Consider the following 72,089-nt stretch of genomic DNA (forward strand, 5'->3'; position numbering starts at 1 on the left):
CTATTTATTTAGTGCTATACCAATCAGACTCCCAAGAAACTAATTTAATGACCTAGAAAAAAAAAAAACAACAATAGAATTCATATGGAACAACAAAAGGTCGAGAACTTCAAGGGAAGTAATGAAAAAAAATAAATAAATGAAGGTGGTCTAGCTGTACCTGATCTAGAACTTTATTATAAAGCAACAGTCACCAAAACTATTTGGTATTGGCTAAGAAATAGACTAGTTGATCAGTGGAATAGGTTAGGTTCACAGGGCAAGGTAGTGAATAAAAATAGCAATCTAGTGTTTGACAAAGCCAAAGATCCCAACTTTTGGGATAAGAATTCATTATTTGACAAAAACTGCTGGGAAAACTGGAAATTAGTATGGCAGAAACTAGGCATGGACCCACATTTAACACCACATATTAAGATAAGATCAAAATGGGTCCAAGATTTAGGCATAAAGAACAAAATCATAAATAAATTGGAGGAACATGGGATGGTTTACCTCTCAGACTTGTGGAGGATGAAGGAGTTTGTGTCCAAGGGAGAACTAGAGACCATTATTGATCACAAAATAGAACATTTTGATTACACCAAATTAAAAAGTTTCTGCACAAACAAAACTAATGCAAACAAGATTAGAAGGGAAGTAACAAATTGGGAAAACATTTTTACAGTTAAAGGTTCTGATAAAGGCCTCATCTCCAAAATATACAGAGAATTGACTTTAATTCATAAGAAATCAAGCCATTCTCCGATTGATAAATGGTCAAAGGATATGAACAGACAATTTTTAGATGATGAAATTGAAACTATTTCCACTCATATGAAAGAGTGTTCCAAATCACTATTGATCAGAGAAATGCAAATTAAGACAACTCTGAGATATCATTACACACCTGTCAGATTGGTTAAGATGACAGGAACAAATAACAATGAATGTTGGAGGGGCTGTGGGAAAATTGGGATACTGATGCATTGTTGGTGGAGTTGTGAAAGAATCCAACCATTCTGGAGACCAATCTGGAATTATGCCCAAAAAGTTATCAAAATGTGCATACCCTTTGACCCAGCAGCGCTACTACTGGGCTTATATCCCAAGGAAATACTAAAGAAGGGAAAGGTACCTGTATGTGCAAAATGTTTGTGGCAGCCCTTTTCATAGTGGCTAGAAACAGGAAAATGAATGGATGTCCATCAATTGGAGAATAGTTGGGTAAATTATGGTATATGAATGTTATTGAATTTATTGTTCTGTAAGAAATGACCAACAGGAGGAATACAGAGAGGCTTGGAGAGGCTTGCATCAACTGATGCTGAGTGAAATGAGCAGAACTAGGGGATCATTATACACTTCAAGAAAGATAGTGTATGAGGATATATTCTATGGAAGTGGATATCTTCAACATAGAGAAGAGCTAATCCATTTCCAATTGATCAATGATGGACAGAATCATCTACATCTAGAAAAGAAACACTGGGAAATGAGTGTAAACTGTGAGCATTGTTTTGTTTTGTTTTGTTTTGTTTTGTTTTGTTTGTTTGTTTTGTTTTGTTTAGTTTTTCTTCCCAGATTATTTTTACCTTCTGGATACAATCCTTCCTTTGCAACAACAACAACAACAACAACAACAACAAAATTTGGTTCTGCACATATATATTGTACCTAGGATATACTTATGTATGGGAATGCCTGACATCTAGGGGAGGGGGTGGAGGGAAGGAGGGGCAAAATTCTTAACAGAAGGGAGTACAAGGGATGTTGTAAAACAAATTACCTATGCATTGTACTGTCAAAGGAAATGTTATAATTATAAAAAAATTAATAATAAAAAAGGAAACTATAAATAAGATAAAAAACACTCCAAAAGAAACAAAGAATATTATATTAAATGTATCATGGTACTTTAGAAAATGACATTCAGTAAAGCTAGCATTAATTTTTCAACAATAGGTTATTAAGATATAGGTACATTAAGGAAATGGCATAGACACATTTCTGCAAGATATTTTACAAAGTCTTTCACAACAATTTGGTTATTATGTGAATCAGATCTTAGTATGGTTAGATAGATATAGGACTAGCTGATGATCATGAATGAAGAATTATTGATCAACCTAAAGGAAATTCTCCCATAGCAACAGAAAATTGTTCTTGACTTTATTTTTTTTAACATTGGTGTCAGTGATTTTTATAAATACATAAATGGTTTGCTTATCAAATGTTCAGCTGACCTGAAATTGGTAATGAAAGATAATATGCTAAATAAATGACTCAGAATTTTAGAAGATCACAATAAATTAGAACAATGAAAAGAATTTAATGTTTATTGTGGATGAATTAGAATTAAAAAAAAAAACAAAACTAATTACCTAGTTGCAAAATGGGAGATATTATTTTACTGTATCTGTGAAAAAGGCTTAGCAGTCATTCTACAAAACAATTTGGAATTATACAAGAAAATTCAGTGAACTATTCATACTTTTGACTCACAAAACCCACTTCTGGGCACAGACTCAAAGAAGGTTAAAAGCGGAATATCACAGCACTTTTGGTGGTAGCAAAAATTGCAAAAAAAGTAAATGACCATAGTGTGGAAAATGACTGACTAAACTGTGGCAAATGAGAGCAATGGAAAATTATTTTGCACTAAGAAGTCATGAATCTAAGTGGTTTAGAGAAATATATGAAAATGTGTATGATTTGATTCAAAATGAAAAAAAAAGCAGAACCAAGATAACAGCATACAAAATTATTGCAATAATATAAAATCAATATAGGAGTAAAGGGAAACTGAACTTTGTTATGACTAATTCAGATATCTATCCCATCTATTGCTGAGATTCAATGATGATACAATTTTTTTTAAAGAAAGAAAAATAAATAAGTACAAAGGAAAGGGAGCATTATGAGCTTGAGTACTATAAAAAGTTTTTTATGTATGTTTATATGTTTATATTTTTATTTTTATTTCCTTTTTGATACAAAAGAGAAGTATTGAACTTGGTCAGAATTTCAACAAGCATGGATGAAGTAAAGGAAAAACCTTAGAAGCTTAAAAGTAAAAACCATGCTTATAATAGTGACTAATTCTGTTGAATTGGAGGAAAATATGCATGTAAAGGAGTGATGTAAGATAAAGTTAAAGATAAACAATGGTAAAGAAACCTAAATTCTGATCTACTAGATTTAGAATTTTCCAGAATAAAATATACCATTAAAAGTTTTTGGGTAGAGGAATAAAACTGGAAATATTGCTGTGGTAACATTAATTTGAGAATTATATATAGATTGGACTGGAACATTTGAGGAAAGACTAGAGTTTATATGAAATACTTTGTTCTTCCCAGTGATTCAGCGATTGAAGGCAATTCACATAAACTTTGGATAGAAAATGTCACCTATATCCAGAAAGAGAACTATGAAGATTGAATGTAAATCACCACATGCTATGTTCACTTTTTTAAAATTTTTTTCTCTCCTGTGGTTTTCCCTTTTGTTTTTATTTTTCTCTCTCAATATGATTCATAAAGAAATGTGTATTTAAAAAGTTAACATACAGATGTAACCAGAAAAAAAATGTTTAATGACTAGAGTTTGGGTGGCTATTATGATTAATTATTACATATTATAATTATGTTCCCAATTATAACATTTGGTAAGCAAAACACAGGTAAAGAATTAGATAATAATAAAAAAAAGTTTGAGCTGGAAGGACTTTTAGACATTGCCTCGGCTTTTCTTTCCATTTTGTCAGTGAAGAAATTGAAGCATTCCAGTTATGGAGTCGTACTCAAAATCATACAACTGGTTAGTATTATAGATAGAAATTGAAGTTATGTGTCCTACTTCTCATTTTAGAGTTCTTTCCAGATTCAAGGAAAGATATAGTCAAAGTGAACACAATAATTTCCATAACAAAGTATCTGGAAACATTTTCAGTGTGACTTCACACTTCATTAAAATGACTAAATTGAGCCACATTTGTAGAGCTAAAATAGCAGAGAAAGCATTTAGCTGAATTACCTATACATTACCCTCCAAACAACTTTAAAACAATGCAAGTAGAATTCTTGAGTGGCAATGCCTACAAAAAGCTCAGAATGATACATTCTTCTAGCCCAAGACAACATAAAAGGTCAGAAAGAAAGCTCCAAGATGTATTGGTAGAAGGTGACCTAAAGTCTATATGAAAGAAACATCAGATAGGACAAGTTGGTAGGGGGAGAAGCAGTAACATCAGGAGTTCTCAAGCCAGAGACAGTAAAAAGAGCTGGCAACTGGTCAGAAAAGGTGATTAGAGGGATATTTGTGTGCATTGGATGCAGACTCAGATTCTGTTTGGCATCTCCATTGCATATACACATTTCTGGTTCATAGCTTAACAGTAAAAAGGAAGACTTTCAGTCAAAAGGGAGCAGAAAGCCTTAGAGACAGTATCACTTTGGAGCAAAAAATATCAGGGACCCTGAGGAACACTCTCAGTTTTAATTTTATTTATCAGGGGCCTTTCATGGTAAGAACTAGAGTTTGGAGCAGGATAACAGGGGCCATACTTCTCCCCAGTTCATACCACTTTAGAAATACTGAAAACTTCGAAACCCTAGAACAAACTCTGCAAACAGGAATGTGAGGAAGCCTGAAGCTTGAGGCAGTGTTTATCCCATAGTAAGGAACAAAGTACTACTTTAAAATAAAATTAAAAATTAAAAAATAGGATAAAAAATGAGGAAACAACAAACAAAAAGCAAAAATCAAGTTGACCATAGAAAACCATTATAGTGACAAGGAAGATCAAGACACAAACTCATAATGTATGAATGGTAATACAGCCACAAGTAAAGAAAGCCTCAAAGAAAAATGTAAATTAGACACAATTCTAACAAGAATTTCAAAAAGAACAAAAAAAGTTTTTCAAATTCAAATAAGAATAGTTGAAGAAAAATTAGGTAAAAAAATAAAAGGAAAGGAAAAGTGTCATGAAAGGCAAGTATAACTTGATAAAAAAAAAAAAAAAAGAAAAGAAAAAAAAAAGGAAGGAAGAAAGAAAAAAAAATGATGAAAATACCGAAAAGAGCACCACAGAATTGGTCAAATGTAAAAAGAAGTACAAATCACACTGAAAAAATATTTCCTTAAAAATTAAAATTGGGCAAGTGGAAGCTAATGACTCAATGAAATACTAAGAAATAATAAAAGAGTCAAAAGAATCCACAAATAGAAGAAAATGTGAAATCTCTCAGTGGAAAAACAATAGTCTTGGAAAATAGATTGAGGAGAAATGATTTTAGAATTTTTGGTCTATCTAAAAACTATGATTTAAAAAAAGAGCCTCAACATCATATTTTAAGAAACTATCAAGAAAAAATGTCCTAATATTTTAACAGCAAGAGATAACATAGAAAAAAGAAAGACTCCACCAATCACAAACTTAAAGAGATTAAAAAATGAAACCTTCCAGGCATAATATAGCCGGATTCCAGAGCTCCCAGGTTAAAGAGAAAATACTTCAAGACATAAAGAAGCTTTTCAAATACCTTGAAGGCACTGGCAAGGTCACATAATATTTAGCAGCTACTATTTTGAAGGAACAGAAGACTTTAAATATTATATTCCAAAAGAGAAAAGAATGGGATTACAACTAAGAGTGATTGATCCAGCAAAACTAAATGTAGTCCTTCAAGGGGGAAAAAAAATTTATATTTGACAAAATAGAAGTTTTTTCAAGCATTCCTGATGAAAAAAAAAAAAAGTGAAAAGCCTCAAGAGAACACAAGAATCAAGAGAAGTGTTAAAAGGCAAACACAAAAGAGAAATGATAAGGGGCTCAATAAGGCTAAATTGTTATAAGGAAAGGTGATACATGTAACTTCCAAGAAATTTATTAGGCATTAAATGCCTAAGAAAGGCATTTAGAAGCCTTCTATATAGGAAAAAAGTGAAAATGAGTCAATTATGTTTTAAAAAATGTAGAGGTGAGAGAGAGTCTATGGAAGAGGAAAAATGACATAAAAGAGGTTTGCAAGGAAGATCTTTACAGTAGAAGAGAAAATGGTAATGGGGGTTGGGTTGGAAAATATACTCAGTGGATAACAGAAAATTGAGTTATGTAACAAAGAAGTAGGAGGTTAAGGAGATAAGGAAAAAGAGAGGGAGGAGAGTAAAAAAGCAGAGAAGATAAAAGAAGGTTATGTCCAGAAGCAAAATAGGCCTAAGAGATGTGACAGAATAGAAAGCAAAAGAAAGATAAATGGAAGAAAACAGAATGGAGGGAAGTACATAATACTTAGAAATGTGAAATGATTGGAATGAATTTGCTTATAAAATGAAAGCAGAGAGCTGAATGGAATGGAAACCAAAGTCCAGTAACATGTTGTTTATAAGAAATCTCTTGAAGCTAAGAAAAACACAGAATTAAAATAAGGATTTAGAGCAGAATCTATTATGCTTCAGCTAGAATAAAAAAGGCAGAGATAGCAGAACAGACAAAACAAAAGTAAAAATAGCCTTAATTAAAAAGGATAAGGAGGGAAACTTCATTTTGCTAAAAGAAATCATAGATAATCAAGTAATATCAATACTAAATATATATATATATATATAACAAATAGTAGAGCATCCAAATTTTTAATTACAAAGTTAAATGACAGTTAAATTATGCTATTGATTCCCTCATCTTTCCCCTCTCAGAGCCTAATATATAGAATGCTGAAATAAATAAATAAGACATAAAGGAGATGAAGAAAATCTTAGGAAAGTTAATTTGCTAGACCTCAAAAGAAAATTGAATATATATATATATATATTTTTTTTTTTTCTCAGTTGCACATAGCATTATTTTTTTAAATTAGAGACGTGGGGATTTTATTTCTTTTTTGTTTTGTTAAAGCTTTTTATTTACAAAACATAAGTATAGGTAATTTTTCAACATTGACCCTTGCAAAACCTTCTGTTCCAAATTTTCTCCTCCTTCCCCCTACCACATTCTCTAGATGGCAGATAGTTCAAAACATGTTAAATATGTTAAAATATATGTTAAATACAATATATGTACATAGTATCTATATAAAGACTGAGTATGAATTAGGTCATAAAAACTTCATAACCAAATGCAGAAAAGTAGAAATATTAAATGCATCCCTCTCTAAGAAAAGTCTGAGAAGCATAGATTAAAAATTAATCAGAAATTAAATAATCTAATCCTAAAAAATTAATGTATCAAAGAAGAAAAGTAAGAAAACAATCATTTCATTTAAATGCAGAGCAACGGGGGCGGAGCCAAGATGGCGGAGAAGAAACACACGACTCTGTGAATGTCCTCACTCCCTCACAACCAATTAGATAAATCAGCCTCAGAAAAAGCCCTGGACTGATAGATACCACAAGGACTGGAAGCACGACTTACCAGCTGAAGAGAATCTGGAGTTTCAACAGAAAAGGTCAGTTCCCAGGGGAGGAAGAAGAGAGGCCAGCACAGACGGCTCGGTGCTAGCATACTGCACCGATCGAGCTGGGAAGGGCTCTGGGATCAGAGAAGGCACTGAGATAAAGGAATCTGGCACAGGCTGTTAGCTCTTCTCTGCTTATTATATAGCAGTTCAGAAGAGAAAGCTAAAATACTTTAAAAACTTAGATAGATTAGATTTTCCAGGACCCTGGGGGTGACTCAGCAGACCTCGGCATCAGGGGGTGTGGCCTCAGCTACCACCTGAGAATAGTTAAGAGATTGACAAGTGGGTGGATACGGCCTAAGGCAACCCACATTGCCTAGCTTAGCTGGAGGGAGTGGAACTCAGATCCGGAAGTACCAGAGAAGCGGAACCTTTGAACGAGGGACCACGGTTTCTGGCAGACACTTCCAGTTTGAGCGCAGGGGCTTCTCACGTCACCTGCTGCAGACATCCACGCCCCACCTGGACGCATGGGCTAGGCTTTGTGCCGTATTTACTGTTCAATCTCAACCTCAGGGAAGCCACTAAAACACAACGCCCTCAAGGCACAGCAGTGCTAGTCACCTCTGAGGCACTTCCAGGGAGGGGATGGGGAACTCTCTCCCAGAGCTCTATCTTAGCTCAGGCACAAGAGCCGCTGCATCCATCCAGTCTGGGAGGAAGCTGGTAAAGAAGTAAATAAATAATTTCCTACCCCAGGGACAGACCCCAAAAGATTTTTTAAATATGAACAAAAAAGCCAGAAAAACCATAGATTCCTTCTACACAGAGAAAGAGCGGGTATCCAACCCCAAGGAAGTTAACAGCAGAGAGACAGCAGATAACAACCTAAAGGGGAACGATTCCTGCCCCCCATCACATAACTCTCTCCTAGATGAGACCATTAAAAAGTTAAGAGAGCTTGAAGAAAAATGGGGAAAGGAAAGGGAAGCTATGATAGAGAACAACAACGTCCTGAAATTGGAGTTGGAAAAAATAAAGAATTCACAGGAGATGCAGGGAAACAAAATTTGTGAATTAGAAAAGGTTAAAAAATCACAGGAAAGTAGGATTTCTGAATTGGAAAAGATAAAAAAGTCTCAAGAAAATAGAATTTCTGAATTGGAAAAAGAAAATAATTCTCAAAAAAAAAAAATTAGGGAAATGGAAAAAAATTCAATAGAGCAAAATAATTCATTTAAAAATGAAATTGGGCATTTACAAAAAGAACTAAAAACTGTGAAAGAAGAAAATAACTCCTTAAAAGTCAGGATGGAACAAATAGAAATGAATGATTCACAGAGAACCCAAGAATCAGTCAAACAAAACAAAAAAAATGAGAAGCTGGAGAACAATGTCAAATACTTACTGGGAAAATCTATAGACCTGGAAAATAGATCTAGGAGAGATAATCTGCGAATCATTGGACTTCCAGAAAACTATGACAAACAAGAGCCTAGATTCTATTTTACAGGAAATTATCAAAGAGAACTGTCCAGAGATAATAGAAACAGAAGGGAAAGTAGATGTGGAAAGAATTCATAGAACTCCTTCTGAAATAGACCCTAAAAAAAGAACACCACGGAATATTGTGGCTAAGCTGCAGAATTACCACACAAAGGAGAGAATCCTACAAGCAGCTAGAAAAAAACAATTTAAATACCAAGGTGCCACAATAAGGGTCACTCAAGATCTGGCTGCCTCCACATTAAACGATAGAAGGGCCTGAAACCTGATATTCTGAAAGGCAAAAGATCAAGGACTGCAACCAAGAATGAACTACCCAGCTAAGTTTAGCATCTTTTTCCATGGAAGAAGATGGTCATTCAATGAAACAGAGGAATTCTATATGTTTCTAAGAAAAAAACCAGACTTAAACAAAAAATTTGATCTACATCCACAAGACTGAAGAGAAACAGAAAAAGGTACACAGAACCCTTGAGAACTGTAACTCTGTTGTGGGTATATAAAAAGTACTCAAGGATAATTTGATTTTACTGATATAAAAGAAAAAAAAGGGGGGGTAGTAAAGGGAAGGAGGTCGTTTCAGAAAAAGGGGAAGGAATGATAAAAAGAGGGAAACTACATCCCAGGAAGAGGCATAGAAAATACACCATATCTGAGGGAATTTAGTGAGGGGGAGAATTATTGTGTGAATCTTACTCTCATCAGGAGAGGCTCAAAGAGTAAATAATTAACATATTTGTTTTTCAGAGAATTTTCTCTCACCTCATTAAAAGGGGGGAGAGGAAAAGGGAAAAGGAAAAGGAGAATAAGTGAAGGGACTTGGAGGGAGGGGGGAGGGATCCTAAAAAAAAGAAAAGGGAGGATTGCACGTCACAAGGGGGGTCTGAAAATTAAATATCGGGGAGGGGGATCAGGGGGGTCAAGGGAAAAAGCATAATCTGGGGATAATAGGATGGCAGGAAATACAGAATTAATAATTTTAACTGTAAATGTGAATGGGATGAACGCTCCCATCAAACGGAGACGGATAGCAGATTGGATCAAAAATCAGAACCCTACAATATGTTGTTTACAGGAAACACACTTAAAGCAGGAAGATACATACAGAGTAAAGGTAAAAGGTTGGAACAGAGCCTATTATGCTTCAGGTAAAGCCAAAAAAGGAGGGGTAGCTATCCTTATCTCAGATCAAGCAAAAGCAGAAGTAGATCTAGTTAAAAAAGATAAGGAAGGAAACTATATCCTGCTGAAAGGTAGCATAAATAATGAAGCCATATCGATACTTAAACATATATGCACCAAGTGGTATAGCATCTAACTTTCTAAAGGAAAAGTTAAGAGAATTGCAAGAAGAAATAGACAGTAAAACTATAATAGTGGGAGATCTCAACCTTGCACTCTCAGATTTAGACAAATCAAACCGCAAAACAAACAAGAAAGAAATTAAAAAAGTAAATAGAACATTAGAAAAACTAGGTATGATAGACCTTTGGAGAAAACTGAATGGCAAGAGGAAGGAATATACTTTCTTCTCAGCAGTTCATGGATCCTATACAAAAATAGACCATATATTAGGACATAAAGATCTCAAAATTAAATGTAGGAAGGCAGAAATAATAAATGCCTTCTTCTCAGATCACAATGCAATAAAAGCTACATTCAGTAAAAAGTTAGGGGTAAATAGACCAAAAAGTAATTGGAAACTGAATAATCTCATCTTAAAGAATGACTGGGTGAAAGAGCAAATTATAGAAACAATTAATAATTTCACTCAAGATAATGACAATGATGAGACATCATACCAAAATCTTTGGGATGCAGCTAAAGCAGTAATAAGGGGAAATTTTATATCTTTAGAGGCTTATTTGAAGAAAATAGAGAAAGAGAAGATTAACGAATTGGGCTTACAACTTAAAAGGCTAGAAAAAGACCAAATTATAAACCCCCAACCAAAAATTAAACTTGAAATACAAAAATTAAAAGGAGAAATCAATAATATTGAAAGTAAAAAAACTATTGAATTAATAAATAAAACCAAGAGTTGGTTTTATGAAAAAGCCAATAAAATAGATAAACCTTTGGTAAATTTGATCAGAAAAAAGAAAGATGAAAATCAAATTGTTAGTCTTACAAATGAAAAGGGGGATCTTTCCACCAATGAAGAGGAAATTAGAGAAATAATAAGGAGTTACTTTGCCCAACTTTATGCCAGTAAATTTGATAACTTAAGTGAAATGGATGACTTCCTCCAAAAATATAGGCTCCCTAGATTAACAGAGGAGGAGATAAATTGCTTAAATAGTCCCATTTCAGAAAAAGAAATAGAACAAGCTATTAATCAACTCCCCAGGAAAAAATCCCCAGGGCCAGATGGATTTACATGTGAATTCTACTAAACATTTAAAGAACAATTAGCCCCAATGTTGTATAAATTATTTGAAAAAATAGGGGATGAAGGAGTCCTACCAAACTCCTTTTATGACACAGACATGGTACTGATACCTAAACCAGGTAGAGCGAAAACTGAGAAAGAAAATTATAGACCAATCTCCTTAATGAATATTGATGCTAAAATCTTAAATAAGATATTAGCAAAAAGACTTTAGAAAATCATCTCCAGGATAATACACTATGATCAAGTAGGATTTATTCCAGGAATGCAGGGCTGGTTTAATATTAGGAAAACTATTAATATAATTGACCATATTAATAATCAAATTAATAAGAACCATATGATCATCTCAATAGATGCAGAAAAAGCATTTGACAAAATCCAACATCCATTCCTACTAAAAACTCTTGAGAGTATAGGAATAAATGGACTATTCCTTAGAATAATCAAGAGCATATATTTAAGACCGTCAGTAAGCATAATATGCAATAGAAATAAACTACAACCTTTCCCAGTAAGATCAGGAGTGAAACAAGGTTGCCCACTATCACCATTACTATTCAATATAGTACTAGAAATGCTAGCCTCGGCAATAAGAGCCGAGAAAGAGATTCAAGGAATTAGAGTAGGAAATGAGGAAATCAAACTATCACTCTTTGCAGATGACATGATGGTATACTTAGAGAACCCCAAAGACTCTGCTAAAAAGCTACTAGAAATAATTCAAAATTTCAGCAAAGTGGCAGGATACAAAATAAATCCACATAAATCCTCGGCATTTTTATATATCACTAACAAAATGCAACAGCAAGAGATACAAAGAGAAATTCCATTCCAAACAAATGTTGAGAGTATAAAGTATTTGGGAATCCATCTACCAAAGTAAAGTCAGGAATTATATGAGAAAAATTACAAAACACTTGCCACAAAAATAAAATCAGATTTAAATAATTGGAAAGACATTCAGTGCTCTTGGATAGGCCGAGCGAATATAATAAAGATGACAATACTCCCCAAACTAATCTATTTATTTAGTGCTATACCAATCAGACTCCCAAGAAACTATTTCAATGACCTAGAAAAAATAACAACAAAATTCATATGGAAGAATAAAAGGTCGAGAATTGCAAGGGAACTGATGAAAAAAAAAACTCAGAGCAAGGTGGTCTAAGTGTACCTGATCTAAAGCTATATTATATAGCAGCAGTCACCAAAACAATTTGGTATTGGCTAAGAAATAGACCGGTAGATCAGTGGAACAGATTAGATACAAAGGACAAAAAAGGGTACATCTATAGCAATCTAATCTTTGACAAACCCAAAGATACAAACATTAGGGATAAAAATTCATTATTTGGAAAAAACTGTTGGGAAAAAGTGGAAATTAATATGGCAGAAATTAGATATGGATCCACACTTAACACCAGATACCAAGATAAGATCAAAATGGGTCCATGATTTAGGCATAAAGAGGGAGATAATAAATAGATTAGAGGAACAGAGGATAGTCTACCTCTCAGACTTGTGGAGGAGGAAGGAATTTATGACCAGAGGAGAACTAGAGATCATTATTGATCACAAAATAGTAGATTTTGATTACATCAAACTAAAAAGTTTCTGTACAAATAATACTAATGCAAACAAGATTAGAAGGGAAGTAACAAATTGGGAAAATATTTTTAAAAACAAAGGTTCTGACAAAGGTCTCATTTCCAAAATATATAGAGAATTGATCCTAATTTATAAGAAACCGAACCATTCTCCAATTGATAAATGGTCAAAGGATATGAACAGACAATTCTCAGATGAAGAAATTGAAACTATATCCACTCACATGAAAGAGTTTTCCAAATCACTACTGATCAGAGAAATGCAAATTAAGACAACTCTGAGATACCACTACACACCTGTCAGATTGGCTAAGATGACAGGAACAAATAATGATGATTGTTGGAGGGCATGTGGGGAAACTGGGACATTAATGCATTGTTGGTGGAGTTGCGAAAGAATCCAGCCATTCTGGAGAGCAATTTGGAACTATGCCCAAAAAACTATCAAACTTTGCATACCCTTTAACCCAGCAGTGCTACTACTGGGCTTATCTCCCAAAGAAATACTAAAGAGCGGAAAGAGACATATATGTGCCAAAATGTTTGTGGCAGCTCTTTTTGTTGTAGCTAGAAACTGGAAGTTGAATGGATGTCCATCAGTTGGAGAATGGTTGGGTAAATTATGGTATATGAAGGTTATGGAATATTATTGCTCTGTAAGAAATGACCAGCAGGAGGAATACAGAGAGGCTTGGAGAGACTTACATCAACTGATGCTGAGTGAAATGAGCAGAACCAGAAGATCACTGTACACTTCAACAACAATACTGTATGAGGATGTATTCTGATGGAAGTGGAAATCTTCAACATAAAGAAGAGCCAACTCACTTCCAGTTGATCAGTGATGGACAGAGGTAGCTACACACAGAGAAGAAACACTGGGAAGTGAAAGTAAATTGTTAGCACTAATATCTGTCTGCCCAGGTTACATGTACCTTCGGAATCTAATGCTTATTGTGCAACAAGAAAATGATATTCACACACGTATTGTATCTAGGTTATATTGTAACACATGTAAAATGTATGGGATTGCCTGTCATCGGGGGGAGGGAATAGAGGGAGGGGGGGATAATTTGGAAAAATGAATACAAGGGATAATATTATAAATATATATATATATGTATATATATGTATATATATATATATATATATATATATATGTATATATATATATATATATATATATATATATATAAAGCAATCACACATATGCAAAAACATGCATACACAAATACTAGGATAAAGTCAAATTTCATAAAGTTAAAGCAATTAAACTCATGCATGACATTCATTCATTCATCACCCAGTATTGATTGGACACCCATTATGGGAAAACATTTATTTTCATAGTTATGACATGTTTAAACATATTTTTACTTAAGGGGGCATGGTTTCATTATTTGATTACCTGCTTAAGTAGAACATTTGATAAGGCATTACTGTATAAATAAATTATTCTATTAATTCCTTAAAAAAAAATAAATGCAGAGCAACAATGAGCTAAGATTCCAAAATTTGTGACATATAGCAGAATTAATACTTAGGGGAAATTTTATATCTCTAAATGGGTACATTAATAAAAGAGAAATATGAGGTCAGTAAAAGAAATAAAAATCCTCATTTAAATACCAAAATGGAAATTCTGAAAATCTGTGAAGATATTAAACTGAAAGTAAAAAAAAAATAATAAAATTTAAAGTGAATTTTATGAAAAAATGATAAAATGCATAAACCATTAGTTAATTTGATTTTAAAAAATTAAACAATTAGTTTCAAAAATAGAGTGAATGTTTCATTAATAAAGGTGAAATTGTAGTAATTATTAGGACTTGTTTCACTCAATTACATGCTAGAAAAATTGACAAATAAGGATAAATGGATGATTCTTTGCCACAATTGCTATCTAATTGAAAGAGATAATTATAGAGGAGAAAATGAGGCAAGTGACCTTTCGCAGCCCTCCATCACTAAAATCCAACTCACTTGCATATCATGGCATCACCTCTTTGATGCCATGGTCATCTTCCAAAAACGAAGAACAAACACCAAGTAGACCCAGTTTGAAGTTGGTTAGATCTTGATTCAAGCCATATCTCTTAGTCATTCTCAGTCATATCCAACCCTTTATGCCCCCATCTGCTTTTGTTTTGTTTTTTTGGAAAAGATACTGAAGTGGTTTGCTATATCTTTCGCTAGCTCATTTTGTACATGAAGAAATTGAGGTAAATAGGGTAAAGTGACTTGTCCTGATGAATATCAGAGGCCTTCATGAGGTTTGTACCCATGAAAATGAGTTTTCATGTTTTCAAGCACAGCACTCCTTCTAGTACTACCTAGCTGCCCTCATGTCTCTTTAAACACACTGGTTGTTTAACTATGGACAAATTGCTTAACCTCTAAATGTCTCCAGGAAATTTTTAAGATTATAAATTATAGAGAATTTGACAATCTGCATTGGTGAAGAGAATATCTGCACCATGAGCTTCCTATAAAAGAAATTATTGAGTTGGACAAAAACAGTTATGAAACAAAAACTTATGATTGCCGACTATAATTCCAAAGTAATATATGATCATATTTATGAATTGTCAAAAACCTGCCAGAAAATAAAACTAATGAAAGGAGATCATATACTTTCCCCAAGGTTATTGAGGGAAGTCCAACATATCTACTTTTGGAGATATAAGCCTTCATCTAGCTATATTAATAGATGTCATAAGAAGCTAAAATAGGTTTATAGGGTCAGATTTCACAGAATAATCCACAATTTTCCAATCTTTAATTTACAGAATTTTACTTTTTATTAGTTCTCATACTGCTTTTCGTATTACCAAGCACCACTCTTTAGAAAATACTTTAAAGAATTTCTACCATGTTTGCTAGTCATGTATTCCATAGGTTTTTTTGACCATTAGACTGATTCACTATAGTTTAATAGGAAACACAGTCATTTTTATTCAAAATCTACCTGTACATTTACCATATGTAGACAAGATTTGGGGGTATTCAGTTTGTTCTTCTCCTGTCTACCAGTGTTGAAATAAGACTCAGAGATATCTTTTTTCAGCTTCAAAAAATAACAACGCAATATTAACTAGCATTTACATAGGGTCTTTGTAAGACACTTTGCATGTTAAGTCATCTGATTTTCACAAAAACCTATAAAATAAGTATTCTATTATTACCCCCATTTTACAAATGAAGAAACTGAATTTGAGAGGTTAAGTGACTTGACCAAGGTCATACAGCTCTGTCTGAAGCAGAAAACTCAGCTCTAGCTTGTTCCAACAAAGGAGTCAATCTGAGCACCAGGAATTTAATTTTGTTTCATCTCATTTGAAAAAATACAAATGGTGAAATTGTGGTTTTTTGTTTGTTTTTTTGGTAACTAGAATTTTCAAGTGAATATTTTTAAAGAATGAAACATACATACATCCACACAATCTCATTTGTAATACATAATACCATTTCAATGTAACTAGTCTTTCAAAGTGTTGTTCGTGGGGAAATACCCCCTGTACTCTGGGAAGTCATTAATATTCATCATTTTTGGGTGAAAATATCAGTTATACATATGAGATTATGGTTTTAATCAAAGAAATAAACGAGTAGAGTCATGTAAATGAACTGATTCTGGGCATCATTGTGACCTCTGCTATAATTTTGTCCTGCCCAGAATAAAATAAGTCTTCAGTTAGTAAAATATGTAGGTTCGCCATTCAGGGGAAAATAAACATCAAGAAAACACCATTCTTCTATACAGACTCTATTGTGTACTACATTTTAGCACAGATAATAATAAGGAATAAAATAAATATTTTCAAAGTGTCTTTTATCTTGGTGAGAAGTCTCTTTAGGGAGAATACAGTATAATTTGGTCAAATGGAGTTGATAAAGAATTTGATAGATTTGTGCTAATCATTTCTGACCTAAAGTAATCATTCAGTATTGTAAAATACAAATGATTCTATCACTATGACTTTTCTATCCACCCGTGAAACTCATATTTTATTTATGCCATCTTATACTTTATAATTCTTGCTCATGCTTCCCATAAATCATTCTATGCAAATAGATCTGTTGCTTAAAAGGTTTCTTTTAGGCCTCTTAATGAATCCAATTCATTTTCTTATTGTACAGTTCCTGATTGATACAACACTGGTAATATGCTATAATCTATTTATGTCCTCTATGTTTGCACTATTCTTTGACTCAATTAACATTTCATTCTTTTAGGGTATTTTTCATATTTTTTCTATTTTTCATTTGTACATATATAACTTTCCCAATATATTTAAACCAACAGAGAAATAGAGCGATAGAGGCAGAGATTGAGATATAGAAAGAGAGAGAGAGAGATGAAACAGAGAGAGATGAAAAGATAAATCAGTTCAGCAAAAATTAATTAACATATTTAATTGTGTCTGACTGCATATTCTGATCTGATACTTAAGAGCATGTAGACTTTTATGTTTTGGGGTTAAACGAATTACTGGGATACTAGTATAATAAAATATTTTTGTTATAAATTGTTTGCCTATTCATAAATCTGGTAAGTAATATATTTGATATTTAAAAAAAATTTCTAGTAAAATCTCTCTCTGTATCTAATTCAGGAATATATTTTGATCTTATCTTGATAAACATTGTGAGATATTGCTCCATATTCAGTTTCTTCCATATTGCTTTCCAGTTTTCCCAACAATTTTTTTTTACCAAATAATGCCTTTTCCCCCCAAAATCTTGTCTTTGCAGTTATCAAATATGAGGTTATTATTATTATTATTTATTTGCTGTTGTAAATTTTATGCCTACTCTATTCCATTGATCTACTATTTAAATTCATAGTCAATACCAGATAGTTTTAATTATTACCACCTTACAAGACAGTTGAATATGTAGTACTGCTAAACTTCCTTCTTTTATACTTCCCCCCCATTATTTCTTTTACCCCCAAAATTTATAAAAGAAAAAAACAGAAAAGCAATACAAAACAAAATGAACTAAAAGAAAAGAGAACTTATCATATGCCCAACAGACTATTAGGAAGAATTCAAAATATATAACAACAAATATCAATTTAAGAAAGTATTAGTAGAAGAAATGATATTCATGAGTGTCCCTCTTTTCTTTACTTCCTTATAAATTATTGTGTTTTTTTTTTTGTTTGTTTGTTTCTGCTGCACACCTTTTAAATTTTATTCTTTTTTCAGATATACATTGACCACCACAATACCCAAGCAAGCTACAGGTAAGAAAAAAATATTTATAGATAGATAGATAGATAGTGTGTGTGTGTTAAGTTCTTACTAAGTGCTAAGTCCGTACTTAACAATTCTCTAGCTCAGGGTTCACAACTTTAATTCACACCTTTAAAAGGAGTTTATACCTTTAGACTTCTGAAAAGGAGTTTACACCTTTAAAGGAGTTTACACCTTTAAAAGAAGCAAGTTCATTGGTTGTAAGTAGTTCCCACAAGCCCCTGGAGTACCCACAAGCCCATTCTCTGGGAGGATAAAAGGAGAAGACAGTCTGGAAGGAAGCAGTCTGGTGAAGGTCAAGGAGAAGACTTCCCACACTCTTGGAGGCAGAGTCTGATTCCCACACTCTAGGAGATTCAGAGTCAAGATTTCATTCTCACATCCACCTTCGCTCTCACTAGAGGCTCCAGAAGCCTCCCAAGAAACCTGCTCACAGAGAAAAGGATTTACAGAAAAGAAACCTCCTCCCAGAGAAGGATTACACTTCCATCAGAATACATCCTCATACACTATTGCTGTTGAAGTGTATAATGATCTCCTGGTTCTGCTCATTTCATTCAGCACCAGTTCATGTAAGTCTCTCCAACCCTCTCAGTATTTATCCTGTTTAGACCTGCAGTTTTTTTTTATTGTAGCTGCTACTAAGTCTTGTACAATTCTAATCATAGCTCCAGCATATTTGAATTATTTTTTTTCTTGTTTCTTGCAAAATTTTCTCTTTGATTTGGGGTTTTGAAATTTGGCAAGAATATTTCTATGTGTTTTCCACAAAGGGTCACTTTGAGGTGGTGATCAGAGGAGTTTTTCTATTTCTACTTTCTCCTTATATTCTGTCAGGACAATTTTCTAGAATTAGTTCATGCATTATTGTGTCAAGGTTCTCTTTTTGGTCACAATTTCCTGGCCATCCAATTATTCTTAGATTTTCTTTTCTTGACCTGTTCTCAAGATTTATTGTTTTTCTTATGAGATGTTTCACATTCTATTCTATTTTATCATTCTTTACAATCTGTTTTCTTGATCTCTCATAGCTTCACTGGCTTACCCTTGCCTGATTCTAATTTTCAAAGAGTTATTTTCATCTTTGTGACTCTGCACCTCTTTTCCTAATTGGTAATTTTTTTTCATAATATTTTTTTCTTTGATGGTTTTAATTTTTTTCGTAATTTTTCCTCAATGTTTCTCATTTGATTTTTGAATTCTTTATTGAGTTCTTTAAATTCTTTCTGGGCAAGAAGCCATTTCATGTTACTCTTTGGGGTAGATGCTTTTTTCACTACAATGTCCTTTATGAAGATGAATCCTAGACTTCCCTGTTTCCATAATATGTTTTAGTGGTGAGATTCTTCTTTGTTCATTTTTTTCCTAAATAAGAGGTATTATTGTAAGCACTTTTAATTGTGGGATGGGTAAATGGTGCCTGTTCTGCCCCAAATCTTCTTGGTTTTTCACCAGTCTATTTGTCCTGACCACAAATTTATTCAGTTTGTGGGGAGAAATGGAGAGACTTGAAATTTACCAACCTAATCCCCTGTCTTCCCAGAATCCTCCCCAGCCCCATCATTTCCTTTAATATTCTTCATTTTTTTTTGTTTTTCCAAATGAATTTTATTTTTTTTCTATTTCAGTAAATTTTTTTTATCATTTAATTGTAATGACATTCAATATATAAATTAGTTTGGATAAAGTTTTTGTTTTGGCCCTATGTACCCATAAACAATTAATATTTCTCCAATTATATAAATCTGATTTAATTTGCATAAAAATTTTAAAATATAATTTCATTTATATTGTCCCCAGATTTGTTTTGGCAGGTGTAGTACTAGTTATTCCATACTGTTTAGAGTACTTTTAGATGAGGTATTTTTTACCATCTTCCAGAGTTTTATTGCAGTTTTATGTGAGATATGTGTGGCTTCTCATGAGTTATGTGAATTTACTTTGTATTCTTCTATTGTGCTAATACTAAATAATTTCAACTAACTTTCTGGTTAAGACTTTGAAAATTTCCAAGAATATCATCATATGGTCTGCAGAAAAAGAAATAGTTTTATTACCTCATTGGCTATGCTTATTCCTTCATTTTCCTTTTCTTCTCTTGTTATTGTTAGAATTTCCAATACGAAATTGAATAATATCAGTGACAGTACAGCAACCTTGTTTCACACCTAATATTATCAGAAGGCTTCTAGCTTAACTTCATTACAAATAATGCTTGCTGATAATTTCACAGAAATGATTTTTTAATAATTTAAGGAAAACTCCATTGATACCAAAAGTTTCAAGTGTTTTAAATAAAAATGAATGGTGAGCTTTATCCAAAACTTTTTCTACATTTATTGATGTAACTATATGATTATTAAACTTTTATTGATGATATAATCAATTATGTTAATAGTTTCCCTTATATTAAGCCATACTATATTCTTGGTATAAATCTCATTTAACCATAAAGTATAATTCTTGTAATATATTGTAATCTTTTAGCTAGTATTTGATTTAGGAATTTGGTATCCATATTCATTAATGAAATTGGTGTGTAATTTATTTTTGTTTTTAATCCTTCCTGGTTTAGGTATTAGTGTTATATGTATTTCCTTAAAGGACTTTGGTAGAATTTTTTCTTTAATTCTTAATCCAAATAATTTGCTTAACATTAGACTGAGGTTATTTTCAAAAATTGATAGAATTACTTGTAAAAATATATGGTCCTAGTGCTTTTATCTTTGTTCATTGTGGCTTATTCAACATTTTTTTAAAAAATAGGTTTACTTAGATATTCTCCTTCTTATATGAATCTAGACAATTTATACTTTTATAAAAATTCTTCCATTTCATTTAAACTTAAATTTATTGGCATATAATTGGGCAAAATAATTCATTACCCCCTCTTATTCAATTTGATCCTCATTTTATTGATCACCAATAAGTACCTGTGAAAATATATGTATTCATTAAATGTTATTTTATGTCATAGTCTGGACAATAGGAATTTTCTTTTTTTTTTTATTTCAGTAAGTTTATTTGTTTTTAACCCACATCACATTATGAATCATGTTAGAAGAGAAAAATCAGTGCAAAAGGGAAAAACTATGGGAATGATTAAAAAACAGAAAAAAGAAGTGAATATGGTATGTGTTCATTTACATTCAGTCTCCTTAGATCTCTTTCTGATAACAATTTCTGTCCGAAGTCTATTGGGACTGCTTTGTATCACTGAACCACTGAGAAGAACCAAAGCTTTCATAGTTGATCATCACACATTCTTGCTATTATTGTGTACAGTGTATTCCTGATTAGCCTGCTTATTTTACTCAGTATCAGTCCATGTAAATCTTTCCAGACCTTTTTATAATCAACTTTTCATCATTTTTTATAGAACAGTAACATTCCATTACCTTCATGTACCACAATTTGTTCAGCCATTCCCCAACTGATGGGTATCCACTCCTTTTCTAATTCTTTCCTACCACAAAAAGAACTGCTACAAACATTTTTGCAGATACAGCTGTATCCTGAGGAAATCATAAAGGAGGGAAAAGGATACAGACCCAGTAATGGCACTGCTGCATCAATGGATATGCACAGTTTGATAGTCTTTTGGGCATAGTTAAAGATTGCTCTCCAGAAAAGTTGGATCATTTCACTACTCTACCACCAATAAATTAGTGTCCCAGTTTTCCCACATCCCCTCCAACATTTATCTTTAGCTTTTCCTGTCATCTCAGCCAAACTGAGAGGTTTGAGATGGTACCTCAGAGTTATGCTAATATGCATTTCTCTAATGAATAGTGATTTAGAGAATTTTTCATATAACTATAAATGGCTTTAATTTCATCATCTAAAAATATTCTGTTTATATCCTTTGACCATTTATCAGTTGGGAAGTTGTAGAGGGTCACAGATAGTAGGGGACTCTGGGCAAGGTATAAGACCCTTTAGACCAGTAAAAGGAACCTGCTGACATGTCTCCCTACCCTTCCTAAGGTCATCTCAGCTTTCCTGAGAAGTTAGGGGATGTGACAACCTATGTTGTGGCAGAGTTGTGCTAAAGTGGCACACAATAGCAAGGTTGTTTATGTGCTCCTTGCATATACAGTATATAGTTAGTGCATGTGCATTATACTATAGTTATGTAAGTTTATTAAATCATATAAGACTGAGAAAATTTTGAATAAATGGGCTCTTGTTTGACCATCTTCGTGAGTTCAGGCCCTTCATTTCTCACCCATGATCAGGATTCGGACTAGTACCAAAATCCTCTAGTGAACAGGTCCAGGTAAGGAATGATCTGTATTCTTATAAATTTGTCACAGTCCTTTATATATTTTAGAAATGAGATCTCTATCAGAAACACTGATGGTAAAGATTTTCCCCCAGCTTTATCCTTTCCTTTTAATCTTAATTCTGTTGGTTTTGTTTGTGCAAAAACTTTTTAATTTAATGTAATCAAAGTCGTTCATTTTTCCTTTCATGCTATTCTCTATTTCTTCTTTGAGCATAAAGTCCTCCCTTCTCTAAAGATCTGATAGGAAAATTATCCTTTGCTCTGCTACTTTATTTATGGTATCATGCTTTATTCCCAAATTTTGAGATGCAGGTTTATACCAAATTTCTGTGTTATTTTCTAGTTTTCCCAGCAGTTTTTCTCAAATAGTAAGTTTTTTATCCCAGAAACTGAAGTTAGAGGGTTTATCAAATACTAGATTATTATAGGCTATAGTATGAGGGTTTATCAAATACTAGATTACTATAGACTTTGGCTTGTGTATGTAATCTATTCCATTAATTCACTTCTCTATTTCTTAGCCAGTATCAATATGAGTTCTGCTTTATAATAGTTTTAGCCACCATTTTTTCCATTAATTTCCTTGCTATTCTTGAACTTTTGTTCTTCCAGATAAATTTTCCTATTATTTTCCTAGTATTATAAAATAATTTATTGGATATATGATGGATATGGCACTGAACAAATAGGCCAAATTAGGCAGAATTACGATTTTTATTATATTAACTCAGCCTACCCATGAGCAATTGATATTTTCCAGTTGTTTAAATTTGACTTTATTTGTGGGAAAAGTGCTTTGTAATTGTGTTCATATTGCTGTTGGATGTGTCTAAGAAGGTAGACATCAAAATTTTTATTTTATCTACAGTTATTTTAAATGGAATTTCTCTTTCTACTTTTTGCTGATAGCTTTATCAGTAATATAGAAATATGATGATTTCTATGGATTTATTTTAATATCCTGCAACTTTGGTAAAGCTGTTTATAATTACAAATAGGTTTTTAAGTGATTTTCTAGGATTCTCTAATTATATCATCTGCAGAGTGATAAGTGTATTTCCTCATCATCTATTCTAATTCTTTTCTTTTCTTTTTCTTTTCTTATTGCTAAAGCCAACATTTCTGGCACAATGTTGAATAATAGTGGTGATAATTTTCACCCCTTGTTTCACACTTGATTTTATTGGGAATATGTCCAGTTTCTCTCCATTACAAATATTACTTATTATTGTAAGGAAAGCTCCCTTTATTCCTATGCTTTTTAGTGTTTTTAATAAGAATGGGTGCTGTATATTGTCAAAACTTTTTTTCTGCATCTATTGCTATTAATATATGATATCAGTTGGTTTTCTTATTTATATGGTTGATTATGGTAAGAGTTTTCCTAATAATGAACCAGCCTTGCATTCCTGGCATAAATTCTACTTGGGCTTAGTATATTATTATGCTGATAAATTACTGTAATCTCTTTACTAATATATATATATATTTATATTTGCTGAGGGAATTGGGGTTAAATGATTTGCCCAGGGTCACACAGAAAGGAAATGTTAAGTATATGAGGCTAGATTTGAACTCAGGTCCTCTGATTTCAGGGTTGGTGCTCTGCAGTGGGGTGGTACCAAGCTGCCCCACTAATATATATATATATATATATATATATATATATATTTTTTTTTTTTTTTTTTTTTTTTTTTTTTTGCCTCAATATTAATTAGGAAGAGTGGTCTGTAATTTTGTTTCTCTATTTTGGCCCTTCCTGCTTTAGATATCAGGGCTATATTTCTGTTATAGAAGAATTTGGCAGTACTCCTTCTTCACCTATTTTTGCAAATACTTTACATGGTGTTGGAATCAACCATTCTTTAAATGTTTGGTAGAAGTCACTTGTGAATCCATGTGGCCCTGTAGCTTTTTTCTTAAGGAGTTCATTAATGGCTTGTTCAATTTATTTTTCTTAAATGATACTATTTAAGTACTTTATTTCATCTTCTGCTAAATGGAACAATTTATATTTTTGAAAATATTCATCAATTTTGGGTTAGATTGTCAGATTTTCTACCATACAGTTGGGCAAAGTAGCTCCTAATTATTGCTTTAATTTCTTTGTCATTAATGGTGAGTTTACCCCTTTCATTTTTGATGTTGGTGATGGTTTTTCCCTTCCATTTTTTCTGATCAAATTAACCAAAGGTTTATCTGTTAATTTAGTTTTTTTTTTTCATAAAACCAACTCTTCATTTTGTTTATTAGTCCAAAAAATGTTCTTAGTCTCTATGTTATTAATTTCTCCTTTGAGTTTCAGAATTTCTAATTTGGTATTTGAGTGTTTTTAATTCCTTTTTTTATACCTTTTTTAGTTGCATACCTAATTCATTGATCTTTATCACTTATTTATTTATTTATTTATTTAGCCATTTAAAAATATAAATTTCCCCTAAGAACTGCTTTGGCTGCATCCCACAGGTTTTTTTATGTTGTCTCATTATTGTCACTTTCTTGGGTAAAATTATGAATTGTTTCTGTGGTTTGTTGTTTGACCCACTCATTCTGTAGAATTAAATTATTTGATTTCTATTTGGTTTTTAGTCTATCTTTTCCTGCCCTTTACTGAAAATAACTTTTATTGCATTGTGGTCAAAAAAAGAAACATTTATTATTTCTGCCTTTTTACATTTGATTGGGAAGTTTTTATGCCCTAATACATGGTCAATTTTTGTGTACATGCCGTATATTGTAAAGAAAAAAGGTGCATTCCTTTCTGTCCCTATTCGATTTTCTCTGGAGTTCTATCATGACTAGGTTTCCTAGGATCCTATTAAGCTCCTTTGTTTCTTTCCTGTTTATTCTGTAGTTAGCTATGTCTGATTCTGATAGAGGATGGTTGAGATCCTCCACTAGAATAGTTTTGCTGTCTGTTTCTTCCTGTAACTGACTTAAAATCTTCTCTAGGAATTTGCCTGCTCTACCACTTGGTGCATACACATTTAATATCATTACTATTTCATTATTTACTGTACCCTTTATGAAGATTTACTTTCCTTCCTTATCTCTTTTAGTAAGATCTATTTTACTTTTGCTTTACCTGAGATCAGAATTGCTACCTCTGCTTTTTTTTTTTTTTTTCAGGTAAAGCATAATAAATTCTGTTCCAGCCTTTTATCTTTATTCTATATGTGTCTCTGTGTCAAATGTGTTTCCTGTAAATAGCATATTGTAGGATTCTGTTTTTTAATCCACTCTGCTATTTCTTATGTTTTATGAGAGAGTTCATCCCATTCACATTAAAAGTTGTGATTACCAGCTCTGTATTTCCCTTCATCCTATTTTGGCCTATGTATATACTTTTGTTCTCTTTTTCCACCCTGTTCTTTGTAGTATGGCTTTTTTTTAACCCACTCCAAAACTCTATTTTCTATCAATCTTCCTCCCTTTTACCCTTTTTCCTAATGTTTCTGCCCTCTCTTCTATCCTATTCCTCCCTTTTCTTTTCCTCTTTCTCCTTCTACTTCTTTATAAGATTAGATAAATTTTTCTATCTAATTGAATGGTTTTTATCTCTTAGAGCTAAAACTGATGAGATTAAATTTCAGTCAGTGCTGATTCCCCTCCCTTTTTTGGATTGTAATGGGAGTTTTGAATTTCTTGGTATGAATTAATTGTTCATTATACCTCCCCTTTCTTATTTTTCCAGAATAGATTTTTCCCACCCCTTAATGTCTCTTTTGCTTGATGTGATCACGTCAGAGTCCATTCACAATCACACCTTCCATCCATGTGATGCCCCCTTTTTCTGTCCCAGTAACAGATACAGAACTCAAGAATTACAGATACTGTTTTCTCATCTAGGTATGCAAATATTTTGACCTTTAAATAGATCTTTTTTCTCCTGTTTACCTTTCTATGGTTCTCTTGAGTATTGTGTTAATAGATTAAATTTTCTGTTTAGTTCTGTTTTTTTCAATAGAAACAATTGAAAGTCTCATTTCATTGAAGCTCCATCTGATCTCCTCCTATGAATGATGATGCTCAGTATAGTTGTTTTGACATTTCTTGGTTATAGCTCCAGATCCTTTGTCTTCCAGAATATAGCATTGCAGACCCTCCAATCCATTACTGTAGAAGTTTCCAGATCCTAGGTAATTCTGATTGTTGCTCCTTGATATTTGAATTGTTTTTGTCTGGTAGCTTGAAGTATATTTTCTTTTTAATTACAGTTTCGTTCCTTGGGGTTTTCCTTGTGGTATCTTTTTCCAGAGGTGAACAATGGAGTATTTCTCCCTTTGTTTCTAGAATATTGGGTCAGTTTTCCTTGGTAATCTCTTAAATAATGCTTCCCAGGATCTTTTTTTAGTCATGGTTTTCAGGTAGGCCAATATTTTTTAAGTTGTCTCTTCTGGATCAATTTTCCAGGTCAGGTGTTTTTTCAATGAAGCATTTCACATTTTCTTCCATTTTTTCATTCTTTTTAGTTTTTTTGACATTCTTGCTGTCTCACAAAATCATTGGCTTCATTTTGCCCTGTTCCAGTTTTTAATGCATGATTTTCTTCAGTAATTGTTTGTATTTATTTTTCCATTTGGTTAGTTTTTTCTTTCCTGTTTTTTTCAAACTATTTTTTCCCTTCTACTTCCAAACTGTTGACTCTCATGCATACCTCTCATTTCTTTTATAATTTTTTTAGTTCTATCTCTCTTATTTGCCTTTTGAAGTTTTATATCAGCAATTCCCAGAAGCCTTTTTTGAGCTTAAATGCAATTTATCTCACTCTTTAATATTTCTTCTGTGGACATTCTGTCCTCCTCTGAGTTTGTGTTTTGGTCTGTCCTATTACCAAAGTAACTTTCTATGGTCAATGTTCTATTTCTTGCTCATTTTATTTCCTTTTTTTTTTTTTTCACTTTTAAGGTAGATCTCTGCTTCTGGGATGAAGGTTGTGATGTCCCAAACTTCCTGTTGCAGCTCTGAGCCTTAGTTTCAAGTACAGGGGCCCCTTGTAGGATATAGCTTTGCCTGCTTTGTTGAGGAAACAGCCTAGTTTCTTAGATTTTGCCTTATGAGCTGAGACTGGAAGCTGCCCCACTGATTTGCTCTTCTACTGAGTCAGGACTAGGGGTTTTACTTGCTGATTTGCCCTTACTGGTTTTCCAGAGTCTATCTGACCCAGGCTGAACACCATTCTTCTCCTTCCTTCCCACCCCCCCCCAACCTTCCCATGAGACTGTTCTTTTTGAAATTTTTTCCATCTATCTTGAGCTAGAGAGTGCTTTTATTCTGTCATACTTTGTTCAGAGGCTTGATTTTGTGTGGGTTTTCAAGGAAAACTATGAGAACATGACCAGTTTCCTGAGATTATTCTGGCATCTTGGCTCACCCCTGAAACTCCAGAAATTTTTCATTAATTCTTTTGTTTTCTATAAGGATTCTTAAACAGTCTTTTGAGTGATCACTGAGCTCACTAAAAAGACATTAGTATTATAGAGTTTGGTGCTTAAGAAAATATGCTACCTACAATTATGAGCATTTTGAGGAACTAATTTGAGAAAGTGTTGGTTAGATAATGAATTGTTTAAAAGATATTTGGTGAATTTAGAATACTGTAAAGCCAAGATAAGTAAGCAATATGATGTGGCAGTCAAATAAATATCATGCAATATTAGGTATCACTCACTGATAGTCATAGATTCTAGGTAAAAGATGGTATAAACTCTCTGTATTCAATCCTTGTCATATTACATTGAGAGTATTATGCTCAATTATCTGTGCCAAAATTTAGAAATGAATTGGAGTGTAACTTGCAGAAAATTATTAGGATAATAAAAGTTTTGATCCTAAATCATATGAGTTTTAGTTGAGGGAACTTGAGATAATTAAGATGGTGAAAAGAAGCTAGGGGTGTAGACAAAGGGTATAGACAAAAGTATAGATAAATGATAGGCCTGTTATAGGATTTGAAGGATTGTCAGGTAGAAGAGGGTTTGTTTGGTCCCAAAGAGCAGGATAAGAAGCATAAGGGAAAAAACCAAAACTCTTTTATAATGTATGGTAGCATTTCAACTTAACCCGTTTTTCAAGGTGTTTGTGGGAAAAGACTCATTGATATTCATGAACTCTCATTACTTTTCTGGGTGAAAACATCAGTTACAAACCACAAGGTTATGGCTTTAATCATAGGAATAGAAGAGTATAGTCATCTGAATGAATTGATACTAGGAATTAGGGTGACTTCTGCTGTAATTTTGTCCTGCCCAGAAGATTATAGGTCTTTGACTGGTAATATCTCTAAGATTACTGGCCCGGAAAAAACCTCATCAGTCTACCACAAATATATTTCCTGGTTTGGCACTGTATCTCTAACAAGTATTACAGGGAATAGACAAAATATTTTCAAAGTATCTTTTGTCTTGGCAAGAGTAAAAATCTTTCTTTATATTCTTAGTTCTTACCACAGTAACTAACATGTGGTAAATGCTTAAGAAAATATGTATTGACTGATTGAATAAAAATGAAGATATAAAGTGTTATAACCAAATCAAGATTCCTCAAAAAACTCAATTAAATAAATGAAAAATGTTATCAAATAAATCAGGGATCAATGAAACCAAGGGAAGACACCATAGTTTCTTCCATCCAGTCCAGGAATGCATAAGAGCATTGGTCTACAGCCAGAAACTAAAAAAATAAAAAAATAAAAAATTCTGTCTAGTTAGGGGTATAGGATGGGAGAGATCCTTAAACTAACAATCATAACTGATATACAGGGTCTGAATCTCATAGAATCTTGGCCATGGTTTGTCAAAGAAGGGGAAAAGCAAACACAACATGCCAGGGATTGTTATGCAAAGACAAAGAGACAGTAGGGGACCTAGGAAACTTCTCATAGGACTCTTTAAGACTCCTAATATTTTTCCAGGCTACTGATATATTGAGACTATAAAAGTAATAAAGAATAGGAAGAGGTAGGTGAACCATCCTAATGCCTTTCTGAAACTCTCAAATCATCATATCTCTTGATAATCAGAAGTTGCAGCAGACCTAATGCAGAATGAATGCCAATATACAGTTATTCAGCCAGTCAATAAATATATTGTCAGGCACTGTGCTAAGCACAAGTGTACAAATATGAGATTCCTACCTTCTAGGAGTTTGACATTAAATGGGTAAAAAACAAAAAGAAAAGGGAAATGAGAAAATGGGTAATTTCCTACTATAAGTCATAGTAGAGATGGAAAAATTGGAAGGAGTACTGTCAGACAGGAAATGAAAAGATAACTGGTCTAAGAGATTTCCATGAAAGTTCTGTAACAAAGTCTCTACTGTCCCTTCCACTAAGAGGAGCCCCAGTAGTAGAGGGTATTTATAAGTGTGAGTTTTAAGGTTAATGTAATTTTTCAGGATGAAGACCTTCCTGAGAAATGAAGGAGAAGTCCAAATGAAATCAGTTGGGTGGAAAATGTCAGTGATGGTGTATCATAGCCATATTGCTTTTGTTCAGATATGTTCAGTCATGTCCACTCTTCTGAACCGCACTTGAGTTTTTTGGCAAAGACATTAAAGTAGTTGGTCATTTTTCTCTCCATATCATTTTGCAGATGAGCAATCTGAGGCAAAGTGATTTGTCTAGGACCACACAATTGATTTGATCTCAGGAAGATGTGTCTACTTCATTCCAGGCCCAGCATTCTATTCATTGTGCTATCTAGTGCAGGTGATAACTACAGCAGAGAACAAATCCCACTCTAGTTTGTGAATTGCCCAAGGAGAAGATCCTAAAATCAGTGTCTTCTATGGGCTACAAAGAAACAAAGAATTCAGACATTGAGATAAAAGACAAATGATCCCTTTCTGGCCCCAGGCCTTGAACACTATGTTAGACTTGTGATGTATTTTCCAAGGCTCATGTTTTTTGTTTTTGTTTTTGTTTTCTTTCTGTTAAAGTCATTTCTACTATATCTGAGGGTCAAAAATCATTTATGGTTTTCTCTCCATTGACCTTCACTCAAATGCTCTCTGCCATGCTTCACTCTTCTGATTCCTTGTTTTTTTTCTTCATGTTAGTGTGTATATATATATATATACTTTCCCTACCCTTCACTATGCTGTTTCTTTTGAATGAGATGCTAAGAGCAGTATATCACTCATGAGTTTTAACTTACTAAGTATCAGTTATATCTATAATGTCAAATGAATGTCTTTACGTTGCAAACTACAGTTCCTCTTGCTTATTATGTAAACTTTGAGAGTATGCATATAGATTTCTGAGCCTTTTTAAAAATTCATTTTTAATTTTTTTAATTTAAATATATTTTTTAAAAGCTAATAAGCTTTTATTTTGTTTTGACTCCTGTGAACATTATTATTTTTCCTTCATTATATTTGCTTTCTCTTAATCTTTTTGTGTCATCTACTCCTCAGCAAATTAATGAAGCCTATGGAACCTTTTTTACAGAATAATGTTTTAAATTCATAGAATAAAATATATAAAATTACAAAGGACATTGAAATATAATTATTAAAATTTTGCCAAAATTACTTGATATGAGTTTAAAATGGAGACTAAGTAGAAAAGGCTTGTTACCACAAGTAACCACAAATACATTTGTGATGACATTGTTCCTCTTTGAGAATGAAGGATGAACAGCAACAATAATAAAAATGTTAAAGAAAAGAAAAAACATTCATATTCTGCAAGTTAATTACATCTTTTTTTAATTCTATCTAAATATATATATATATATATACATATACATACATATATACACACATATATACATGTATGTACAGATATGTGTCCAAACACATATATGTACAGGGAATATTTTTCCTTCCCCCATTGTTTTTCATTTTAAATTTTTATCAGATTTTTAAGATATCCAGCCAATGCATTATTAGCAAATTCATTTCACTTATGAGGGTACTGAAGTTCAAAGAAATTAAGCTTTCTCAAAGTCACATAAGTCATGAAGTACCAGAATAAAAATTCAAAACCAAGATCACTACCTCCAGATCCAACACTCTTCTATTATACCATATTATCTCTTAATGAAACATGCAATCGAAAATGACTCTGAAGACAAGCCCTAGCCATGATCCCATTGTTTGTTCGGTCTCCTACAATCCTACAAAATGGCAGTAGCTATTCTGATTGATATCACTTTAATAATCTTGGTCTTTGAAAATAAGTTTTTTCATACTCCAACAAATAATGAATAATAATACAGGATAAAAGTAATATAAATTGATCAATGTTACATGAAGGAAAAACAGCAAGAATTTTCTTAATTTTAATCTTTATTCACTCACAAATTTAAATCAGCTAGAACAAATCCTTCTCCCAAACATTTTGATTAATTGAAGATATACTGCATTTAGTTTCACATATCCTCTGAAGACATTTCAGGTTTTCTAAAGGAACAATTTTTTTTTCAATAGGAAATAAAAATTCTAGAGTTAAATATGGTCAGTACAAAAGTAAGCAAAATGGAAATTACAACTAAATGCTGATGAAAAAAAACTTCTCTAGGTTGAAACCACATAAGGACAAAAGATAAATATTCCCAATTGACATGGTCAAAAGGCTTGGCTGACCTTAGCAAGAAGACAAAAAGCAGTTCCTCTCTATTTTCAGCCAAGTGCATTAAATTATCCTACTTCCTGGCATCAGTTAAGCCATATCTTTGTTAGAGGAGAGACTACTTGTTCCGGATAAATGAACTTTTGAAACACTTGTAGTAGGGGAAAAAAAAATGGCCTGCATGTTACTAATGCAATTTCTTAGGGAAATGGGTCTGAAAATAAAAGCTTTTTTGACATCGTGGTTTCTGTTCAGTCAAAAGCATGTCATTCATTCTCCAAACACTGAAATGGAAAATTGGTCATAGTGGCAGTTACAAAAGGGAGGGGATAAAAGAAGCAAACTTCTTTCAGCATGAACAAATCTTAGATTTAATGAGACTATATTACATAGTCCAAGTTGTTAAGTTTTTAGGATATGAAGCTAAACAAAGATTTTTAGATTACGAAATTATCAAAAGATTTTGCTAGTGCTTACATATGTATAGACACAGATACATATACACCTTTAGATGGACATATGTTTATACATATGAAACATATACAAAAGAAAGCAGGTTCTTCTCTTTTGGATGATACTTCCCAGATGGAAAAATCCAACAAGGGATGGAAAAGGATAATCATTTTATATCTCCAAAATAATGGTAGCAAGGATTATTGCTCCCCATGTAGAATATAATCAACTAGCTAAGCTTATATCAAAAATGCTGTCTGCTTGCCCCCTTGTGTGTTTTCTTCCTTTAACAGTGACATATAAGAATCAAAAGCAGTAGGAGATTGTAGCAACAGACATATTTCTGTTCTCTGACACTAAAACAATGTGGAGAGAGTACTGATATAGGAGCCAGATGGGGCAGATAACAAGGTTGGAAGAGAAGATCAAAATTAGTTTTTAATCAGACTATACTCAGTAGAGGCAAAATGTGAAATGGCTAACTGATAGCTTTGTAAAAATGATCTCATTTCCCAGTAAAGTAAAATAGAAAAAGACTAAATCATCTAATATATGGTTGGTTTATATTTAACACTTAGGACCATTTTTACTCTTTCCCTTGTCCTATGTTAGGAAAAACCTAAGATAAGAAACAAAAATAGATTGTATTTGGAGTAGCTGGATAAAGTCATTGAACATTTAACATTACCCTAAAGAGAGGTCAGTTTCTTCTAGAGGTGAACCTTAGAAAACAAGTAAAGGAGATGGATTGATACAGGTTCATAAGCCCTAGGAATGAAGTTCACAGTTTGCTTACCCATTATATGAAATAAACAAAGCTGTTTTGAGTCTAGTTCTAAAACAATTAATATCACAGAAGAAAGTGAATCATAACAAAATTGTTTTACATAGAGTATCAGTGCTATTTATTGCCCACCCACTCAAAAAAAGTATATTTCCAAGAGTTCTACTAAAATGTCATGAGCTACATTATCAATGTTAATATCTTTTATCCAACTAGAAATCTTGATTCTAGCCTAAAATGCAATTATAGGCATCCTATCATGGATTGTGTGCTCCAATTACCTAGCCCTTTGTATTTTTTTTTTCTATTGAAAAAATATATTTCAACAGAGCAAGTAAGTACCAACAGACTTATAATTAAGTTCTCCAAAAGTGATCCCAGAAAAGTTAAGGAAAAGAGAATAAAAGAATGATTATACAAATTTGAACTTTAATATATTAATTTAAGACTTGTCTGACAAAATGAACAAAAAATTCAAAAGGGCTCTAACCATTGACAGCTTCTGTGTGGAGAGGGAGCAGACTTCAAATGCTGAAGAGACTAGGAACAGAATGTCCCCAGATGTATCCCCTGGGAGGGATATAAGCTGCTCCTCAATACAAAAGAACCTCATAGAGGAAATCAAAAAGGCTCTCACAAGAGAGCTGGAAGAGAAATGGGAAAAGGAAAGGGAAGCTTGGCAAGAGAGCCTGGAGAAGTCATCCCATGCATTCAAAGACAGAATGGATAAAGAAATCAAATCATTGAGAAACAAGATTAGTGAGCTGGAAAAGGTAAACAACTCCAAGGAAAACAGGATTAGAGAGCTGGAAAAAGAAATCAGCTCTCTAAAAAATACAATGGAAAAAAATTCCATAGAAGATAAAAACTCAATTGGACAATTACAAAGAGATATAAAAAAAGTGAGTGAAGAAAATACATCATTGAAAATTAGACTGGAACAAGTAGAAATGAATGACTCAAGGAGAAACCAAGAGGGAGTCAAGCAAAACCAGAGAAATGAGACAATTGAAAAGACTGTCAAGTACCTTACCAGAAAGACAACAGACCTGGAAAACAGATCCAGGAGAGACAATTTGAGAATAATCGGACTCCCTGAAAAATGGGAGGAAAAAAAGAGCTTGGACACCATTTTCGAGGAAATTATCAAAGAGAACTGCCCAGACGTTTTGGAAACAGAGGGTAAAATAGACATTGAGAAAATTCATCGATCACCTACTGAAAGGGACCCTAAAATCAAAACGCCAAGAAATATAGTGGCCAAGTTCAAGAACCATCAGACAAAGGAAAAGATATTGGAAGCTGCTAGAAAAAAACAATTCAGATATGGAGGATCCACAATAAGGATAACACAGGATCTAGCAGCGTCCACATTAAAAGAACGCAGGGCCTGGAACATGATATTCCGAAAGGCTAAGGAACTTGGTATGCAACCAAGAGTGACTTACCCAGCAAGAATGAGCATCATTTTCCAGGGAAGAAGATGGACATTTAACGAAATAAATGAATTCCATCTATTTTTGATGAAAAAACCAGACCTACATAAAAGGTTTGATCTTCAAATACAGAACTCAAGAGACTTCTAAAAAAGGTAAAAAGAAATCTTGAGAACTATACTTCTGTCAAAAAAATATGTAAAGAACATATGTACAATTTGTCTTAGAAACTAGAGGTGGAAAGGAGATTATATCATAAAAAAGTATAAAGTGGTGGTACTACATCTCATGAAGAGGCAAAGGTAACCTATTATATCTGAGAGAAAGAAAGGAGGGAGATGAACATAGCGTGTATCAATAGACATATTCGATTTATGGTGAAACTTCTTCCACTTCATTGAAAAGTGAAAGGGAAGGAGTAAGCTAAGGGGAAGGGAATACAGTAATTTCGAGGAAAAGGGATAAAATAAGGAGAGGATCTTTAAGGTGGGGGAGGGATCCTAAAAAGGGAGGGCTGTGAAAAGCAAGTGGTGTTTACCAGTTTAATACTGGATAGGAGGGTAAAAGGGAAGGAAAGGGGAAAAGCATAAGCAGGGGTTAATAGGATGGCAAGCAATATAGAATTAGTCCTTCTAACCATAAATGTGAATGGGGCAAACTGCCTCATAAAGAGGAAGCAGTTAGCAGACTGGATTAAAAGTCAGAATCCTACTATATGTTGTTTACAGGAAACACACCTGAAACAGGATGAGACATTCAAACTAAAAGTAAAAGGGTGGAGCAGAATCTATTATGCTTCAGGCAAAACCAAAAAAGCAGGAGTAGCCATCCTCATCTCAGATCAAGCAAAAACAAAAATTGATCTAATTAAAAGAGATAAGGAAGGGCATTATATCCTGCTAAAGGGAAGCATCAATAGTGAAGCCGTATCAATATTAAACATGTATGCACCAAGTGGTGCAGCATCTAAATTCTTAAAAGAGAAATTAAGAGAGCTGCAAGAGGAAATAGATAGCAAAACTATAATAGCGGGAGATCTCAACCTTGCACTATCAGAATTAGATAAATCAAACCACAAAATAAATAAGAAAGAAGTCAAAGAGGTAAATAGAATACTAGAAAAGTTTGATATGATAGATCTTTGGCGAAAGCTAAATGGAGACAGAAAGGAGTATAATTTCTTCTCAGTAGTTCATGGAGCCTATACAAAAATTGATCATATACTAGGGCATAAAAACCTCAAAATCAAATGCAGTAAGGCAGAAATAGTAAATGCATCCTTTTCAGACCATAATGCAATCAAAATAACATTTAATAAAAAGCCAGGGGAAAATAGACCAAAAAATAATTGGAAACTAAATAATCTTATACTAAAGAATGATTGGGTAAAACAGCAAATCATAGACATAATTAATAACTTCACCCAAGAAAATGACAATAATGAGACATCATACCAAAATGTGTGGGATACAGCCAAAGCAGTAATTAGGGGAAGTTTTATATCTCTACAGGCCTACTTGCATAAAATAGAGAAAGAGAGGGCCAACGAATTGGGTTTACAACTAAAATTGCTAGAAAAGGAACAAATTAAAAACCCCCAGACAAACACAAAACTTGAAATTCAAAAAATAAAAGGTGAGATTAATAAAATTGAAAGTAAAAAAACTATTGAATTAATTAATAAAACTAAGAGTTGGTTTTATGAAAAAACCAACAAAATAGACAAACCCTTAGTAAACCTGATTAAAAAAAGGAAAGAGAAAAAGCAAATTGATAGTCTTGAAAATGAAAAGGGTGAACTCACCACTAATGAAGAGGAAATTAGAACAATAGTTAGGAGCTACTTTGCTCAACTTTATGCCGATAAATTTGATAACTTAAATGAAATGGAAGAATACCTTCAAAAATATAGCTTGCCCAGATTAACAGAGGAAGAAGTAAGTAGTCTAAATAGTCCCATCTCAGAAAAAGAAATAGACCAAGCTATTAACCAACTTCCTAAGAAAAAGTCCCCAGGGCCAGATGGATTTACAGGTGAATTCTACCAAACATTTAAAGAACAACTAACTCCAATGCTATGTAAACTATTTGAAAAAATAGGGATTGAAGGAGTCCTACCAAATTCCTTCTATGACACAGACATGGTACTGATACTTAAACCAGGTAGATCGAAAACTGAGAAAGAAAACTATAGACCAATTTCCTTAATGAATATTGATGCTAAAATCTTAAATAAGATATTAGCAAATAGACTTCAGAAAATCATCCCCAGAATAATACACTATGACCAAGTGGGATTTATACCAGGAATGCAGGGCTGGTTTAATATTAGGAAAACTATTAGTATAATTGACCATATTAATAATCAAATTAATAAAAACCATATGATCATCTCAATAGATGCAGAAAAGGCATTTGATAAAATCCAACATCCATTCCTACTAAAAACGCTTGAGAGTATAGGAATAAATGGACTATTCCTTAAAATAATAAGGAGCATATATTTAAAACCTTCAGTAAACATCATATGTAATGGTGATAAACTAGAACCTTTCCCTGTTAGATCAGGAGTGAAACAAGGTTGCCCACTATCACCATTACTATTCAATATAGTACTAGAAACTCTAGCCTTGGCAATAAGAGCCGAGAAAGAGATCCAAGGAATTAGAGTAGGAAATGAAGAAATCAAATTGTCACTTTTCGCAGATGACATGATGGTATATTTAGAGAACCCCAAAGACTCTGCTAAAAAGCTATTAGAAATAATTCAGAATTTTAGCAAAGTCGCAGGATACAAAATAAATCCACATAAATCCTCAGGATTTTTATACATTACCAACACAATCCAACAGCAAGAGATACAAAGAGAAATTCCATTCAAAATAACAGTCGATAGTATCAAATATTTGGGAATATATCTACCAAAGGAGAGTCAGGAATTATATGAGCAAAATTACAAAACACTTGCCACAAAAATAAAGTCAGATTTAAATAATTGGAAAGACATTCAATGTTCTTGGATAGGCCGAGCGAATATAATAAAGATGACAATACTCCCCAAACTAATCTATTTATTTAGTGCTATACCAATCAGACTCCCAAGAAACTATTTTAATGACCTAGAAAAAATAACAACAAAATTCATATGGAAGAATAAAAGGTCGAGAATTGCAAGGGAACTAATGAAAAAAAAGTCAGAGGAAGGTGGTCTAAGTGTACCTGATTTAAAGCTATATTATAAAGCAATAGTCACCAAAACCATTTGGTATTGGCTAAGAAATAGACTAGTCGATCAGTGGCATAGGTTAGGTTCACAGGGCAAGATAGTGAATAAAAATAGCAATCTAATCTTTGACAAACCCAAAGATCCCAAATTTTGGGATAAGAATTCATTATTTGACAAAAACTGCTGGGAAAACTGGAAATTAGTATGGCAGAAACTAGGCATGGACCCACATTTAACACCACATACTAAGATTAGATCAAAATGGGTCCAAGATTTAGGCATAAAGAACGAAATCATAAATAAATTGGAGGAACATGGGATGGTTTACCTCTCAGACTTGTGGAGGAGGAAGGAGTTTGTGTCCAAGGGAGAACTAGAGACCATTATTGATCACAAAATAGAACATTTTGATTACACCAAATTAAAAAGTTTCTGCACAAACAAAACTAATGCAAACAAGATTAGAAGGGAAGTAACAAATTGGGAAAAAATTTTTACAGTTAAAGGTTCTGATAAAGGCCTCATCTCCAAAATATACAGAGAATTGACTTTAATCTATAAGAAATCAAGCCATTCTCCAATTGATAAATGGTCAAAGGATATGAACAGACAATTTTCAGATGATGAAATTAAAACTATTTCCACTCATATGAAAGAGTGTTCCAAATCACTATTGATCAGAGAAATGCAAATTAAGACAACTCTGAGGTATCATTACACACCTGTCAGATTGGCTAAGATGACAGGAACAAATAACGATGAATGTTGGAGGGGCTGTGGGAAAACTGGGACACTGATGCATTGTTGGTGGAGTTGTGAAAGAATCCAACCATTCTGGAGAGCAATCTGGAATTATGCCCAAAAAGTTATCAAAATGTGCATACCCTTTGACCCAGCCATACTACTACTGGGCTTATACCCCAAGGAACTACTAAAGAAGGGAAAGGGTCCTGTATGTGCCAAAATGTTTGTGGCAGCCCTTTTCATAGTGGCTAGAAGCTGGAAGATGAATGGATGTCCATCAATTGGAGAATGGTTGGGTAAACTATGGTATATGAATGTTATGGAATATTATTGTTCTATAAGAAATGACCAACAGGAGAAATATAGAGAGGCTTGGAGAGACTTACATCAACTGATGCTGAGTGAAACGAGCAGAACCAGAAGATCATTATACACTTCAACAATGATACTGTACGAGGATGTATGCTGATGGAAGTGGATTTCTTCAACATAGAGAAGAGCTAATCCAATTCCAATTGATTAATGATGGAAAGAACCAGCTACATCCAGAAAAGGAACAATGGGAAATGAATGTAAACTGTTATTTTTACCTTCTGAATCCAATTCTTCCTGTGCAACAAAAAATTCGGTTCTACACACATATAATGTATCTAAATTATACTGTAATATATTTAACATATATAAGACTGCTTGCCATCTGGGGGAGGGGTTTGGGGGAGGAAGGGAAAAAATCTGAATAGAAGTAAGTGCAAGGGATAATGTTGTAAAAAATTACCCATGCATATGTACTGTCAAAAAATGTTATAATTATAAAATAAAATAAAAATAAATATAAAAAAAAAAAAAAAATTTAAGACTTGTTAAAAATGGAAGATTGTGTACTTTAATTTTAATGAGTACCCAAGCAGCTACTGTTCTTGATTTAAATCTCCTTGGTATTTGTATCTGTCTTTATTTATTCATGGTCATTGTTTATGTTATTTTTCCTCTAGTTTTTTCACTCTATACTAATTCATATGTTTACTCTACTTCTCATTCATTTCCAGGCTGCACTCTGGACTTCCTTTGTCTACCTCAACTCTTCATCCTGATGTTCATTTTAAGCCTGTAATTTACACAATGGAAGAAGAGCCCTTTTTTTGTGAGGCCTTTCCCTCTAATAAGGTGGTTCTTTCTGGAATATTCACTTAATGAGGAAACCTAAGCCAGGTGTGTACCATTTTTCTTTAGATAGTTCTATTTCAGACTTTCTCTATTATGACTCCTTTTAAAAAATATTTTAATACACATTGCTTTATTAATCATGTTGGGAGAGAAAAATCAGAGCAAAAGGGAAAAACCATAAGAGAGACGACAAAAAAAAAAAAAAGTGAACAAGCATGTGTTGATTTACATTCAATCTCCATTGTTCTTTTTCTGGATGCAGATGGCATTTTCTGTCCAAAGTCTATTGGGATCGTTGTGAATCACTGAACCACTGAAAAGAACCAAATTTTCATAATTGATCATTGCACATTCTTGCTGTTATTATGTATTATGTTATTATGTATTCCTGGGTCAGACTCTTCTATGATCTTAACTTGTGTGTAAAAAATCTGTATGTTGAAAGAAAGTCTTTAAGTCTGCATTTTACTACATTAAATTTATATTTAAATTTTTTTATTTTATTAAAATATCACTAAGATTGAATTTTGGTTATTTGTATGATGAAATATACTAAGAAAATTGCTTGCAAAAATCTGACTATTCTTTTTAGATAGAGAGAGGGAGTGAAGGAGAGAGAGACAGAGAAAGACAGAGACAGAGATGGAGATAGACGCAGAGTAAATACATGTGTGTATATATGTATGATATATGTTTTTTTAGATTTACACCAGAATGTTCAAAGTCTATAATTACCAGTAAGGTTCACAAATAATTCATTTGATTTAGAAAGAATGATTTCTTAAGATCTTTATCAAGGGTTAGTAACTAGAGGGGGGATATTCAAAATATTTCCAAATTCCATTTGTTTAGATAATGTGACCTCAGTTTCACCTCTATTTGATATATGTGAATTTATCTTCAAAATTTTTAAGAAACATTTTTTCATGGTTGAGTTTGAATCAAACATATAAAGATTGCTTCCAAAAAGCAAGAGGAAACCATACATTACATAAAAGAAGCCCAAAGAAGAAAAGGGGCCAATATAGAGAGCTTACATTTTCCATTCAGAATATTATTAGTATGTAGGATTACAATGATTGGAAAAGAATATGGTAAAAGAACTCCATGGAACCAGAAAACCTGGGTGCAGATCCTACCTCTGATATTACTAGTATGATCTTGGACAAATTATTTAACATCTTTGTATCTCCTTCACTTTCCTTATCTATAAAAGAAGGAAATCAAATTTCCCTTTCACCTCTAGATATGTGACCTCATTAAAAGCACCTAATTTATACAAAATTATTACTCATGTTGTTCTTTTGTTACTGTTACAATAACAGGGAAATTTTATATCATTCATCTGAACTATAATAGCATTTGTACTTGAATTCATAAATGGATTCTCCTCTATTTTGAGATTTTAAGACTGAACTTGTGAATGGCAATTCCTACCAACATAGTTCTTAAACTGCCAGAAATGTTGATCATCTTGACAATCAGTCAATTATTTCTTGGAATTAATTCTTAGCAAAGACATTTAATAAGATACTATAGAAAGAACAATTGCTACAAAACTTTCCCTTCTTAAGCTGGATCATATTGTATAACAAAAGCATACAATAAACAGTATCTATGGGAAGAGTGTGCTCAAATTATACGACAATATAAGTCAGGCACACATAAATTGAAAAGGCAATCAATCCACAATACCTGGCAAAACAATATTTGGAAATCCCATCTGCCCTCATTATGTCAAAATACTGAGTTCCCAGGATCTGCTTCTTAAACTGATCCAAAGTTAGATTATCAAGTGTCATGATCTTTGAAACAACTTCTTTCTTTGAGTAATTGTCTCCCTATATTTGTGTCTGTCTGTAATACGTTCTGCTTCCTTAACTGTGGTTTGAATTCTCTCAGACTAATGAACCTCACAGATGAATCTCTTGCTCCTATGCTATATGTCAAGGACAATGGATATAGAAAGAGGAAAGGGCCAAAAGAGAGAAATCTATCATTTCATTTGCCTCATAGAATTACTTTGAATACAGAGTTCATTGCTTGGAAATATCCCAGAACTACTTCAAGTTCCTCTTCCAAAAGGAGGGTAAACTCAGTTAATTGCTTTATTCCTTTTTAACTCAGACAGAGGTATTTATAACTCTTTAAAGATATCAAGGTGGAGAATAAGTTCAAGAGTAATTTTCACTGGCACTCAATGGGGGAGTTCTCTCATTCTAATTTGCTGATATATGGTTCATTTTATATTATTTCTCTTATTTCTGTCTACAGTTTGGCTAAATGAGCTTCTTTGCTTACCTTCTGGGAGAGGGAAGATGGAGCAAAAGGATTTATAACTCAATTTTTTTTAAATGAAGGTAAAAATTTTACATGTAATTCAAAACTATTTCATCAAATAAATCAATGAGCAACTGCTTTAAATTGAATTTTTGAAAACCAAGATCTTAACAGACTCATAAGAACCAGAGAGAGAGCATAGTCCTTTTTATTATTATTAAATATATTTCTATTTATTTGCCCCGCTCAAAATGACAAAGCAATCAAAAGTTAACTTAAACCCCAATCATATTCTCTAAAATACCTCTTTCAAGAATTTGGCACCAATCTACTATGCTCAGAGAAAAGGGATATTAGGCTAGAAGTATCTGCCCACTTAAATATTTTTTTATCCAGGAGATATCCTTTGTCCGTTTAGGGAATCCTCCTGCACTGCATTAAGAGAGGTGAAGAATCCATGTACTAGGGAACAGATAGACTTACTATATTTTGCCTTGATCAGATCACATCTGAAGTACTTGGCTCTGTTCTAAGAACATTCTTTGAAAGACATGGATTAAGACAGAAAATGTGTAGAGAGAGGAGCAAAAAATAGTGAATCTAACCTTGATAAAGATAAGTGGAAGGAATTAAAGATATTTAGTCTGGAGAAAAGATTTGGTGGATAAGAGCAATCTTCAACTATTTCAAGGTCTGTCATGGAGAAGAGGGATTAGGTTTGTCCAACATTGCCACAGTGCCTGAAACATTATAAGTACTTAATAAATATTTATTGTTTTTTTTTTTCTGCTTTGCCCTACAAGTGAGAACTTAAATCATGGGAAGATTAGAAAAGGCAAATTTTAAACTTGATATAAGGAAAAAACTACTTAATGATTTAAGTAGATAAGCTACTTCAAGATATAGTAGGTTCTTCTTCAATAAGCATCTTCAAGCAAAAACTGGTTATCAGTCTGTCAGTTATACTGTAGTAGACATTCTTTTTTTTGAAGTATAGGCTTTTTAGGTCCCTTTCAATGCTGAAAGTCTGTGATTCTACCATAATTTTTAAAATTTGCTTTCTCTCTCTCTTTTTCTCTCTGTTGATCTCTCTCCATCTCTGTTTCTGTTTCCCTTTCTGTGTGTCTTTTTCTCTCTTTCTCTCTTTTAATTACTGTGAGCCAATGAAGTCTGTTTTAAATGGAATTGACAAAGAAACTATATGTTGCCCACCCAATTACTTCCTTACTATATCAGAATTATAGTTGTTTCCTAATTCCTTGTCCATTAGTCCTCATTCCTTATTATGCAATTCAAAAATATTATTTCAATGATTCAGACTATCAAACTTCTTTACTTACTTTCAGTGGACAGTCTCCTATTAGTGTTATACAAACTATTTCTCTAAAACTTTATATGTATTTGCTACTGAGCAGTTTGCAACCTTGAATCAGAATATGAATATTACTACATGTCTGAGTTACTAGACTGCCTATAGAACTAGAGAAGTTGGAGAGAAAATGGATACATACCTATGTTATTTCCTATTATCATCCATCTTCTTCCCTGTGTGGTAGTGCTATTCTTCAGGAAGAGAGCCCTCCTTTTTTACTTTGCAATTAGTCTATAAGGGAAGCAGTTTTACTTTCATTGTATATATGAAGAATGTGAAATGCATTTTTCCAAGGAAGCAGCAAAGTAACATGAATAGAAAAAATTAACTGAAAGTCCTTATCTAGGTTATAGCTTTAAATCTGAGAAGGACCAGAAAAACAATTAAGTCCATCTTTTTTAATTTATTATATAGAGATTATAAAAAATGGGAATTAGTTGGGAATAAATCTCAGACATGAAATGATAACATGATAAATAAGCAGTATGAAAGTATTGAGAAGTTCTTTTTGAATTTAAATCTTTCTGACTATAGATTCAATATTCTATTACGTGCCACCTAGATGCCACTTGTTTAAAGGTTTACCTGATAAAATTCACATTATCCCTGGACTTGATTGGTTTTTTCATGTTTTCTAATTTTAAGAAAAATTACAAGGAAAATGTTAATATTACAGAATAAATTTAAAAGTGTGCTAATCTTACATTATTTTTTCAGAAATTCAACTGTTAAACATTTATTAGCATAGCAATGTTTATGAGACACAGTTGACATAATAGAATAAGATAAATATTTCCTATTACTATTTATAATTTTTTCTTCATTAGGAGGCAGAAGAATATAATTGAAGAATTGGCGAGGTGATTCCAGGAGACTTGAGTCCTAATTCTGGCTCTGTCACCAACTCCCATGTGTGAATTTGGGCAATTCATTTCTTTTTTGGGGGTCTTTTATTTAATGAGAGGGCTGATAGATACAGAAAAAGGGGGCAACTAGTTGGTACAGTAGATAAAGCACTAGCCCTGAAGTCAGAAAGACCAGAGTTCAAATTTGGTCTCAGACACTTAATGCTTCCTAACTGTGTGATCCTGGGCAAGTCATTTAACCCCAATCACCTCAGCAAAAAAAAAAAAAATCCTTTGACAAAATACAACACCCATTCCTAATACAAATACTCAAAAGCACAGCCTTCCCAATAAAATCAGAAGATAAACAAAGATATCCATTATTTTTCAGTATTAGAAATTAGAAATGCTCATTATAGCAATTATAAGAAAAATAAAATTAAGAAATAAAAATAGGCTATTAGAAATGGGAGCAGAATGGTTTCAGAAAAACCTGGAAATACATAAGCTCATACAAATTGAAGTGAACAAAACAAGGAGAACACTATATACATTAACAAGAATATTATAAAAATGATCAAGTGAAAAGGACTTATTTACTCTGGCCTAGACAATAATCCAAAACAATTAAAAAGAACTAATGATGAAAATTACTATCTATCTCCATAGAGAAAGTTCATGGGCTCTGAATGCAGATTGAAGCCAACTTTATTTTTTCCTGGCTTTTTGGGGTAAAATGAGAAGGATCCTGTGTTTTCTTTTGCAATGAAATTAGTATGGAAATGCTTTATGTGATTTCACATTATAATCAATGTCAAATTGCTTACCTTTTGGGAGAGGGAAGATGGAGGGAAAGGATTTATAACTCAATTTTTTAAAATGAAGGTAAAAATTTTACATGTAATTCAAAACTATTTCATCAAATAAATAGAAATATATTTAATAATAATAAAAAGAACTATGCTCTCTCTCTGGTTCTTATGAGTCTGTTAAGATCTTGGTTTTCAAAATTCAATTTAAAGCAGTTGCTCATTGAGATCCAGAACTGACAGAGAAAACCTTACAAGGTGAATTCTAAAACCACATTCTTGTAATTGTGGATGTCTGACCTAGCTAAGAGAGTGAACGTTCCTCTTTTGTGTCTTATTTCTTCTTTCAATAAAGGCGTTTCCTCCCAGGGAGTACAGCCTCTGCTACTGTTGTGGTTACTCTCCTCATCATGTTTTTAGGAATGTATTTATGAAATGCCAGACAGAGTGACTCAGGGGGAATGAGAGGAAAAAAAGAAACTGATGTGAGTCTCTAGGTCTTTCTTTGAGTGTGTAATTGAATACCAGCGAGGGAAACTCTCTTTGCCAGAACAGTTTTAATATGCTATGCTGATAATATTTTCCACTATCAAATACAATACCATGAGACCATATAAAGAAAGAACATGTGTATGCAAATGTCCTAATAATTGAATTCATGGAAGGAACGTGGAAGTGGGTTTCCCTGAGACTGGCTGGGGCCCTCTGTGCTTGTAGTGGTTATGTATGATTTTAGAGATGGAAAAAAAAAAAAATGGAGATTTCGTCAAAAGAATTTAACCCAATTCAGAAAAGTGTGCTTTGGAAACCTGTGCTTTCCATTCAGGAAGAAATTGCCCTTGAGGTCTGTCAATGTATTTTAAAGACATGATTTGGCAATTGGCCTTTCACCACCATGGAATGCTACAGCTCAGACATTCGGCTCTCCCAAAGTTTCCTTTATCTTAACTATTCCTGCTTCCACACTTCAGAACTAATGTTATACTTGGGTGGAGGCAAGAAATGGGACCCAAGATAGGGAGGAGACTACATGGGGTTGTGGGGAATGAAGGAACAAATCCTGGCTTAAACACAGAAGAAATGTTGTTTACTCTGATCAAAAATATAACAAGAGACTATAGGGAAAAGAAAAAGTGAACAGACATATACAGGATCAAGCACATAGAATGCATGAAGTAAATATTTGTTGAAAGTATTGTTTAAAATTCCTTTTCTGTTCTAACAGTAATTGACTTGGCACTAGGGTTATCCTTTGCCTCATTATTAATAAATGATTATTCATAATCAAATGCAAATATTAATTTTAGCTTTTCAAAGTACTTCATCTCAGTTTATTTCATTTTATATATATCAAAATAATACTTATTTGTACGTAGTTTGCTTTATAATACAAAACATTTTATATAAATTTGTTTTCATTTTTCCTCAGCAACTCTGTGAAAAAGGTAGTAGAAATCTTATTGTTCTCTAACATATGCTATCCTTCTGGACTAACAGTTTAAGGTTCAAATTTGAGGGGTACTTTTTGGATTGTATTTTGCATCATTTGTTTCCACCCAACTAAGTGCTTCAAATTGGGAATTTCTAAGTGTAATCCATCCTAGATATTCATTTATTTATCATCCTAATAGGATCTAAGGAAAAGAGCAAATAAATATCAAAATGTACCTTTTTAAAATTTTATTTATAATTTTTGTTTGACAGTATATATGCATGAGTAATTTTTTATAACATTATCCCTTGTATTCATTTTTCCAAATTATCCCCTCCCTCCTTCTACTCCCTCCCCTTGATGACAGGCAATCCCTTACATTTTACATGTGTTACAATATAACCTAGATACAATATATGTGTGTAAATACCATTTTCTTGTTACACATTAAGTATTAGATTCTGAAGGTACAAGTAACCTGGGTAGACAGTAGTGCTAACAATTTACATTCACTTCCCAGTGTTCCTTCTCTGGGTGTAATTCATTTCACACAGCATCAGTTGATGTAAGTCTCTCCAAGCCTCTCTGTATTCCTCCTGCTGGTCATTTCTTACAGAGCAATAATATTTCATAAACTTCATATACCATAATTTACCCAACCATTCACCAATTGATGGACATCCATTCATTTTTAAGTTTCTAGCCACTATGAAAAGAGCTGTCACAAACATTTTGGCATATACAGGTCCCTTTCGCCTCTTTAGTATTTCTTTGAGATATAAGCCCAGTAGTAGCACTGCTGGATCAAAAGGTATGCACAGTTTCATAACTTTTTGAGCATAGTTCCAAATTGCTCTCCAGAATGGCCGGATTCTTTCACAACTCCACCAACAATGTATTAGTGTCCCAGTTTTCCCATATCCCCTCCAATATTCATCATTATTTGTTCCTGTCATCTTGGCCAATCTGACAGGTGTGTAGTGGTATCTCAGAGTTGTCTTAATTTGCATTTCTCTGATCAGTAGTGATTTGGAACACTCTTTCATATGAGTGGATATAATTTCAATTTCATCATCAGAGAATTGTCTGTTCATATCCTTTGACCATTGATCAATTGGAGAATGGTTTGATTTCTTATAAATTAGGGTCAGTTCTCTATATATTTTGGAAATGAGACCTTTATCAGAACCTTTAACTTTAAAAATCTTTTTCCAATTTGTTACTTCCCTTCTAATCTTGTTTGCATTAGTATTGTTTGTACAGAAACTTTTTAGTTTGATGTAACCAAAATCTTCTATTTTGTGATCAATAATGATCTCTAGTTCTCCACTGGTCATAAATTCCTTCCTCCTGCACAGGTCTGAGAGGTAGACTATTCTCTATTCTTCTAATCTATTTATGATCTCATTCTTTATGCCTAAATCATGGACCCATTTTGATCTTATCTTGGTATATGGTGTTAAGTGTGGATCCATAGCTAATTTCTGCCATACTAATTTCCAGTTTTCCCAAAAGTTTTTTTCCAAATAATGAATTTTTATCCCTAATGTTGGTATCTTTGGGTTTGTCAAAGACTAGATAGCTATAGATGTACCCTTTTTTGTCCTTTGTATCTAATCTGTTCCACTGATCAACTAGTCTATTTCTTAGCCAATACCAAATGGTTTTGGTGACTGCTGCTATATAATATAGCTTTAGATCAGGTACACCAAGACCACCTTCATCGAACTTTTGCAATTCTTTTATTCTTCCATGTGAATTTTGTGGCAAGTGTTTTGTAATTTTTCTCATATAATTCCTGGCTATTCTTTGGTAGATGGATTCCCAAGTATTTTATACTCTCAACATTTGTTTGGAATGGAATTTCTCTTTGTATCTCTTGCTGTTGAATTTTGTTGGTGATGTATAAAAATGCTGAGGATTTATTGGATTTATTTTGTATCCTGCAACTTTGCTAAAATTCTGAATTATTTCTAATAGCTTTTTAGCAGAGTCTTTGGGGTTCACTAAGTATACCATCATGTCATCTGCAAAGAGTGATAGTTTGATTTCCTCATTTCCTATTCTAATTCCTTGAATTTCTTTTTCGGCTCTTATTGCCGAGGCTAGAGTTTCTAGTACTATATTGAGTAGTAATGGTGATAGTGGGCAACCTTGCTTCACTCCTGATCTTACTGGGAAAGGTTCCAGTTTATTTCTATTGCATATAATGCTTACTGATGGTTTTAAATATATTTTCCTGACTATTTTAAGGAATAGTCCATTTATTCCTATACTCTCAAGAGTTTTTAGTAGGAATGGATGTTGGATTTTATCAAATGATTTTTCTGCATCTATTGAGATGATCATATGGTTTTTATTAATTTGATTATTAATATGGTCAATTATACTAATAGTTTTCCTAATATTAAACCAGCCCTGCATTCCTGGTATAAAGCCTACTTGATCATAGTGTATTATCCTGGGGATGATTTTCTGAAGTCTTTTTGCTAATATCTTATTTAAGATTTTAGCATCAACATTCTTTAATGAAATTGGTCAATAGTTTTCTTTCTCAGTTTTCAATCTAGCTGGTTTAGGTATCAGTACCATGTCTGTGTCATAAAAAGGAGTTTGGCAGGACTCCTTCATCCCCTATTTTTTCATATATATTTTTATATAACATTGGGGTTAATTGTTCTTTAAATGTTTGGTAGAATTCACATGTAAATCCATCTGGTCTAGGGGATTTTTTCCTGGGGAGTTGATTAATAGGTTGTTCTATTTTTTTTCTGAAATGGGACTATTTAAGCAATTTATCTCCTCCTCTGTTAATCTAGGAAGCCTATATTTTTAGATGTAGTCATCCATTTCACTTAAGTTATCAAATTTATTGGCATAAAGTTGGGCAAAGCAACTCATTATTTCTCTAATTTCCTTTTCATTGGTGGAAAGATCCCCCTTTTCATTTGTAAGACTAACAATGTGATTTCCCTCTTTCCTTTTTCTGATCAGATTTACCAAAGGTTTATCTATTTTATTAGCTTTTCATAAAACCAACTCTTGGTTTTAATTATCAATTCAATAGTTTTTTTGTTTACTTTCATTAATATTGATTTCTCCTTTTAATTTTTGTATTTCAAGTTTGATTTTTGGTTGGGGGTTTTTAATTTGGCCTTTTTCTAGCTTTTTAAGTTGCAGGCCCAATTCTTTAGTCTTCTCTTTCTCTATTTTGTTCAAATAAGCCTCTAAAGATATAAAATTTCCCCTTATTACCACTTTAGCTGCATCCCACAGATTTTGGTATGATGTCTCATCATTGTCATTATCTTGGGTGAAATTATTAATTGTTTCTATAATTTGCTGTTTCACCCAGTCATTCTTTAAGATGAGATTATTCAGTTTCCAATTACTTTTTGGTCTATTTACCCCTAACTTCTTACTGAATGTAGCTTTTATTGCATTGTGATCTGAGAAGAAGGCATTTATTATTTCTGCCTTCCTGCATTTAATTTTGAGATCTTTATGTTCTAATATATGGTCAATTTTTGTATAGGTTCCATGAACTGCTGAGAAGAAAGTATACTCCTTTCTATCACCATTCAGTTTTCTCCAAAGGTCTATCATACCTAATTTTTCTAATGTTCTATTTACTTTTTTAATTTCTTTCTTATTTGTTTTGTGGTTTGATTTGTCTAAATCTGAGAGTGCAAGGTTGAGATCTCCCACTATTATAGTTTTACTGTCTTATTTCTTCTTGCAACTCTCCTAACTTTTCCTTTAGAAAGTTAGATGCTATACCACTTGTTGAATATATATTTAGTATTGATGTGGTTTATACTACTTTTTAATATAGTTTCCTTCCTTATCTCTTTTAATTAGATCAACTTCTGCTTTTGCTTGATCTGAGATAAGGATGGCAACACCTGCTTTTTTGGCTTTACCTGAAGCATACCTTAAGCTTTACTCTGTATGTATCTCCCTGCTTTAAGTGTCTTTCCTGTAAACAACATATTGTTGGGTTCTGACTTTTGATCCAGTCTGCTATCCGTCTCCGTTTGATGGGAGAGTTCATCCCATTCACATTTACAGTTAAAATTACTAATTCTGTATTTCCTGCCATCACAATATCCCTGGATTATCCTTTTTTTATCCCTTGACCCCCCCTGAACCCCTTCCCCAATATTTAATTTATGAACCCCACTTGTGTTCCACAGCCCTCCCTCCTCCTCCAAGTCCCTTCCCTTTTCTTGTGCCCTTCCCTTATTCCCTTTTTCCTTTTCCTTTTTCTTCTCCACCCTTTTAATGAAGTGAGAGAGAATTCTCTGAAAAACAAATATGTCAAGTATTTCCTCTTTGAGCCTACTCTGATGAGAGTAAGATGCCCACAATGTTTCTCCCCCTCTCTAAATTCCCTCATATGTTGTATATTTTCTATGCCTCTTCCTGGGATGTAGTTTTCCTCTTTTTATCACTCCTTCCCCTTTTTATGATACTACCCCCTTTGCTTTGCTACTCCCCCCCCTTTTTTTATATTGGTAAAATCAAATTATCCATGTGGTCTTTCAGTATATCCACAACAGAGATACAATTCTCAAGAGTTCTTTTTACCTTTTTCTGTTTCTCTTCAGTCTTGTGGATGTAGATCAATATTTTGTTTAGGTCTTGTTTTCCTCTTAAAAACAAATGGAATCCCTCTGTTTCATTAAATGACCATCTTCTTCCATGGAAGAAAATGCTAAACTTACCTGGGTCATTTATTCTTGGTTGCAATCCTTGTTTCCTTGCCTTTTGGAATATCAGGTTCCAGGCCCTTCAATCCTTTAATGTGGAGGCAGCAAGATCTTGTGTGACCCTTATTGTGGCCCCTTGATATTTGAATTGTTTTTTTCCTAGCTGCTTGCAATATTTTTTCCTCAGTTTGGTAGTTCTGCAGCTTAGCCACAATGTTCTGTGGATTTCTTTTTTTTTTCCTTTTTTTTTTTTTTTTTTTGTGATATATGATGATTTATTTTTTAGTGTCTTCTTCCTTTCCCTTCCCTACCCCCCAACTTTTCTCCCTTTAATAAAATGAGAAAGGATTGGAATGATTGAGTCTTGAAAAGAGAAGAAATTGTGGGCCCAGAATAGCCCTTCCAGACCCAGAAGTCCTTTTGTGGGCTGCCTGTGTGCAGTCTGCACTTAGCTGACAGTGTCCTTGTGGGTGGCTGCTGATGGCTGTGATTCTCTTCCAGGACAAGCAATGGAAAAAGCACCGTGATCAATGCCATGCTCTGGGACAAAGTCCTGCCCTCAGGGGTCGGCCACACCACCAACTGTTTCCTCCGGGTGGAGGGGATAGATGGCCAGGAGGCCTTCCTGTTCACCGAAGGCTCCAAAGAGAAGAAGAGCATCAAGGTAATGAGAGCCGAGTGCCCCGGAGGGCTTCAGGGGCCTTTTCAGGATGGCCTGGGGGCGGGGAGCCCGGAGGGCACTGAGGGCTCTAGAGGCCTCCTGAGTACGGATGTCTTGTTTTCAGCATTGTTCTCCAGAGTGTGAAGGGGCAGGTAGACTGCTGAGGGTCCGGACCTCCCCCCTTGTGTGGCCCTGGACTTGTTGTTTGATATACTTGGTTAGAGGAAGGGCAGTCTATACCTGGTCTTGGGGTCCTGGTTAGAAGTCAGAGGAGATCTGTGTCTCATATCAGGGCTTGGAAAAGGCTTTGGGGTTTGGGCGGACTTGGTCCTCAGGGAGGTGCTGCACGTTAGAGAGGGGCCTGACACCCTGATTTTCAGAAGAGGGGAGGGAATGGCCTCTATAAATGTCCTGTACTTGACCTCACTTTCTCAGACAGCTGCAGCATGTACTGTGGAGGGGATGAAAAGGGGACATCTCTGTGAGGAAGGGAGGACCCATGGGCGCAGTAAGAGGCCCGGGGTTGGCCCCAGGAATGCAGATAGTCCAGTTGTAGTTGGCCCTGGTCAGACTGGATCCTCTGGGTGCCACATTTAGAAGGATATCTGGGAGAGAGTCATCCAGGATGGCGCCAGAGGCCACTCTATGCTGTGCAGAGGGGCCAGCTGGGGATGAGAAGGGACCCAGGTGCTGGCTGTCAGTAATGATGGGGGGCGAGTGAGGGGCAGAGGAGTGGGCCTTTGCAGCTGGGACAGGCTGGGGATGGACCCTGGAAAACAGGAGGCACCTCTTCAGTTAGCACTGCCTCCGGCGTTGGGGCATTCCCACATGCTGGAGCCCCTTCTGGCCCCGGTTCTGGAGCTCTAGGGTCTCCCTCTGAGCTGCGGCTGGCTGGTCACTCAGGAGGCAGCTCCCGAATCTGTCATCATCTTCCTTTCCCTCTCCCCACAGACAGTAAACCAGCTGGCCCATGCCCTCCACCAGGATGAGCTCCTAAATGCTGGCAGCCTGGTGAGTGTGATGTGGCCCAATTCCAAGTGTTCTCTTCTGAAAGATGACTTGGTACTAATGGACAGGTGAGCAAGAACACGAGGCCTGGGGATTTCTTTTTTTAGGGTCTTTTTCATAAGGTGTTTGATGAATTCTTTCAACACCTATTTTCCCTTCTGTTTCTTTTATCTCTGGACAGTTCTCTTTGATGATTTCCTATAAAATAGAATCTAGGCTCTTTTTTTGATCATCGTTTTCAGGAAGTCCAATGATCCTCAGATTATCAATCCTAGATCTATATTCTAGGTCTATAGATTTTCCCAGTAAGTATTTGACATTATTCTCCAGCTTTTCATTTTTTTTTTTTTTTGTTTGTTTGTTTTGTTTGACTGATTCTTGGGTTCTCAATGAGTCATTCATTTCTATTTGTTCAGTCCTTATTTTTAATGAGTTATTTTCTTCATTCACATTTTTAGTTCTTTTTGTATATGCCCAATTGAGTTTTTAAATGAATTATTTTGCTCTATTGAATTTTTTTCCATTTCCTTATTTTTTCAGAGGGTTATTTTCTTTTTTCAATTCAGAAATCCTACTTTCTTGAGACTTTTTTATCTTTTCCAATTTAGAAATCCTACTTTCCTATGATTTTTTATCCTTTTTTAATTCACAAATTATGTTTTCCTGCATCTCCTGTGAATTCTTTATTTTTTCCAACTCAAATTACAGGAAATTGTTATTCTCTATCAAAGCTTTTTACTCATTGTTAAAAAATATTTTGGGGTCTGCTCTTGGCGTAAGAAGTTTATTTATTTACTTGCTTACCAGCTTCCTCCCAGACAGGTTGGATGTAGTGGCTCCTGTGCCTGAGATAAGAGAGAGCTCTGGGACAGAGTTCCCCTCCACCTCCCCGGAAATGCCTTAGAGGTGATATGGCTGTGCTGTGAGGGTTGCCCAGTGAAGGACCCTGCTGTGTGTCCTAGCGACTTCCCTGAAGTTTAAGACTGAACAATAAAAGGGACACAAAGCTCAGCCAATGCATCTGTGGGGCGTGGATATCAGCAGCTGACTTGAAAAATTCCTGTGTTCAAACTGGAAGTGTCTCCCTGGAAACCAAGGTCCCTACTTCAAAGGTGTGCTTCTCTGGGAATTCTGAGGCTGCTAGAGTTCCATGGCCTCAGGCTAAGCCTGGACCTATCTGGATTAGATGTTGCCTCGGGCTGTGCCCCTGCTGTTCAGGCTCTTAACTACCCCAAGGTGAAGCTCAGGACAGCAGAAGGCGGCTTTACAACAGTGCTGAGATCTATTAGGTCACTTCTGGTTTGGAGTGGTTCTAGGATCTAGCTTGATATTTTAAAGTGGCTTGATTTCTCTTCTGAACTGCTATTTTATAAGCAGAGAAGAGCTAATAGCTTGTATCAGATTCCTCTATCTCAGTGCCTTCTCTGATCCAAGAGTTCTCCCAAGCCTGATCGGCACAGTGTGCTAACACCTAACCGTCTGTGCTAGCCTTTTTTCTTCCTCCCCTTGGAACTGACCTTTTCTGTAGAGATTCCAGATTCTCTTCAGCTGGTAAGTCGTGCTTTTAATCCTTGTGGTTTCTATCAGTCCAGCTTTATTTTTGAGGCTGACTTAACTAATTGGTAATGAGGGAAGAAGGGAGCTTACAAATTCACGTGTATCTTCTCTGCCATCTTGGCTCCGCCCCCCTACTTACCTCTTTGATTTAAAAAAAAAATAAATAACCATCTTTGACATAAATCCTTTTGTAGCCTGTCCTAATTCTAGTGACCTCACTGTTAATTATTTCCTATTCATCATGTGTACAGTTTATTTTGTATTTATTTGTTTTCTTGTCTTCCCCATTAAACTATAAAGTCCTTGAGGTCAGGTTCTAAGTTTTTTTTTTTCTTCTTTTTCTATCTCAAGTGCTTTGTGCAATGCTTTGCAGGTGTTTAATAAATGTTTAATAAATGAAGGAGGAAAAAGAGAAGAAAGAAGAGGAGAAGAAGAAATAAAAAAGGATGAGAAAGAGAAAAAAGAGAAAAAAAAGAATGAGAAAAGAAAGAAGATTAATGCAAAGAAGAAGAAGGAGGAGGAGAAAGAAGAAGAAGCAGTAGTAGTTTTGTTTTCGATTTTGTAAAACCAGAGTTTAGTATTGACAAGGTGCAAATGATAAGGTTAATAGTAGTTGTGATAAGGTGCCAGAATTGGGTTGGGAAATCCACTCTGGTCAGAGCCTCAGGTCCTATGCAAAAGAATTTGCAAACCCAAAATCTTTGTGGCAAAAAGGGTTTTATTGGCACTGGGAAACGAGATTTCTAGGAAGATAGACTTCTTAGTGAGGAAAAGGTCCTGTTAGGAAGATAGCAAAGATTAACACTGTGAAGAGAATATCTTCACCAATGGGCAAAAAGTCCTAGCAGGACAGCTTGCTAAGAAGATAGCTTCCTTGACAAGCATAATCCTGTTTAGTACTTCTGTGAATTTTCAAGATTCAGAGTTGTCTTTTACTAGCTGTCTGGGGCTTAAATTCAATTCAAAATTGAATGAGATTACTTAACTGGGAGTTTGAGTCAATGTTGAAAATGCATGGGGCCCTAGATCTTCAATTGAATGATTCCACTTAGCTGGGAGTTTAGCTAGGAGGCTTTTACCAGTGTCTGAGAGTCCCCCTGAAGGGGACACAATTTATATCCGGGGCCCTCCAAAAGATCTCAGCTTGAGTGAAATGAGCAGAACCAGAAGATCACTATACACTTCAACAACAATACTGTATGAGAATGTATTCTGATGGAAGTGGAAATCTTCAACACAAAGAAGATCCAACTCACTTCCAGTTGATCAATGATGGACAGAGGTAACTACACCCAGAGAAGGAATGTAAATTGTTAGCACTAATGTCTGTCTGCCCAGGTTACATGCTTATTGTGCAACAAGAAAATGGTATTTACACACATGTATTGTATCTAGGTTATATTGTAACACATGTAAAATGTATGGGATTGCCTGTCGTCGGGGGGAGGGACGAGAGGGAGGGGGAGATAATTTGGAAAAATGAATACAAGGGATAATATTATAAAAAATATATATAATAAAAAATAATTTAAAAAAAAAGATCTCAGCTTATGTCAGTACAAAGCTTGGCAAATAGTTATTTTTAAATTGCCACTGATTGATTAGTATTTTTAATCTAAAGTAAACAAAACATATATAAAAAGTCTACCAAATGCAGGAAATTGGGAAGTTGTTATCTCTATAAGTAAAATTTTGTGAAAAAATAAATCTGACTCAAATTTAGTTATTTTAAAGCTAAAAGAATAAACTTTAAAATTTTTGCTGGCAATTATCTTTTTAAATGACTTATGCTGACCAGAAGAGAAGAGATTGGTTGACAACCTAAAGTAGATGACTTCTGAAATGCCTTACAATCTTAAAATTCAATAATTTTCTAATTTTATCTTGGTGTAAAGGGATATGGAAAATATATTCCATTTGGCTCCTTGATTGCTTACCTCTGGCACTTCCTTTCTCTTTAACCTTTCCTCTTAATTACCACTTTTACTTTTCTGGTCTTCCTAGGAAATCACCAAGGCTATATTTCCCCTACAGGATCTGCTTATGATGAAGATTTTCCTAAGTTCTTTTCAGTACTAAGCCTACTATGAGATTATACTTTCTCTCTTCTTCATAGTACCTTCCCTCTAATGTTGCCTTTTTTCTTACTCTAGTTAACTCTAATTAGTTTAATCAACTCTATTTCATATTTGCCATTCTTGGTGCCTTTTTTTTACCTTTTATTTTGTCTGTAAATTATTTTCCTAAATAAACCTTCCTTTTGGCAATGAGAATTGTGAATTGTTACATGTTTATTTTGAACTAAATATTGCTACCCCGACCTCATCAATGAAGATACAAAGAATGAAAGTAAAATAATCCTTACCCTGAAGAAGTGATCACCAAATATTTGAAGGGCATTCAAATGGAAAAAGTAATTAGATGTTTTCTATCCAAAAAAATGTTAAAATAATTATTTTGTTTTAAGTCCAAGACCAAGAATGCCCTCCTATATGGTTTCCTTCTCTGATTTTTTAGGGATTTTTTATTTTAGATGAAAAATTAAAGGCACAATTACGGTCCCAGAGAAGTCCCTAGTTAGAAAAATATTCAGAGTTCTGACAGAGGTTTGATTCTTAGCCTTCAATTATATTTTTAACTATCACGTTTTAACTTGTGGCCTCTTTGAAGTTGAGGCAAATTTGGGTTATCAGAAAAATTTAGATAAAGAAGCAGCAAATATATTATACTATCTGTGAATAACAAGAACTAGGGATAAAAATTGGGGGACATTGGGAGCCAAGATGGCGGAGAAGATACATGTGAACTTGTAAGCTCCCTTCTTCCCTAAATACCAATTAGTTAAATCAGCCTCAAAAATAACACTGGACTGATAAAAAACACAAGGATTAGAAGCACAAATATAGTGCAAATATAGTATAACTGACCATATTAATAATGAAATTAATAAAAACCATATGATCATATGACACAGAAAAAGCATTTGATAAAATCCAACATCCATTCCTACTAAAAATGCTTGAGAGTATAGGAATAAATGGACCATTCCTTAAAATAGTCAGTAAATTACTCAGTAAGCATAATATGTAATGGCAATAAACTGGAACCTTTCCCAGTAAGAAGAGGAGTGAAATAAGGTTTCCCACTATCACCATTACTATTCAATATTGTATTAGAAATAATAGTCTCGGCAATAAGAGTTGAGAAAGAGATTAAAGGAATAAGAGTAGATAATGAGGAAATCAAACTGTCACTCTTTGCAGATGATATGATGGTATACTTAGAGAACCCCAGAGATTCTAATAAAAACTTATTAGAAATAATTCACAACTTTAGCAAAGTTGCTGGATACAAAATAAATCCACATAAATCCTCAGCATTTTTATACATCACCAACAAAATGCAACAGCAAGAGATACAAAGAGAAATTCCAATCAAAACAGATGTTGAGAGTATAAAATATTTGGGAATCTATCTACCAAAGAAAAGTCAGGAATTATATGAGCAAAATTATAAAACACTTGCCACAAAAATAAAGTCAGATTTAAATAATTGAAAAGACATCCAGTGCTCGTGGATAGGCAGAGCAAATATAATAAAGATGACAATACTCCTCAAACTAATCTATTTATTTAGTGCTATACCAATCAGACTCTCAAGAAACTATTTTAGTGACCTAGAAAAAATAACAACAAAATTCAAAGGTCGAGAATTTCAAGGGAATTAATGAAAAAAAAGTCAGATGAAGGTGTTCTAGGTGTACCTAATCTAAAGCTGTATTATATAGTAGTAGTCACCAAAACCATTTGGTGTTGGCTAAGAAATAGATTAATTGATCAGTGGAATAGGTTAGGTTCACAGAGCAAGATAGTGAATAAAAATAGCAATCTAGTGTTTGACGAACCCAAACACACCAACATTTGGGATAAAAATTCCTTATTTGAAAAAAACTGTTGGGAAAACTGGAAATTAGTATGGCAGAAATTAGATATGGATCCACACTTAACACCATATACCAAGATTAGATCAAAATGGGTCCATGATTTACACATAAAGAATGAGACCATGAATAGATTAGAGAAACAGAAAATAGTCTACCTCTCAGACTTGTGGAGGAGGAAGGAATTTATGACCAGAGGAAAACTAGAGATCATTATTGTTCAAAAAATAGAAGATTTTGATTACATCAAACTAAAAAGTTTCTGTACAAACAAGATTAGAAGGGAAGTAACAAATTGGGAAAATATTTTTACAATTAAAGGTTCTGATAAAGGCCTCATTTTAAAAATATATAGAGAATTGATCTTAATTTATAAGAAATCAAACCATTCTCCAATTGATAAATGGTCGAAGGATATGAACAGACAATTCCCAGATAATGAAATTGAAACTATATCCACTCATATGAAAGAGTGTTCCAAATCACTACTGATCAGAGAAATGCAAATTAAGACAACTCTGAGATACCACTACACACCTGTCAGATTGGTCAAGATGACAGGAAGAAATAATGATGAATGTTGGAGGGGATATGGGAAAACTGGGACACTAATACATTGTTGGTGGAGTTGTGAAAGAATCCGGCCATTCTGGAGAGCAATTTGGAACTATGCTCAAAAAGTTATGAAACTGTGCATACCTTTTGATCCAGCAGTGCTACTACTGGGCTTATATCTCAAAGAAATACTAAAGAGGGGAAAGGGACCTGTATATGCCAAAATGTTTGTGACAGCTCTTTTCATAGTAGCTAGAAACTTAAAAATGAATGGATGTCCATCAATTGGTGAATGGTTGGGTAAATTATGGTATATGAAGTTTATGGAATATTATTGCTCTGTGAGAAATGACCAGCAGGATGAATTCAGAAAGGCTTGGAGAGACTTGCATGGACTGATGCTGAGTGAAATGAGCAGAACCAGAAGATCACTATACACTTCAACAACAACACTGTATGAAGATGTATTCTTATGGAAGTGGATATCTTCAACATAAAGAAGATCCAACTCACTTCCAGCTGATCAATGATGGACAGAAACAACTACACCCAGAGAAGGAACACTGGGAATTGAATGTAAACTGTTAGCACTACTGTCTATCTACCCAGGTTACTTATACCTTCGTAATCCAATTCTTAACGTGCAAGAAGAAAATTGGTTCTACACACATATATTGTATCTAGGTTATACTGTAACACATGTGAAATATATGGGATTGCTTGTCATCCAGGGGAGGGAGTAGAGGGAGGGAGGGGAAAATTTGGAAAAATGAATACAAGGGAAAATGTTATAAAATAAATTACTCATGCATATGTACTGTCAAAAAATTATACTTATAAAATTAATTAAAAAATTGGGGGAAATCAGACCTTTTCTTTACATTGCCATTAGTCTTTGAGAAAGTGATACAACTGATGTCATGAGCCCAAGCGTTTTGCTTTGAGAGGACTATAAAGCCAATTGATTGCCTTTAACATTTCTTTTATGTCATAGTTTACCATTTTTCTCTTTGTTCTTTTGATAGTTATTTCTAGACTCTGGGTTACTTATGGCTCAGTTCTATCTATTCTTACTCCTTCCTTTCTGTGATCAGACCTTCAGAATCTCTCTCTGATTCTGAACTTACTCCTGCTTTCAAGGAGCATCTCAAGACATAATAAAAAAGAAAAAAAAACACCCAATCAGAATATGATTTTCATCACAAGTTTTGATGGATTGGTTCAATAAAATATGTTCCCACATAATAAAGGTTGGAAAAGTCACCAAATGATGGACAAAAATTAAGAGCAATGAATAGAATTTATAAAGTTATGCTTGGGGAAAAAAGAGAAAAAATAAATTCCTAATAATTTGCACTATTCAGAAATTGAATGTTCTGTTTCTAAAGATCTTTTGTGAAGATCTTAATGCAAAGACCAAATGGCCAATAGTCAAGGATATTTTAAAATGATGTTCAACGTGAGCCTTTAGATTATCATACTAAATACCTTCTGATATCTGCAACATTAAGATGAAAAGATTCTATGCTACAGGAACAAGACAAGTTATAGCTCCTTTAGGACATCAGTTCACAAAGTATTGCTTCTATGTTGTATTTTATCCAAAAGTAAACTAAGAAAAACTAAAACAACTTATCACATAAGATATATTAGAACACAGACCATAAGAATAAGATATGAAATCTTTCCAAATAAAATCTTATAAAGTTTTGAATTAAAACAGTCCCAGTTCTTCTCTACTTTGAGTTTGCAAAGAATATCACTGAAAGCCTGAGATTATTTAGTCAACAATCTATTTGAAAGTTTTATGACAAGTGCTGTCAACACATGGTTTTTAGAGATATAGTTAGGACATCATCATGGAATGAAGGAATGTAGGCGCCTTTGGAAAACTGGTGAGGTCATCACAGTTCATGCACTGGGCCCTCCCCTGCATTCTGTGTGGTAACAGCTCACCCAGAAGATACAGATGTACAAAATTCTTTCAACTTTTCAGTGTAGTCAATTAAACAACATGAATCCTTTGTCATACTGCATAGATCAAACAGAAGATATTTGCAAAATGAATTATCTTCAAGGTTATTCTTGAGTCAAAGATGATTCCTGTAATTCTGCTATGGAAATATAACACAAGTTAGTGAAGCAAGGAAGAGAAATCCACATTCACGATCCTTTACTGAAAGTGTTTCAAGTTGGAAAAAATTAATCATTGGAAATGTCCATTTTTTTTTCTTCTTTTTCTTCACCTTCTGAAAGGTGAAATCCATCTGGATACAGCTCTGCATGATAATAACCTACTTCCTTCCAAAGATAATGCTCAGGTTTATAGAGTTGAGAAAACGAAATGATTTTCTGCTTAGCCATGGATCACTCTCAACTATTATTCACTCCTCAGTTAAATTGGTAATATATTTATATTTGCCATTATGACAATTTAGAAAAGATAAAAGCAACCATGAAAGACATAAAATTGAAGGTTATTTTTAAATGATGCCTCATAAATGCCCCCCAAAAGTAGAAACAGCACTACAAAGATTGATTAAACATTTACATTATTGATCAAGAAGAGAAAGAATTGTACACACACACATACAAACATGCATACATATCAACACTGTAACAATATATTTGAAATACAGAGATAATTTTGTCCTTTTTTTAGCAGTTGAATTAAATTAAATATAGTTATTAATAATAAACATTTTACTGCCAAAAAACAGGATGATGATTCTATAAAATTGTAAATGATATTGCAGGAGGGGTGATTTTGTAATTGGCTATAACAACAAATATGTTAATATTATTTTCTTTAGTGAGAGACTTCATTGTATTGGAAAGGAAATGGGTCCTAAAGGCATGAGGGGCCTGAATATAAATTCTGCCCATGACACTGGCTGCATGGCTATGAACAAGTTAATTAACTTCTGTGAAACTTAGTCTTTTCATCAGTAAAATATGGGTTACTATACTTACTTTATAGCTCTTATATGAAAAATCTTAATTGCTTTGTAGACCTTAAGTTTTTATTTTACTTCATTTAGTACTTATTTCTCTTAAGTATTATCAGTTAATATTCAGTTACAGAAATGTAATAAGGGCTGGGCAACCATATTCTAGTACTTTGATACTCCATTGGAACTGTGATCTCACTCCTTTCATGGGTACAGATTGCAGCTCATCTCTATTTTCCAGAGTTTGTAGTTATTTGTCCTTCATTCTCAAAGAGACCCATGAATCAGGAAAGTGATGCAGATACATTCAAAAGAGTTGAATTTAAGTAGGGTTGAGCTATGCAAAGTCACCAACTTCACTTTCTTTCCAAGAGCCATCTGGATCTAATGGCAAGCTAGATCAGGATTATTGGAGATGGCCCTTTTTAAGCTAAAGTCTTTAATGGATTTTAGTTTAACTGAGGCAGTGCCCATTCAGTGAGTAAGGCTAGGTAAAAATTGAAGCATAATGATCTCTTTTAACCAGTCAAAAAAAATTATCTTTTTGTTAACAAGGCTTATATTATTTGACTAAATTTTTGATTTTTAATAGGTAATATATCAGATGTTTTTGTAATATTTAAATGTTTGCAAATTACTATGTTTACATAATCTCATTTAATCCTCATAATAGCCCTGAGGTATTTTAATGCTAAGGAAATTGAATCTCAAAGAACTTAAGTGATTTGCTTGTATTTGCATAGCTAGTAAATGTTAGAGGCTGGATTTAAATGCAGATTATTCATAATAAATTCAATGCTCTTTTTGCCATACTCACAATAAATGCTTTATTTCTATTTTCTTCCATCTACCTTCAGTTTATTGGTAGAAGGAGGAGAACACTTTTTCTTATAATGTTTAATTTCTTATACTGGTGGGTACAAGTCTGCTCTGGTATATGTATGTGGATTTTGATGATCAACACAATGAAGGCATAGATGGCCTTCTGTACAGAGTCCAGTAAACTTTCAAAATTGATGACCATGCACATTGAACAAATCAGATATAAGTAATCAGGTAAGCAGAAATTCTGGCATAATTAGCTTTTTGACATTAATCAGGAACCAAAATAATAAGCCATGATGGATAATACAGGCATAACTATCATTGTAAACAGCAACAGAACCTTTTTTCTCCCCCAATACATCGTTAGCTAAAAACATATCATCTAAGAACAATGAGATGGAGAAAAATCTTAATAGAAGTTTCTCATTCTAGATATTTGGTCAGATATTCTGCCAAATGAATATAATGATTGTTAAGTTTTTTTATATATATTTATATTTTTTATTAATTTTATAATTATACATTTTTTGACTGTATATATGCATGAGTAATTTTTTATAACATTATCCCTTGTATTCATTTTTCCAAATTTTCCCCTCCCTCCCTCTACTCCCTCCCCTAGATGACAGGCAATCCCATACATTTTACAACAATTTTCTTGTTGCACATTAAGAATTGGATTCCGAAGGTATAAATAACCTGGGTAGATAGACAGTAGTGCTAACAGTTTATATTCAATTTCCAGTGTTCCTTCTCTGGGTGTAGTTGTTTCTGTCCATCATTGATCAGCTGGAAGTGAGTTGGATCTTCTTTTTTTTTTTCTTTGAATTCTGAGAAGTTTTAATAACCAAAATTGTTTAAGAGAAAACCTAAGATAATATACCTTCCATTCTGTCTTCTTCTCAATAGATTAATCTCCAAGAGAATAGCCAGGTGTTAAAGTCTAAATCCTTTATTATCTCCTTCACAATCTTTTCTCCTTTCCTGGGGGAGTTGGATCTTCTTTATGTTGAAGATATCCACTTCCATAAGAATACATCTTCATACAGTATAGTTGTTGAAGTGTATAGTGATCTTCTGGTTCTGCTCATTTCACTCAGCATCAGTTCATGCAAGTCTCTCCAAGCCTTTCTGAATTCATCCTGCTGGTCATTTCTTACAGAGCAATAATAGTCCATAGCCTCATATGCCATAATTTACCCAATCATTCTCCAATTGATGGACATCCATTCATCTTCCAGTTTCTAGCCACTATGAAAAGAGCTGCTACAAACATTTTGGCACACACAGGTCTCTTTCCCCTCTTTAGTATTTCTTTGGGATATAAGCCCAGTAGTAGCACTGCTGGGTCAAAGGGTATGCACAGTTTGATAACTTTTTGGGCATAGTTCCAAATTGCTCTCCAAAATGGCTGGATTCTTTCACAACTCCACCAACAATGTATTAGTGTCCCAGTTTTCCCATATCCCCTCCAACATTCATCATTATTTGTTCCTGTCATCTTAGCCAATCTGACAGGTGTGTAGTGATATCTCAGAGTTGTCTTAATTTGCATTTCTCTGATCAGTAGTGATTTGGAACACTCATATGAGTGGATATAGTTTCAATTTCATTATCTGGGAATTGTCTGTTCATATCCTTTGACCATTTATCAATTGGAGAATGGTTTGATTTCTTATAAATTAGGATCAATTCTCTATATATTTTGGAGATGAGACCTTTATCAGAACCTTTAACTATAAAAATATTTTCTCAATTTGTTACTTCCCTTCTAATCTTGTTTGCATTAGTATTGTTTGTATAGAAACTTTTTAGTTTGATTTAATCAAAATCTTCTATTTTGTGAACAATAATGATCTCTAGTTCTTCTCTAATTATAAATTCCTTCTTCCTCCACAGGTCTGAGAGATAGACTATTCTCTGTTCCTCTAATCTATTTATGATCTCCCTCTTTATGCCTAAATCATGGACCCATTTTGATCTTATCTTGGTATAATGGTGTTAAGTGTGGATCCATATCTAATTTCTGCCATACTAATTTCCACTTTTCCCAACAGTTTTTTTTTCAAATAATGCATTTTTATCCCTAATGTTGGTATCTTTGGGTTTGTCAAAGATTAGATTGCTATAGATGTACCCTTTTTTGTCCTTTGTATCTAATCTGTTCCACTGATCAACTAGTCTATTTCTTAGCCAATACCAAATTGTTTTGGTGACTGCTGCTATATAATATAGCTTTAGATCAGGTGTGATTGTTAAGTTTACAGTGATGATAGGTGAGATGAAGAGTTGTCCCAGAACTTAAAATTCTGCTTCCTTTTAGACCATTTACCTTTTTAAATGACATACCAGATCACGTAGAGAGAAGAGTAAGCTCAGTGGAGCCTAAAAGGGGATAATGGAAGAAGCATAGAATTCATTCTTAGTTTATAAAAATTCTGGATCTTTAAGTGGGAGAATTAGCTGGATATTTTAATTTTTAGTAATAATGAGGTGAATCATTTGTTAAATCATAATTCTAGAATTGTAGAAGCTCAGATATTCAACCCCATAGGTTAAATATGAATTCTGTCTTTAATGTCCTCTAATGTTATTCATCAAATTCATTAATTTAGCAGCAGGAAATTCATTAGTGTACAAGATAATTGCATCCATCATTGGATAGTCCTAATAAAGTCTTTAAAATATATAGAGAGAAAGCCCAAAGTTGTCCTAACTATAGATAAATTTTCTACTTTTTGGAGCAAAGCAATATGATAATTAATCTTCTTCCACAAAATAACCCTTCATATATTGAAGATAACCATCATGACAATTTAATTGAGATCAATAAACATTTAGTAGACCACTAACTAAGAGCCAAGCACTGGGAATAGATACCAAGGTAAAAATACCCCAGTAATTACTAGGCTATTCGAGGATTTTATATTCTATTTTGAGTTAGGGGAACAAAGATGAATAGTATGCATATAGAAGACTAAATAACTGGGAATATGAGAAACAGGAGAGTACAAAAATCTGGGCAAATCAGGGAGGGCTTTATGGAAGAAGCAACACATGACACATTGTGAAGGTACTATAAAAGAGGCAGAATTTGGCAAGTAACTAGATATAAAGTATGAAGGCTAGGGGAAAATTGAATATGACTTCAAGTTTATGAATCTAAATCACTAGGAGGAAGGTAAATAGGAGGAAAAATACTGTTAGTTTTTGGACCTTTGTATTTGACACCCCCAAAAACATATAGGAAATAGGCAAGTGTCACCTGGTTATACAAAAATGGATACTAAAAAAAGTGATCTGACATTCTTTCTTCTTTCTTTATCTTTCACATGTATCCACCCATACAGCTACCACTCAGCCAAAGTCACTTATAACCTCTTACCTGGTATATTCTCTGGTCAGGATGTGTCGACATCATGTGTGTTTGTTGTTTTGGGTTTATTGAATCAGAATAGCTTTGAGTCCCTAATTCCATCAAAACTCCATTTTTTCTCTAATTTGCTATATTTCATGTAACCCTATGACCTTGGCATAATTAAATTAATTATCTACAAAGGAATACAGGGTGCTTTTAGCTGTTTTATGTTGTTATTTTACTGTTGGTATATCATCAATCTATATGATAAATTTATATGATAAATAATGAAACTGCTATAAATGCCCCCAAAACCTTTTTCAGATACTAACAGTAACTAAGAGTTCTAGGAAAGCAGCACCCAGAGTTTAGTATTCCTTTGAGAGGGCAAAAAAGAGTGTAGACAATAGAACACAATGAAAAACATTTATCTAGTAAGGCTAGTTATCAAGTGAGAATTCAGAAATGGCAGAATCTTTGGTTCTTCTAGCATTGGGACAAGGCCTCAACTTTTAGTCCTTTGGCACATCGATGGCTAGTTCTTTTCTTGATTTCTGCTGGGGTATGACTGTAAGGGACCTAAACCCATTTTTGTCATAGCTAGCTTATGATTCATAGAGCAGAAGAGAAGATCAAATGGTTGACTTTTGCAGGAAGAAGCCTGCTTTTGCCTTGTTCCTTCTGCCTTTAGATTTTTATTCTGTTTTACCTTTCTACTTAGCTGCATCTGATTGGTTCCCATTGTTATTTCTATTTTTCTTTTCAAGCAAATTTCCTAACACTCTACATGAGAACAAAGACAACAGCACAACCCCTGTTTGGATCACTGAATCACTGAACTGAACACCCAAGTGTTTCATAGTTGATCTTTGCACATTCTTGCCATTAGAGTGCACAATATATTCCTGGTTCTGTTTGTTTTGCTCAACATCAGTTGCTCTGGCCTTTCCAGGCCTTTCAATAATCAGCTTGTTCCTTATCTTTTATAAAGCAAAAATATTCCATTACCTTCCTGTATCATAACTTGTTCAGTCATTCCCCTGATGGGCATCCACTCATTTTCCAATTCTTTGCTACCACAAAAAGAATTGCTACAACCATTCTTGCCCCTATGGATCATTTTTCCTCCTTTATGATTTTTTTGGAATGCTGGGTCAAAGGGTATGCACATTTTGATAGCCCTTTGGGCATAATTCCAGATTACTCTGCAGAATTGTGGCTATTTCACAACCCCCCTAACAATGCATTAGTGTCCAAGTTTTTGCACATGTCCTCCAACATATATCATTCTCTTTTCCTGTCATATTTGCCTTTCTGAGAGGTGTGAGATGGTTCCTCAAGGTTGCCTTAATTGCATTTCTCTGATCAATAGAGATTTAGAGCATCTTTTCATATAACTAAAAATGCTTTTAATTTCTTCATCTCGAAATTGTTCATATCCTTTGACCATTTACCAATTGGGAATTGACTTGTATTCTTGTAAATTTAACACAGTTCTATAAATATTTAGAAATGAGACCTTTATCAGAAACACAAACTGTAAAGATTTTTCCCAGTTTTGTACTTCCCTTTTAATTTTGTTTCTGTTGATTTTGCTTGTGCAAAACATTTTTATTTAATGTCATCAAAATTGTCCATTTTGCTTTTCCATAATGTTTTCTAGTTTTATAGTCCCCCTTCTCCAAAGATCTGATAGGTAAATTACCCCTTGTTCTCCTAATTTGTTTATGATATCCTATTCATTTTGACCTTATTTTGGTATGAGGGTGTGAGATGAAAGTCTATGCCGAGTTTTTGATGTTATTTTCCAGTTTTCCCATTAATTTTTGTAAAATAATGAGTTCTTATTCCAGAAGCTACAGTTTGGGGGCTTATCAAATAATACATTACTATAGGTCTTGATTATTTTGTTGTGTGTATCTTATCTATTCCATTGATCTACCATTCTCTTTCTTAGCCAGTATCAAATAGTGTTTATGACTTCTGTTTTATAATTTATTTTTTATGTTTGGTACTGCTAAGCCATCATCATTTGTAATTGTATCCATTTATTTGGTTCTTCCAGATGAATTTTGTGATTATTTTTCTACTTATATGAAACAATATTTTGGTAGTTTAATGGGTATGGCACTGAACAAATAGACCAATTTAACCCAAGTTGTTATTTTTGTTATATTAGCTTGACCTACCCATGAGCAATTAATATTTTTTCAATTGTTTAGATCCGACTTTATTTGTGTGAAGTGTTTTATAATTGTGTTCATATAGATCTTGGGTTTTTCTTGGCAGGTAAATACCTAAGTATTTTATTTTGTCTACAGTAAATTTAAAGAATTCTCTTTTTATCTCTTGTTTATGGGCTTTGCCAATAATACATAGAAATACTAAAGATTTGTGTGGGTTTATTTTATATCCTGCAACTTTGCCACCTTGGCTCCATCCCCTGGAACTTATATCAACTGCATTTCTTGAAATTATTTTCCTTCAAAACTCATGTCAAGTGCTACGTGCTTTATGAAGTTTTGTTGTATTTTGTCCTAGGAAAATGTAAGATTACATGATTAATGTTATATGAAATGTGATAAGTAAAGAAAAAATAAAGTTGGATGGAATTAGGGATTCAGACCTGTTCTGATTAAATAAATTCATAACAACACACATACATGTTATTTATACTTACTGACCAAATAATATACCTGCTTACTTCAGATGAGAAATGATGAGAGACTTCAAAAAAAACTTCCACTGTTCTTTTCCTTTTTCAAATTTTCTTGTTATTCTGCCATGATCCTCCTTTGTCCTATTATATTTTGCCCTATAGTGTACTAAATTTGTCCATTTTATAATCACTAATACATTTTGTGGTGCTTGAGGGAAAAGACTACATTCACCAGTTTTCCTCTTTGTATCCCAGGCCCTTATAGAAGACATATTATATATTTAACAAATTCTCATAGTCTTTGATTGACCATATTTTATTTTACATAATTCTCCTGGGTAACATTTAATCTTTCATTTTCTATATTATCTGAATCTGAATTACATCTAACATCCCATCTTTGGAAATGAGGCATCCAAAGGAATACTTTTTTCCTATGATAATTCAGTATTGTCCTGAAGCTAGTTATGGGTCAGCTGCAGGTTTGACTGTTTAGTGTAACACTTTCCATCATGTAGTTTAGAAATCCTAATACTAAATACTAAAGTTCAAATTCCTTCCAGTATTTTATGTGGCCTTTTTCAAAACCTTCATCAAGCAGAGACCTGGAGGAAAAGGACATTTATGGACAATAGGACCTTGTTTCCCAAAATTTGCTTCAGAAAAAAACGAATATATTTTGTGCTTACTGTATCCTATGGAGCTCAAATCCCTCTTTGAGTCATAATTCAGTTCTATTATGAGGTAAATAACATCTGCAACTTCCTTTTGGCCATTTTGTAAATCAAGAATTCATAAAAAATCTTTTAACGTAGCATAGGCAACAAAATAAGAAAATTGGGCATATTAAATGCAATTGACCTCAGTTAATGTGTAGTAACAAAATAAAGACAAGCAATATCTTCAATTATTTAATTCAACAACATTAATTAACTATTACATACAAGACACTTTGTTAAATGTTAGAAATATAAAAATAAATTTTAAAACAATAGACCCTGAACATAAGAACTTATTTGCTACTGATTAGCATAGCATCCTGCAAGCAAAAACATTAAAATGTATGGTAATTTGACATAGAAGAGATCACTAAAAACTAGAGGCAGGTGAAGGATAGGAAAGCATATCATAGAAAATGGTACTCAAACTTTGAGATTCAAAAGAAGTTAAAGAGTTGAAGAAAAATAGGTAAGGAGTGTGTGTATTCCAGGCTTGTGAAACAGATTATACAAAATCAAAGATATAGAAAAGGAAATGCTTAATATTGAGAACATACAGGACTTCAACTAGATTAGAAGATTATATGCATATGAGAATAATATTAAATAAGTTTAGAAAAGTAGCAAACCAGGTCATCAAGGATGTTAAGTATCAAAATGATGTTTCTATTTTATTTTTGAAGTAAGTCATTGAATATTTTTGAGTCAAGGAAGTAAAAGAATAGGATATGTGCTTTAGAGGAACTGTTTTTAAAATTCTAAAGTAGGTAGATTACACCTCTCAGATTGGTTAATATGATAGGAAAAGATAATGATAAATATTGGAGGGAATATGGAGAAAATGGGACATTAATGCATTGTTTGTGGCATTGTGAACTGATCCAACCATTCTGGAGAGCCCAAAAGGATCAAACTATACATAGCCTTTCATCCAGCAGTGTCTCTACTGAGTCTATATTCCAAAGAGACCATATAAAAAGGAAAAGATCCCACATGTGTAAAAATGGTTGTAGCATTGTTCTATAAGAAATGTTATTTCTTATAACATTATATATATATATATATGTATGTATGTATATGTATTGTTATATTGTTCTATAAGAAATGATCTAGCAGAATGATTTCAGAAAGACCTGGAGAGACTTACATGAACTGATGCTAAGCAAAGTGAATAAAACCAACAAAACATTATAGACAGGAACAACAAGAATATGTGATTATCAATTCTGATAGACTTGGTTCATTTCAACAATTAGGGGATTCAATGCAATTCCAATAGACTTGTGGTGGAGACAGCTATTTGCAAATAGAAAGAAGACTGTTGGGACTGAGTGTGGAGCACAATGTAGTATTTTCTCCTTTGTTGTCATTATTTACTTACTTTTTTGTTTATCACTCTTTTTCCTTTTTGATCTGATTTTTCTTGTGCAGCATAATAAAGCCAGTAATATATATATATATATATATATATATATATATATATATATATATATAGAGAGAGAGAGAGAGAGAGAGAGAGAGAGAGAGAGAGAGAGAGAGAGAGACTACACATGTTTAATATATATTGGATTATTTGTTGCCTAGGGGAAGGAGTTTGGGGAAAAGAGGGATGAAAATTTGGAACACAAGGTTTTGCAAGGGTTAATGTTGAAAATTATTTTTGCATGTATTTTGAAAATAAAGTTATTAATTTTTTATTTGAAAAAAGAAACAAAAATAAGAAAAAATAAAAAATAAAGTAGGTAGACTGAAAAAGGGAGATTATACAGAAACTCAGTATGAAGATATTGAAATTGAAATACAGACAGCTGAACAGCAGGATGGATGTGTGAATGAAGTAGAGAGGAAAGATATTGTGGAGATATAATTGACACAACACAGCAATTGAATGAACAAGGGATATGATGAAGAGGAAAGATGGTCATGATCATGAACCTGGCTTACTAGAAGCCTGGTTTTATCCATAGATGAAATAAGGTATTTGGAGGATGAACAGATTCATATGTAAGAATCAACTTCAAAGATATCCTTTAAAGATATGAATCAAGAGAGCTGAAGAAATTTCTAAGGGAGTCTAAAGAAAAAAAAAAAAAGAACATAGGGCAGAATCTTGGAAACCCTAATATTGGGAGACTGGGGGAAGATGCAAAAGAAATTAAGGAATGGTTAGCTATGTAAGAGAAGCACCAAGGGTCAGAGAGTGAAAAGAATAGTTAAAAAGAGGGGGATCTGGACTTCCGGCCAAGATGGCGGCATGGAGGCAGACAGCTGCTTGAGCTCCTCGTTTTCTCTCAGAACTTACTTCATGACAAGCCTCTGACTTAATGCTTGACCCAGAAAGAAATCCACAAATTATCACCGAGAGAAGACATCCTTGAAAGTCGCCAGAAAAGGTCTGTGTTTGTTCGGGGGAGGGTCAATCAGACTGGGCGCAGACTGAGGGCAGACAGCCAGAGCAAGACAGGCAGCTCACACAGCTCAGACCAGAGGGGGAGGGGTGTGATCTCTGCCGTTTCTGTGAAAGGGCTTTTGTCCCAGTGTGGATGCTCCGTCTTGGCAGCAAGCCAGGAGCGGTGGAGAGGGTGT

General features: G+C 33.6%; 1 long non-coding RNA gene across 1 annotated transcript; it reads left to right on the plus strand.

The window, feature by feature from the left end:
- The first annotated feature begins 18,596 nt into the window (after window positions 1-18,596).
- Window positions 18,597-51,921, plus strand: LOC141541252 (uncharacterized). The gene is made up of 3 exons (XR_012481708.1): window positions 18,597-18,723; window positions 39,703-39,865; window positions 51,772-51,921. It is a non-coding gene; the product is annotated as an uncharacterized LOC141541252 (long non-coding RNA).
- The last annotated feature ends 20,168 nt before the right edge of the window (window positions 51,922-72,089 follow it).

The sequence above is a fragment of the Sminthopsis crassicaudata genome, chromosome 4 (genome assembly GCF_048593235.1).
Source record: "Sminthopsis crassicaudata isolate SCR6 chromosome 4, ASM4859323v1, whole genome shotgun sequence".
In the NCBI taxonomy this organism is placed as follows: Eukaryota; Metazoa; Chordata; class Mammalia; order Dasyuromorphia; family Dasyuridae; genus Sminthopsis; species Sminthopsis crassicaudata.